Here is a 72,089-nt window from a genome sequence, read left to right on the forward strand (position 1 = left end):
GCAAAACAAGAAATAGACTCTTAATTGTAGGAAACACACTGATGGTTTCCAGAGGAGAGGTGGGTAGGAGGTTGGGTTAAATAGGATATGGGGATTAAGGAGTGCTCTTGTTGTGATGAGCATTGGGTGATGTATGAAGTTGTTGAATCACTATACTGTACACCTAAAACTAATATAACACTCTATGCTAACTGGAATTAAAATAGAAACTTAAAATCACAAAAAAAGAAGGAAAAAGAAGAAAAAGTTTATAGCAGCAATGTCCACAATAGCGAAACTGTGGAAAGAGCCAAGATGTCCATCCACAGATGAATGAATAAAGAAGATGTGGGGGAGGGGCGCCTGGGTGGCTCAGATGGTTGGGCATCTGCCTTCCACTCGGGTCATGATCCCAGGGTCCTGGGATCAAGCCCCATATCGGGCTCCTGGCTCGGCAGGGAGCCTGCTTCTCCCTCTCCCTCTGCCTCTCTCCCTGCCCGTGCTCTCTCTCTCTCTGTATCTCTGTGTCTCAAGTGAATAAATAAAATCTTTAAAAAAAAAAAAGAAGATGTGGGGGATAGGGAGCAAGATGGCGGAGGAGTAGGAGATCTGGATTTCGTCTGGTCTCAGGAATTCAGCTGGATAGGAATCAAACCATTCTGAACACCTACAAACTCAACAGGAGATCGAAGAAAAGAAGAGCAACAACTCTCTGAACAGAAAAGCGACCACTTCCTGGAAGGTAGGACGTGCGGAGAAGTGAATCCGAGATGATATTCGGGAGGATAGACGGTGGGGGAGGGGCCTTCGTGGGCGGCTACTGGCAAGTGATAGAGCCACGGAGCACAAAATCGGAACTTTTAGAAGTCTGCTCCGCTGAGGGACGTCACTCTGGTGGCTAAGTGGGGGGGTGGAACCCTCGCAGGACAGTGTGGTCTCAGGACCCTCGGGGTCACAGAAAGACTGGGGGGCGACTGAGTGCGGCAGAGCTCCCAGGTATCAGAGCGGAGAAGCCTGCTGCAGAGACGGAGCCCAGGCGCAGGCTCTCAGCTCGGGGTTGCCATAAACTGTGATCTGCGGCAGTCGGGCCACTGCTCTTCCAGCAGGGACCCAACAAGTGGCAGATCTGGGGAGACTCACCTTCTTCCCCCAGGAGGAGAGGTGCAGGAGCACACTGCAGGGATCTGCTGGGTTTGGAGACTCCACACGGGGTCGGGGGCCAGAGATAGAAACGCACGGTCACAGGCCGGGTGAGCATGGAGTGCGGCTGGAGACCGGGGAGCCGGGAGTGATTGACTGCTTTTCTCTGGGGGCGCACTGAGGAGCGGGGCCCCGATTTCTCGGCTCCTCCAAGGCAGAGATTGGGAGGCTGCCATTTTCACTCTCCACCTCCAAAGCTGTATGGAAAACTTGCAGGGAACAAAAGCTCCCGAGAGCAAACCCGAGCTGATTACTTAGCCCGGACCGGGCAAGGGCGGGGCAATTCCGCCTCTGGCAAAGACACTTGGGAACCATGACAACAGGCCCCTCCCCCAGAAGATCAGTGAGAACAGCCAGCCAAGACCAATGAGAATGGCAGAACTCCAGCACTAGGGGAATACTGCACATAGAATCCATGGCTTTTTTTACCATGATTCTGTAGTCTTTCAAAGTTATTTTTTTTTAACTGTCTTTTTTTTTTTTTGAATTTTTCTTTTCCCCTTTTTCAACCAACATCTTATCAATCCCTTTTTTAAAAAACATTTTTATTTTTCATTTTTAGAGTCATATTCTATCCCTTCATAGTAGTTACCCTTATTTTTGGCATATATATATAAGTTGTTCTCTCTTTAAAATTTTGAGATAGTTTCTTCTAACAGATCAAAATATACCCTAAATCTCTACTGTACTTTTTTTTTTCTACTCCCGTGCATGATCACATTCTCTCCTTCTTCTTTTTTTTTTAAATCCTATTCTTTCTTTTTTCAACCAACTTCTTATCAATTCCTTTTATAAAATCTTTTATAATTTCCATCTTTACAGTCATATTCCATCTCTTCATCATATCAAACCTTATTTTTGTACATATATAAGTTTTTCTTTCTTTAAAATTTTGGGAGGCACTTTCTTCTAAAAGACCAAAATACACCCAAAATCTAGTGTGTGGCACTGATCTATATACCAGCCTGATAATATTTGATCACATTCTGTTTGTTTTTGTTTTGTTCTGTTTTTGTTTGTTTTTATCTTTATCTTTTTCTTATTTTTCTTTTTCTTTTTTCTCTCTTTCCCTTTCTTTTCCCACTGCTTCAGGTCTTTTCTGATTTGTTTAGAGTATATTTTCTGGGAACGTTGTTAACTGTTAGCATTTTGTTCTCTCATTAATCTATTCTCCTCTGGGCAAAATGACAAGACAGAAAAAATCACCTCAACAAAAAGAACAAGACGAAGTACCGACTGCCAGGGACCTACTCAATACGGACATTAGTACGATGTTGGATCTAGAGTTCAGAATCATCACTTTAAAGATACTAGCTGGGCTTGAAACAATATGGAAGTTATTAGAGAAACCCTTTCTGGAGAAATAAAAGAACTAAAATCTAACCAAGTAGAAATCAAAAAGGCTATTAATGAGGTGCAATCAAATATGGGGGCACTAACTGCTAGGATAAATGAAGCAGAAGAGAGAATCAGTGATATAGAAGAACAAACGATGGAAAATGAAGAAGCTGAGAAAAGAGAGATAAACAACTACTGGATCACGAGGGCAGAATTCGAGAGATAAACGATACCATAAGATGAAACAACATTAGAATAATTGGGATCCCAGAAGAAGAAGAAAGAGAGAGAGGGGCAGAAGGTATAATGGAGCAAATTATAGCAGAGAACTTCCCTAATTTGGGGAAGGAAACAGGCATGAAAATCCAGGAAGCACAGAGAACCCCTCTCAAAATCAATAAAAATAGGTCAACACCCTGACATCTAATAGTAAAACTTAAGAGTCTCAGAGATAAAGAGAAAATCCTGAAAGCAGCTCGGGAGAAGAGATATGTAACCTACAAGGGTAGAAACATTAGATTGGCAACAGACCTATCCACAGAGACCTGGCAGGCCAGAAAGAACTGGCATGATATATTCGGAGCACTAAATGAGAAAAATATGCAGCCAAGAACACTATATCCAGCTAGGCTGTCATTGAAAATAGAAGGAGAGATAAAAAGCTTCCAGGACAATCAAAAACTAAAGGAATTTGCAAATACAAAACCAGCCCTACAAGAAATCTTGAAAGGGGTCCTCTAAGCAAAGAGAGACCCTAAAAGCAACATAAACCAGAAAGCAACACAGACAATATACAGTAACTGTCACCTTACAGGCAATACAATGGCACTAAACTCATATCTTTCAATAGTTACCCTGAATGTAAATGGGCTAAATGCCCCAATCAAAAGACACAGGCTATCAGATTGGATAAAAAAACAAGACCCATCGATATGCTGTCTGCAAGAGACTCATTTTACACCCAAAGCCACCCACAGATTGAAAGTGAGGGGGTGGAAAACCATTTACCATGCTAATGGACACCAAAAGAAAGCTGGGGTGGCAATCCTTATATCAGACAAATTAGATTTTAAACCAAAGACTGTAATAAGAGATGAGGAAGGACACTATATCCTACTTAAAGGGTCTATCCAACAAGAAGATCTAACAATTGTACATATCTATGCCCCTACCATGGGAGCAGCCAATTATATAAGGCAATTGATAACAAAAGCAAAGAAACACATTGACAACAATACAATAATAGTGGGGGACTTTAACACCCCCCTCACTGAAATGGACAGATCCTCTAAGCAAAAGATCAACAAGGAAATAAAGACTTTAAATGACACACTGGACCAAATGGACTTCACAGACATATTCAGAACATTCCATCACAAAGCAACAGAATACACATTCTTCTCTAGTGCCAATGGAACATTCTCCAGAATAGATCACATCCTAGGTCACAAATCAGGTCTCAACCAGGACCAAAAGATTGAGAGCATTCCCTGCATATTTTTGGACCACAATTCTTTGAAATTAGAACTTAATCACAAGAGGAAAGTCAGAAAGGGCTCATATACATGGAGGCTAAAGAGCATCATACTAAAGAATGAATGGGTCAACCAGGAAACTAAAGAAGAATTTTAAAAATTCATGGGAAACAAATGAAAATGAAAACACAACTGTTAAAAATCTTTGGGATGTAGCAAAGGCAGTCCTAAGAGGAAAGTATATAGCAATACAAGCCTTTCTCAAGAAAAAAGAAAGGTCTCAAGTACACAACCTAACCCTACACCTAAAGGAGCTGAAGAAAGAACAGCAAATAAAGCCTAAACCCAGCAGGGGAAGAGAAATAATAAAGATCAGAGCAGAAATCAATGAAATAGAAACTAAAAGAACAGTAGAACAGATCAACGAAACTAGGAGCTGGTTCTTAGAAAGAATTAACAAATTTGATAAACCCCTGGCCAGTCTTATCAAAAAGAAAAGAGAAAGGACCCAAATCAACAAAATCATGAATGAAAGAGGAGAGATCACAACCGACACCAAAGAAAGACAAACAATTATAAGAACATATTATGAGCAACTCTATGCCAGCAAATTCGATAACCTGGAAGAAATGGATGCATTCCTAGAGATGTATCAACTACCAAAACTGAACCAGGAAGAAATAGAAAACCTGAACAGACCTATAACCACTAAGGAAATTGAAGCAGTCATCAAAAATCTCCCAACAAACAAAAGCCCAGGGCCAGATGGCTTCCCAGGGGAATTCTACCAAACATTTCAAGAAGAATTAATACCTATTCTTCTGAAACTGTTCCAAAAAATAGAAATGGAAGGAAAACTTCCAAACTCATTTTATGAGGCCACCATTACCTTGATTCCAAAACCAGACAAAGATCCCATCAAAAAGGAGAATTACAGACTAATATCCCTGATGAACATGGATGCAAAATTCTCACCAAAATACTAGCCAATAGGATCCAACAGTCCATTAAAAGGATTATTCACCACGACCAAGTGGGATTTATCCCTGGGCTGCAAGGTTGGTTCAACATCCGCAAATCAATCAACGTGATACAATACATTAACAAAAGAAAGAACAAGAATCATATGATCCTCTCAATAGATGCAGAAAAAGGTTTTGACAAAGTACAGCATCCTTTTTTGATCAAAACTCTTCAGAGTATAGGGATAGAGGATACATACCTCAATATCATAAAAGCCATCTATGAGAAACCTACAGCAAATATCATTCTCAATGGGGAAAAACTGAGAGCTTTCCCCCTAAGGTCAGGAACGTGGCAGGGATGTCCACTATCACCACTGCTATTCAACATAGTATTAGAAGTCCTAGCCACAGCAATCAGACTACAAAAAGAAATCAAAGGCATCCAAATCAGCAAAGAAGAAGTCAAACTCTCACTCTTTGCAGGATGATATGATACTTTATGTGGAAAACCCAAAAGACTCCACCCCAAAACTGCTAGAACTCATACAGGAATTCAGTAAAATGGCAGGATATAAAAATCAATGCACAGAAGTCAGTGGCATTCCTATACACCAACAAGACAGAAGAAAGAGAAATTAAGGAGTTGATCCCATTTACAATTGTACCCAAAACCATAAGATACCTAGGAATAAATCTAACCAAAGAGGCAAAAAATCTGTACTCAGAAAACTATAAAATACTCATGAAAGAAATTGAGGAAGACACAAAGAAATGGGAAAACGTTCCTTGCTCATGGATTGGAAGAACAAATATTGTGAAGATGTCAATGCTACCTAGAGCAATCTACACATTCAATGCAATCCCCATCAAAATAGCATCCACTTTTTTCAAAGAAATGGAACAAATAATCCTAAAATTTGTATGGAACCAGAAGAGACCCCGAATAGCCAGAGGAATGTTGAAAAAGAAAAGCAAAGCTGGCGGCTTCACAATTCCAGCCTTCCAGCTCTATTACAAAGCTGTCATCATCAAGACAGTATGGTACTGGCACAAAAACAGACACATAGATCAATGGAACAGAATAGAGAGCCCAGAAATGGACCCTCAACTCTATGGTCAACTCATCCTTGACAAAGCAGGAAAGAATATCCAATGGAAAATAGACAGTCTTTTCAACAAATGGTGTTGGGAAAACTGGATCGCCACATGCAAAAGAATGAAACTGGACTATTTCCTTACACCACACACAAAAATAGACTCAAAATGGTTGAGAGACCTCAGTTTGAGACAGGAGTCCATCAAAATCCTAAAGGAGAACACAGGCAGCAACCTTTTCGACCTCAGCCGCAGCAACTTCTTCCTAAAAACATCGCCAAAGGCAAGGGAAGCGAGGGCAAAAATGAACTATTGGGACTTCATCAAGATAAAAAGCTTTTGCAAAGCAAAGGAAACAGTCAACAAAACCAAAAGACCACCGACAGAATGGGAGAAGATATTTGCAAATGACATATCAGATAAAGGGCTAGTATCCAAAATCTATAAAGAACTTATCAAACTCAACACCCAAAGAACAAATGATCCAATCAAGAAATGGGCAGAAGACATGAACAGACATTTTTCCAAAAAAAACATCCAAATGGCCAACAGACACATGAAAAAGTGTTCAACATCGCTTGGCATCAGGGAAATCCAAATCAAAACCTCAATGAGATACCACCTCACACCAGTCAGAATGGCTAAAATTAACAAGTCAGGAAATGACAGATGTTGGCGGGGATGCGGAGAAAGGGGAACCCTCCTACACTGTTGGTTGGAATGCAAGCTGGTGGTGCCACTCTGGAAAACAGTGTGGAGGTTCCTCAAAAAGTTGAAAATAGAGCTACCATACTATCCAGCAATTGCACTACTGGGTATTTACCCCAAAGATACAAAAGTAGGTATCAGAAAGGGTACGTGCACCCCGATGTTTATAGCAGCAATGTCCACAATAGCCAAACTGTGGAAAGAGCCAAGATGTCCATCGACAGATGAATGGATAAAGAAGTTGTGATATATATATACACAATGGAATATTATGCAGCCATCAAAAGGAATGAGATCTTGCCATTTGCAATAACGTGGATGGAACTGGAGGGTATTATACTGAGCAAAATAAGTCAAACAGAGAAAGACATGTATCATATGACCTCACTGATACGAGGAATTCTTAATCTCAGGAAACAAACTGAGGGTTGCTGGAGTGGGGTGTGGGGTGGGAGGGATGGGGTGACTGGGTGATAGACACTGGGGAGGGTATGTGCTCTAGTAAGCGCTGTGAATTGTGCAAGACTGTTGAGTCTCAGATCTGTACGTATGAAACAAATAATGCAATATATGTTAAGAATAAAAAGAAGAAGAAGATAGCAGGAGGGGAAGAATGAAGGGGGTGAAATCGGAGGGGTAGACGAACCATGAGAGACGATGGACTCTGAAAAACTAACTGAAGGTTCTAGAGGGGAGGGGGTTGGGAGGATGGGTTAGCCTGGTGATGGGTATTAAAGAGGGCACGTTCTGCATGGAGCACTGGGTGTTATGCACAAACAATGAATCATGGAACACTACATCTAAAACTAATGATGTAATGCATGGGGATTAACATAACAATAAAATTTTTTTTAAAATGATGTGGTATATATATACAATGGAATATTATGCAGCCATCAAAGGGAATGAAATCTTGCTACTTGCAATGACGTGGATGGAATTGGAGGGTATTATGCTGAGCGAAATAAGTCAATCAGAGAAAGACATGTATCATATGATCTCACTGATATAAGGAATTCTTAATCTCAGGAAATAAGGGTTGCTGGAGTGGTGGGGGGTGGGAGGGATGCTGGAGTGCTGGGGGGTGAGAGGGATGGGGTGGCTGGGTCATGGACATTGGGGAGGGTATGTGCTATGGTGAGTGCTGTGAATTGTCTAAGACTGTTGAATCACAGACCTGTACCTCTGAAACAAATAATACATTATATGTTTAAAAAAAGAAAAAGGAAGATAGCAGGAAGGGAAAAATGAAGGGGGGGAAATCGGGTGGGGGGGAGATGAACCATGAGAGACTATGGACTCTGAGAAACAAACTGAGGTTTCTAGAGGAGAAGTGCGTGGGGGGATTGGTTAGCCTAGTGATGGGTATTAAAGAGGGCACATACTGAATGGAGAATTGGGTGTTATACGCAAACAATGAATCATGGAACACTACATCAAAAACTAATGATTTAATGTATGGTGATTAACATAACATAATAAAATAAAAAGAAAAAAAAACTTGAACCACCATCAAATGTTCCAGGACCTGGCAATTTGGGAGGCCAGTTCTACCAAATAGGGAAAACCAAATTACCATCTTAGGTAAACTCTACCAAAGCATACAAAAATGGGCAATTATTCAACTCATTTTTCCAGGCTAGTGCTCCTTCATTCAAAACCCAGATGAAAACACCCCATGAAAAGAACACCTGAGCTAAGCTCACTCACATAGCAGCAAATATTCTAAATAACCTAATAGCATATTCAACATAACAGTGAATTAAATGAACAAATAGGCTGTATCTGAGGAACAAAAATATGCTTTAACATTAGAAAATATTTTCAATTATAATTCCCTGTACAAATTAGAGGAGAAAAAAAAAAAAACACTTGATCATGTCAATGGGTACATAAAATGCCTCTGAAAAGAAATTCAAAACAAGTTCATGGTTTAAAAAAGTAAACTAACTTTAGACTGGAATTTCAAATTCCTAAATTCTATAGCAAACACTTAAATGTGAAATGTTAGAACATTTCCCATTAAATCAAGGGATGAAAAAATGTATGCTTCTCTCCTCTACTTTTCAAAATTGCACTGGAACACATAGAGCTATGAATATCAAAATAAATAAGAGATATGAATATTGAAAAGAAAGATAATATTTGGTGACAATATTATCTATAAAATATTTTTATCTAAGACAAGGGAGTGATAAGAGGACCCTAGGCATGCCTCATCGCTCAAATACAGCTAGATAAATATCAAATCATTCTGAACACCCAAGAAATAAATCTGAGAACTGACAGAATAAACTGCACAACTAGAGGGAGAGAAGGGGCCACATCATGGAAGGTAGGAGGTACAGAGACATGATTTGGGAGAGAAAAGGATTGCAGATGCTACAGAGGGGAGGGAACCCTGATCATGGAGAAAGGAGAGGAGAAAGAAGAGAAAGAGGAGAGGAGAGAGACAGAGACAGAGAGAGATGAGAGAGAGGAGAAAGAGAGGAGAGAGAGAGGAGGGAGAGAGGAGGGAGAGAGAAAGGAGAGAGGAGGGAGAGAGGAGGGAGGGAGAGAGGAGAGAAGCACACAGGGGATTGCACAAAGAAAACACTTTCCCAAAGCCGATGACTGGCAAAATGAGAGGGGCAGCTTTTTGATGCACTTTACTCCAGACTTCAAGCTCTTGTGCTTTGGTGTGACTGCCCTTCTGGGAAAAACCTGCCCCAGCCCCAGTGAGGTGAGACCCTCCCCCAAAGGACCAGCATGGGCCTACACCACACCAGGTCCCTAAAGTTTGGAGTTTTAAAACTCAGCCAGCCTGACTGGGATAAAATACAGGTGCATTGTGCTGCCAGGTGGGTAGATGGCCTGGATACAGACAGGGTGAAGGCAGGGATGAGGGACACCTGGGACACATAAGGGTTGATTGTTCGCTCTTCTGTAAAAGCTTCCTGGACAGCAGTGTGTATGAACCCCTCTCCAGAGAGGACAGAGGGGGCTGGTGCTATTTATCTCCCCCACCCTTCAGCATGAACTAACTTCATTAAGCAGCACAGCACCAACAAGTGGAGGCCTAAACCACTTACACCAAGCCCCACCCCCTCTACAGGTGCTGCTTTTCTAGGGCAAGCATGCCTGAGAACAGAAGCAGTGGGCCCCTCCCCCTGAAGACCATAACAAACCCCCTAAACACACCATGTTAACTGACCATAGAGTGCTGTAAAGCTTCAGCTCTAGTGGAAATAGAATCAGGTCTCTTAACAAGCAGATCAGAGCACACCTGGGTAAAACTTGCCACACTCTGGACAAGGTCCAAAATCTCCACACTATAGGCAAGAATTTCTGCAGGTGACTGACCTGAGGGAAAGAGCAGCCAAAACACAGCAGCAGAGTGCACACAGCAAACACCAGAACCACTTCTTGAAGTGCCAGGCCCTGAACAGTATATGACCTCTTCTTAATAAAGCCAAAACTCTCAGGAGCAGGAAACATAACAGGCTTTCTTAAAACATAGAAGACGGAGACCTAGACAGAATACCAAGACGGAGGAATTCATCCCAAAAGAAAGAACAAGAAAAGGCCATGGCCAGGGATCTAATCAAAACAGATACAAGTAATATGCCTAAACCAGAATTTTAAAAAAAATCATAACAATATTAGCTGGGCTTGAGAAAAGCATAGAAGACACAAGGGAGTCCTTTATCACAGACATAAAAGACATAAAAACTAATCACACTGAAATAAAAATGCTATAACCAAGTTTTGAAACTGACTGGATGTAATGACCACAAGGATGAAAGAAGCAGAGGAATGAATCAGTGATACAGAAGATAAAATTATGGAAAATAATGAAGCTGAAAAGAAGAGGGGAAAAAATATTGGATCATGAATGTAACATTTAGATCGTAATTTTGGTATGAAGTGTGATGTTTAGGTAAGAGATTCACTTTTAACATATGGATATTTAATTGTTCCAATACTATTTATTGAAAGGCCAACATTTCTCAATTGAATTGTCTTAGTTCTTTGTAAAAACTCCACAGGCCATTTTTGTGTGCATCAATTTCTGGACATTCCATTTGGTTTCATTGATCTATGTGTCTATCAATACCACATGGTCTTGATTAGTAAGTCTTAAAATCAGCTAGTGTGGTTCTTCAAACTTTGTTTTACTTTTAAAAAATGTATCCCTTCTAAAAGGAGGGAAAGGAAATTTAATAAATTTCTCTTGATTTTAAAAGATTCATGGAAAATTCATTGGTTTTCTCTTAAACTATGTAGTGTTAGGTTAACCCAGGAGAATGTAGAATTCTGATGAATTTAATCATTTTACATCTTATTTGTAACTTTTTGACCTTATATTCTACTGCATATTAAGGTCCATAACTGTTGATTTTTATAAATATTATAGGATTTCTTGGTAGAAGTATTTTTCTGACACAGTGGATTCTCATCGAATACATCAACTAACTTTCTATTCAGATTAATGTTAATATTCCATGAAAATGAAATATAATTGGAAGAGTTAACTGCTTTAAAAGAAAATAAGTTTTTCTATTTTTTTAAGATTTTATTTATTTATTTGGAGGTGAGAGAAAGAGAGAGAGCATGAACAGGGTGAGGGGACAGAGAGAGAGGGAGAAGCAGGCTCCCCGCTGGAGCAGAGAGACTGACACAGTGCTCTGGGCTCCATCCCAGAACACTGGGATTGTGATCTGAGCCAAAGGTAGATGCTTAACCTACTGAGCCACCCAGGCACCCCAGGAAATAACTTTTTTCTAAACACTGATAAAATTGTATCTTTTTAAAAGATCTTTATACTGGAATAAAATGATACATCTTGATTTTGGAAAAAATAAAATTAAAATAATGAAAATTAAAATAAAAACGTTAACTCTTCTAGTTCCTTTGTCCTTTGGTAAACTTTTTTTTTATTTTTTTTATTGTTTTTTATTGTTACTAATGTAAATTAGTCACCATACAATACATCATTAGTTTTTGATGTAGTGTTCCATGATTCATTGTTTGCATATAACACCCAGTGCTCCATGCCATACGTGCCCTCCTTAATACCCATCACCGGGCTAACCCGTACCCCCACCCCTCTCCCCTCTAAAACTCTCAGTTTGTTTCTCGGAGTCCATAGTCTCTCAGGGTTCGTCTCCCCCTCCAATTCCCCCCTTTCATTTTTCCCTTCCTTCTCCTAATGTCCTCCATGCTATTCCTTATGTTCCACAAATAAGTGAAACCATATGATAATTGACTTTCTCTGCTTGACTTATTTCACTTAGCATAATCTCCTCCAGTCCCATCCATGTTGATGCAAAAATTGGGTATTCATCCATTCTGATGGCTGAGGAATATTCCACTGTATATATGGACCACATCTTCTTTATCCATTCTTCTGTTGAAGGGCATCTCGGCTCTTTCCACAGTTTGGCTATTGCAGACATTGCTGCTATGAACATTGGGGTGCATATGGCCCTTCTTTTCACTACATCTGTGTTTTGGGGGTAAATACCCAGGAGTGCAATTGCTGGGTCATAGGGTAGCTCTATTTTTAATTTTTTGAGGAACCTCCACACTGTTTTGATAAACTTTTTTGAATCAGCTTGCCTATATCTATAAAAACTTCTGGGATTTTGATTAGCATTGCTTTGACTCTATAAATCATTTTGGTGAGAATTAACTACTTCGCTATGTTGAATCTTTCAGTTCATGTTTTCTCCATTTATTCAGTTATTTGATTTCTGCCATCAGCATTTTGTAGTTTTCAGCATACAGATACTATCTTCGGTTAGATTTATACATAAGTATTTCGTTTATTTAAGCTATTGAAAATGGTATTTAAAAATTTGTGTTCCAATATTTATTGTTATATGGAAATATGATTTATGTTTGTATGTTGACCTTCTACCCTAATATTTTGCCAAGCTCACTAGTTAGTTCTAGGAGTTTTTAATAGTTTCCTTGAAATTTTTTACATAGACAAGTGTGTCTTCTGAGACTAAGGACACTGTTGTTCCATTCTGCTCTGTACACCTCTTATTTATGTTTCTTTCTTTAATCCAAAGGTAAGAATTCCACACGATCTTGAGTAGGAACAGTGAAAGTAGACATCCTTGCTTTGTTCCTGATCCTAGGAGGAAGACATGCAGTTTTTTACTATAAAGTTTGCCATTAGCTGTGCGTTTTTTGTAGATGTTCTTTATCAAGTTGAGTAAGCTCCTTTTTATTTTTTGTTTTCTAAGCATTTTTATTATACATGGATATTGTGTGTTATTTTGAAATATTTTTTCTGCTTCAACTGAGATGATTATAAAATTATTCAGTCTGTTAAAATGGTTTATTACACTGATTAATTATGATACTGAACCAGCCTTGCATTTCTTACATAAATCCCATTTAGTTGTGGTGCATTATTATTTTTATATATTGCTAGACTCTATTTGCTATTATTTTGTTGAGGATCATTGCATCTGGTTCATGAGGGGTTATTGATCTGTACTTTTCCTCTTCTTATGCTATTTTATCTTAGTCTTAATATTAGGGTAATGCTAACCTTATAAAATGAGTTGCAAAAATCTCCCTCCTGTTCTATTTTCTGGAAGAGATTTTATAGAATTGGTGATAGCTCTTCAAAACTTTGGGAGAAATTGCCAGAGAAACCATCTGGATCTAAGCATTTCTTTTTCAGAATGTTTTAAAGTATTCCATCAATTTATGTAATAATGTATAGTACTAGTCAGGGTATCCATTTTATCTAGGATGAATTTTGGTGGTTCCTGATTTTTAAGGATTTGTTCAGTTTAATCTAAGTTTTTGAATTAGTTTACCTAAATTTTTCTTAGTATTTTTCTATCCTTCTACTGTCTGCAGGGTTTGTAGTGGTATCCCTTGTTTCATCCCTGATAATAGCCACTTATGTCTTCTTTCTCTTTTGTTTTGTCTATCTAGAGTTTTATGAATTTTCTTGATCTTTCCAAAGAAACAGCTTTTGGTTTCCTCTACTTATTTTTTTTAATTTCATCAATTTCTTATTCTTTATTTCCTTTCTTCTGCTTGCTTTTTTCCCCCTCTTTTTTCCCAGTTATGGTGGAAGCTTAGATTCTTGAATTGAGATCTTTCTTCTTTCTTAATCTAAGCATTAAATGTTATCATTTCCTCTCTAAATACTCCTTTAGCTGCATTCCACAAGTTAAGATACGTTGCACTTATTTTAGTTCACTTCAGTGCATTTTTAAGACTTTCTCTTTGACCCATTGATTAAGAATGTGTTGTTTAATTTCCAAGTGTTGTGATATTTTTCCCATTTTATTTGTTATTGTTTGATTTCTAATTTGATTCCATTGTGTTTAGATAATATACTCTTCATGGGTTCAAGTTTTTAAAAAAGTTACTGATGCTTGCCTTATGACCAAGAATATTGTCTGTTTTAGTGAATATTCCATATGTGCTTGAAAATATGTGTTTTGTTGTTAATGGGTAAAGTGACATTTGTTCCATATGTACTTGATTCTTTCATGAGTAGCTGGAGTTGAACTGAGGACTTGATACACCACTTGATGGAATTCCTTTCTCACATTCCCTCTTCTCAGTGATCTCCACCACACTCTGGCCCTTAAGGGACTCCCTTTTGGTCCTCTAGCTAGAAAGTGGGTCTGTAGTCTAGCCACTCTGCTGTGCACTTCCCTTGAATGGTTTTTCTTCAATGGTTACATTGTGGGAAAATAAAAAATAGAAAAAGGGACTCTCTCACATCACACTTTTTGGATGAATGTTCTTGTTAGAGAGATGAATTCCTTGAGAGTTTTAGGTGCCTACACAGCTTTTGTTGATGCTCCCACCACAAGATGATAGCTGACTAATACTCCAGTTTTATTTATTTTTGAGATTTATATAAATGGAATCATATTGTATATAGTCTTTTATGTCTGGCTTCCTTAACGCAGTGTTGTTTGTGAGATTCATCCATGTTGTTGATATAGCATGAGTTTATTCATTCCCATTGCTGTTTAGTTTTCTATTGTATAAATAACCACCATGTTAAAAATTCATTTTACTAGTTATGTATATTTTGAGGTTTTTCTAGTTTGGGGCATTAAGAATGATTCTACCATTGAAATTATTAAAAATGTCCCAGAGCAATTTCCGAGATATACTATGAGCATATCTTCAAATCTAGTAAATAATTCCCTAATATTTCCCAAAGAGATTATAGCAATCTACACTCCTACTAGCAATGTTTAGGTCTTATTGGTGCTCTACATCTTTATTGACACTGGTTTTTGACAATTATTTTATCAATCCTGGTTGGCATGTTGTATCTAGTATCTTATAGTGGTTTAAATCTGTATTCCTGCATTTGATAAATAGGTTGACACCATTTTATTTTATTTATTTATTTTTTAAATTTTATTATGTTATGTTAGTCACCATACAATACATCATTGGTTTTTGATGTGGTGATCCACGATCCATTGTTTTCGAATAACACCCAGTGCTCCATGCAGTACGTGCCCTCCTTAATACCCATCACCAGGCTAACAAATCCCCCCTCCCCCCTTCCCTCTAAAACCCTGTTTGTTTCTCAGAGTCCATAGTCCCTCATGGTTCATCTCTCCCTCCAATTCCCCCCGCCCATTTTTCCCTTCCTTCTCCTAATGTCCTCCATGCTATTCCTTATGTTCCACAAATAAGTGAACCCATATGATAATTGACTTTCTCTGCTTGACTTATTTCACTTAGCATGATCTCCTCCAGTTCCAGCCATGTTGATGTAAAAGTTGGGTATTCATCCTTTCTGATGGCTGAGGAATATTCCATTGTATATATGGACCACATCTTCTTTATCCATTCTTCTGTTGAAGGACATCTCGGCTCTTTCCACAGTTTGGCTATTGCAGACATTGCTGCTATGAACATTGGGGTGCACATGGCCCTTCTTTTCACTACATCTGTGTCTTTGGGGTAAATACCCAGGAGTGCAATTGCTGGGTCATAGGGTAGCTCTATTTTTAATTTTTTGAGGCACCTCCACACTGTTTTCCAAAGTGGCTTTACCCACTTGCATTCCCACCAACAGTATAAGAGGGTTCCCCTTTCTCCACAAGTTCTCCAACATTTGCTGTTTCTCTCCCTGTCCATTTTTGCCATTCTAACTGGTGTAAGGTGGTATCTCAGTGTGGTTTTGATTTGGATTTCCCTGATGGTTAATGATGATGAACATTTTTTCATGTGTCTGTTAGCCATTTGTATGTCTTCTTCAGAGAAGTGTCTTTTCATGTCTTCTGCCCATTTTTTGACTTGATTATTTGTTTTTTGGGTGTCGAGTTTGAGAAGTTCTTTATAGATCTTGGATACCAGCCCTTTATCTGTAGTGTAATTTGCAAATATCTTCTCCCATTCTGTGGGTTGCCTCTTTGTTTTGTTGACTGTTTCCTTTGCTGTGCAGAAGCTTTTATCTTGATGAAGTCCCAGAAGTTCATTTTTGCTTTTGTTTCACTAGCTTTTGGAGATGTATCTTGAAAGAAGTTGCTGTGGCTGATGTCAAAGAGGTTACTGCCTATGTTCTCCTCTAGGATTTTGATGAATTCCTGTCTCACATTGAGGTCTTTCATCCAGTTTGAGTTTATCTTTGTGAATGGTGTTAGAGAATGGTTGAGTTTCATTCTTCTGCATGTGGCTGTCCAATTTTCCCAACACCATTTATTGAAGAGACTGTCTTTTTTCCATTGCATGTTTTTTCCTGCTTTGTCAAAGATTATTTGACCATAGAGTTGAAGGTCCATATCTGGGTTCTCTATTCTGTTCCATTGGTCTGTATGTCTGTTTTTGTGCCATTACCATGCTGTCTTGATGATCACAGCTTTGTAATATAGCTTGAAATCGGGCAACATGATGCCCCCAGCTTTGTTTTTCTTTTTCAACATTTCCTTGGCGATTTGAGGTCTTTTCTGATTCCATACAAATTTTAGGATTATTTGTTCCAGCACTTTGAAAAATGTCATTGGAATTTTGATCAGGATGGCATTGAAGGTATAGATTGCTCTGGGTAGCATACACATTTTAACAATGTTTATTCTTCCGATCCATGAGCATGGCATATTTTTCCATCTTTTTGTGTCTTCTTCAATTTCTTTCATGAGTGTTCTGCAGTTCCTAGAGTATAGATCCTTTACCTCTTTGGTTAGGTTTATTCCAAGTTATCTTATGGTTTTTGGTGCTATTGTAAATGGAATTGTTTCTCTAATTTCTCTTTCTACAGTTGTGTTGTTAGTGTATAAGAAAGCAATGATTTCTGTGCATTGATTTTGTATCCTGCCACATTACTGAATTGCTGTATGAGTTCTAGTAATTTGGGGGTGGAGTCTTTTGGGTTTTCCACATAGAGTATCATGTCATCTGCAAAGAGTGAGAGAGGAGTGTTCCGAGTCTGATAATCTCCAGGAAACTTCTATCTTTCTGACTAGGTGAGGTTAGAATGATGGACAAAGCAAAAAGGACATGGCGGGAAGCAGGGGCATAAGAGCAAGTAAGGGAATCGGTAAAAGGGGGCCACCATTTGGTCACTCTCTTCCCTTCAGTTTTCCACTGACAGAGGGTACATGGTACATGCTTGGTAGGTCTGGGAATCATGGATGGGAGAGCGGAGCAGCCATAATTGGGTCATTGATTTAAGATTTAAATCCTGAACTGAGAACAAACTTGAATGCCTAAGAAACCAGCCACAACTTCATGCTTTGCTGATATATTTATTGATACATTTCCCCTTTTCAGGTGATGGTGACAAAAAGCAGCTATATCTCCCTACCCTACCCCCCCCCCCCAGTAAAATACAGACACAGATTTCATTCAGCATATACAAGCATTGGGGCATGTCCAAATTCACCTCACTGGGTTACCAGAGCCAGGAGAGTTTCGGTCTTGGGGGCCCAGGAATTGAGCAGGCCAATGCTGAAGAGGCTGCCACCTGGGCCTTGCCACTGGGGTGCCAGCAGAGGCTATAGAATCAAATCATGGTGAACAGAGCTGCCAGCCCTGTCATGTGGTCTAGAAGGTGACAGTGGGCTCCTGAGTAGTTTCCAGTGAGATCCATAGTCCCATAGAAATCTGTGCCTCAGGGTTCTCATCTGCAAAATGGGGATAAGAATCCTGCCCTGAATATATCACAGGGCTATGATGAGGCTCAAAATAGAAATAATTTGTCAAAAGTGCTTTGCAAAAGGTAAAGTGCTATACAAATTTAAGGGAATTCAATTCATTGATTGTGATTGTGAGTGCCCCAGGATAAGAGTGGACTGGCTCATGGGTCCAGGGGCCAAGGAAGTAGCAAAACTCTTATGTTGTGCCTTTAGAGGGCACCAATCTGTGCCAGTAATGTCCACTGCAAAGCAAAGTTCTCTTAGTTTCTTGGCCCCAAGAAGTCACCATGGCCTAGCACCTGGGTCGGGGCTGGGAAAGCCACTGGGGAAATTACAGAAAACGTCACAGAGGTCAAGGAGGAGGAAGAAGGTGGCATACAAAGCAGGGAGTCATTACTATCACCACACACAAAAATAGATACCCAATGGATGCAACGCATTGAATTTGTAGTGAGATGAGGGATAGATGTGAGGGTCGGGAGAGAAGGAGGTGGCACAGCAGCAGAGGGAGATACTATCCCAAAGAGGCTCAATTACTGGCTCCCTTCCTCCTAAAAGTATAATACCAGTGGTCTATCTGCAGGGGAAGGGAGGGCAGGAAGACAAAACCAAGAATATAATAATCTGATCTAAGGACTAGGGTCCCCTTCCCCTTTATACTGCTGCCCAACATTTTAAGGAGATGTCAGGAACAGGCAAGGAGATGTCAGGAACAGGCAAGGAGATGTCAGGAACAGGCAAGCAGCTGGTCTATGCACTTCGAGGCTGGGGCCAGAGCTGGGCCTGGAGCACCACAAAGGCAGTATTGTTTCTGGAAAAAGGCAGTGGGTATCAGCACTGGGAGATAGCTAACCTACTCATACATGGGCACGGTCTTAGGGAGCTAGTCACTGACAGCCTGTGATATTTAAGCCTGAACATCATTAATGCCCCTTGAGTAATAGAGAGGTGGGCCATTTTACTTGAAATGGACTGCAATGGAGAGTCAGTGAATGGGCCAGGTAGGGGAGAGGGCCAGCAAAGAACAATTCTATTCAGGCTTGTATTTGGGGAATGGGGAAGGGAAGACACTGCCTTGTTGCTCCTCCTGCTGCTGTTGCTTTCCTCTGACTCCCTTGACAAGGGCTGTGGGACCTCCTGGGGAACTGGGGAGGCTGCCCACAGGGTACCAGCTGGCACCTACAAGTTAAGGCAAACAAGCCAGTAAAGCACATTGAAGAAGAAGAAGGTCACTGGGAAAACAACTCGTGAGTAGTTATCCAGGCGGTAGATGTGGATGGAGAGGCAGCCCTGCTGCCAGATACTGCCCTCACAACTGGGAACCACGCAGAAGTACTTCTTGCACCACTTGCAACCACCACCAGGGCTCTGGATGGTATCTCGGCTGAGAGGCTGCTGAGCTGGACAAGATGGACCCTCCTCTCCATCACTCTCTTCAGAGTCTTCGATCTGGCACACAAAAGCTTCTGGATGCTTGTGGGCACGGGCACGGGGAGGGGTAAGGGCACGGGCACGAATATGTGGCTGAAACGGACAAGGAAAGAAGTGGGAAAAGTCAAAGATGAATCAAGTCTAGGTGTTGTCCCAAGGTTTCTGGAGGTTCTATCCTTGGCACACTGCTTTTTGACTCCCCCCCCCTTCCCAGCATGACATCAAAAAGTTTATTCAACTCTCCCACCAACTTCAGGTTCCCCACCCCCATCACTTGGTGAACTGGCCATCCGTGTGCCATGAGTCCTAGTGCCCTCACTTGCACGCCTCCACACTCCAAAAGCTTGCCACCACTCCCATACCCAGGTCATACATGGCGAAGTTTTAGAGAAGCACGGGGTTGCATCCGGTTGTAGGTCAGAAAGTTGAGCACAGCAAACTCCATCAGAGCACAGAAGCAAAAGACGAAGCAGATGGCAATATAGAAATCCAAGGCTGTGATATAGGAGACACGTGGGAAATTCTTACGGGAAAATGTGCCCAGTGTGGTCATGGTGAGTACAGAGGTTATTCCTGTGAAAGCACAGTAGTGGAGGTGGGCTCAGCTACCAATCCATATATTACACTGCTGAAAGGACCCTTGAGAAGGCAATTCTGTGCCCATTTGTATGTATTACCCACTTACCTAAAGAGGTCCTGGCTGGAGCAGAGTCTTTCTTGATCCAAAAGGAAACCCAGGAGAGCATTGTGGTCACAGAAGAAGGGACATAGTTTTGAAAGGCTACAAAGCCAAACCGTCTGCTCACATTGAAGAAAAGCGTCATGACCATGAAATCACCTGGAAGACATAAAAAATACCACTTCATTACAGCACCGACGTGAGGGTCTCCCCCAGATAGGACATGCACATTAAGGGTCTTGTTCAGCTCATGGGATCCACACCACAGTCCTAAGAGAGAGGCACATTATTCCAGTGCCATATACAGAAAATCAGAAGAAACCCAGAGAGGAGACTCATTGCAAGACCCATGGTCAGTTAAGAGCTAAGCCAAGGCCAGAAACCTCATTGCTTCTTTCTCAGCCCACTGCCCCACAGCCGGTGTCTGTCTTCTGAGGGTGGCAGAAGTGTAAGATGAAAGTGAAAAAATCAGTTAGCCTTCTAGGTATCAGGACCACACAGCTAGTGTCCAGAGGGAAGACTGAGACCTTCACATCCATTAAGGTGCCATAAATAGTCTGTAGAAGCATAGCCTGACACATGCACTGCTGGCCTTTACAATGTATACGCTCAGGGAATAAACTGAGAGTGGCCTGTGCTGTGGTGGGGGAAGCACAGAATCCATTTGGCCTCCTTCCTATTCATTCATATGCTGGTAAAATGCTTTAGTTAGCACTGTTGTATCAAAAGCCAAAAGAAATCACCTGCCCATCCCAAACCTCTGGTGGTTCCCTGTTCCACAACAGCTATAGAATCAAATGCATACTCTAACCTGACACTAAAGGCCCACCATGACCTGGCTCCAACTGACATCTTACACACACACATGCAAACACACACACCGTCCTGTAAGCTAATCCCATACACTCTCAGATTCCCTGAGATGGCTTGCATATTTTCACCAATATCCAAAACCTAGACTCCCTGTTCTTAGTTTATTACCCTAATCCAAACTGAATGTTTCAAGAAAATAGAAGAATTAGCTGAAAGTGAAAATTGGGGCATCATGTCCTTGATGTTGTTTCTTCCCCTATATAATGATGGCTCTTATAGTACCTAATGAAAACCTACATCTCTAGGTGGCATCTTCTACTATACCTTTCATGTTGCCTTATATTCTGACACACTCATCCCAAACACTCTGCGTTCTCATCATGACCCCAGAGATTCTGGGGGCTTTCCTGAGCCCAGAAACTCCCATTTTATTTTCAACATCACATAGGGTTTGTGATAGCGCAAATTTTGGCTCCTTAGTGAAGCTAAATTCCAAACTTCTACCTAAATGGTGCTATAAAATTCCTTGGCTTTGAGTTAGGTGGGCTTTTTAACCCCTTCAGGGTTTAAATCTCTCATGTAAGCCCCGTGGCTTGCCTCTTGCCTATCCAAGCCCAGCATGGGCTGGAACTTAGCAGATGCTCAGTGACTCTTGCTACTGTCTAGCAATAGCTTGGTAAAGCAGACCAGAACACTAACATGTCCACATGTCCTCTTATTTTGGAAAGTAGATCACCTGCATAGCAGGTTTAGGTATGTTGGAGCTAAACAAGAAGAGCAGCCTTTCTTACTCACCTTGGTAACACTGACACTTAAAGGGCAAGAGTTCTCTGGAAAAAGGTAAGGATGTGGCCTGGGGTCAGTGGAATATCTGTATTCAGACTAGTAACTGTGGGGATAGAACTCCTCCCCCAGGGCTGCTGCAGGAACCATTCATTCACACTTGCCTACTGGCCAGAATGTATTTACCAAGTTCTTAGTTCTCTTGCCCTGGGGTCTTGACTGCAATTTAAGACATCCCTATTTAGCTACAACCACTCCCTGCAAAATATATATTCTTGTTGCAAAATTTATTATCCTATCAGCTTTTCGTATGTTTATCTTATTTATTCCAGCCAAAGAACAACCTTCTCCACTTGTCAAGATATGGAAATTTGTTTCTGAAAGCTGAGGGAAGGATACTAACACATAATTTCTTATTCCTGAGGAATAAAGGAGCATGGGTAAGGGAAAAAAATGTATCTGGGGCTGAGGAGCCAAAGTCAAAGCCAAGCAAAACAACCCCCCCCCAAAAAAAATTAAAGATGCTTCTGCTCATCTCTCATTTGGCCAGACCAGAGTTGGTCCCTGTGCTGTTAGAGGAACATAATTTAATAGACTGTGTCCAGAGGACTGGGATTAGAAGAATGAGTGGACCCAAAGCTGTGAAGAACAAGAAGAAAAAGAAACTAGACTTTAGAGTCTATAAAAGATTGTGACCCTGGACTGGGACCATAATACTGGTCCTTTAATGTTGACCCCATGGAAGAGTGACCGGGCTTACTGTAAGTTCAGTAGTTCTAGGGAAAAATAACTAGGTCTAAAGGTTAGGAGTTCCAGAAACTCCAATTTCAGATGAACAGGGAGTTTTCTGAGGGACAGAGTTGTCCAGAGAAGGAAGAATCTCCTTTGTGAGAAAGTGAAGTCCTAATCATGGGTAAGATTCCATCAGAGTCTCAGTAGCCACCAGTGAAAGTTAACTCACTCACTGGGGGCAAGGCTGCACTCTCTGAAGGCCTTCTGAAGTAGAGATTCTCTGGTTCAAGGCCCAAGGTGACCAAAGTAGCAAGCTACCACCACATTCTGAACCCTTAGGAGCTGGTACATAAATCTGCTTCAGATAGAAAGAACTGCCCAGAGGCTGATGGGAAGAGTTTGGGACCAGCCTCAAAGAGAACTATGATACTGGAGAAAGCATAATTCAAGAACAACTAGCCTCTAGCAGAAGAGAAAGAAGCCCTCCTCCTTTTCCCCCAAGAACCCTCCTCTCTCCCAAGGAGGGCTGGTGCTTACCTATTGTCATTGCTTTGGTGATGATGCTGGCTCTGGGGCTTTGTAGTCACTAGGGCACCATTTTGAAACAATGCACAACCATCTACTAAACGGAACCACTAGTGACTTGAAAGCCCCTGGGCCTTGTCTCTTCTGCCGCTTTTGATGATGGGTCCCCACCTGTCTGGGAAAACTGAGGTGCAGAAAGGCAAGAGGCAGGCCCATGGTTAGCTGGCAGAAGAGCAAGGATCCCAAGTCAAAGGTAGTACAACTGCTTACCCAGAGACCCTGAGAAAAAGAAAAGCATTTGTAAAATAGCCCTCTGCCCCTGCCTAGTACTGTGCAAGCAAAACTCTAGCCAGATGAGCATGAGCTATTCCTCACCCAGTGACCAACTCTGTAAGTGCAGCAAAGCAGATGTTCTGCCTAGCCACACAGAAGCAAAGCAAGACTCCTTCTATGGCAAATGGCTGGTTGGGTGACTGGCTCCATCTGCATTCTGGAAACGATGAGGGCAGTGCCTCCACTGCCCTGACTTGGTCAGTACATGTGAAGAGGGTTTCCAGGGCTGCTCTGGGACCTTAGCTTCTCATTGAGATCACCTAGGAACACAAGCAAAGACACTCATATCTGATTGGAAGCTGACATTGAAAAGATCCAGGATCCTCCCCTTTAGTCCTTGTTAGGGACAAAGTCAGAAAACCAGTGATCACCATGGCCATGTTGAATCCACCATGAAGGCTTTGACAGGAATCTGTTAGAGTTCTTGTTAGAGCTGCTTCTTTAAAATAAACGTTGATGCAGTAGCAATGGTAACTGCTGAAACTTCCCCCATACTATCCCAGCCCTCACCTAGCTGACCTTAGAACTCTAGCTTCCACTTCCCATTAGGACCAACTTTGTTTCCCACTCAACCAGCTTGAAGTGGTTCTGGGTATGGAGAACTCACATGCGCTCCATTCCCCAAAGTCATCCAAACAGGTCGGTTGTAACAAAGACCTAGAAACTGAAGGGTCTACATGACAAAGCTAGTTGAAATCCTGACAGCAATAAAACTTTAACTACTTACCTACCCTCTCAGGGATTTGGCAAAGCACTTACTTCTTTGCAGATGAGACTGAGATGTAGTTACAAAGTCTCAGTTTCCTCTGCAAACAGTTGTAAGTGCTTAGCATTTACAAGACAGGAGTCATGTTCTACAATATTTCCATGGGATGATTACATACATTTATATGTATGGATGGCCACATCCAGTCATCCTTACCACCCCCCGGGCCTCTGCTTAGCCTTGGTTTCAAAGGCACACGTACCAGCTGGGGTTGAGATAGTTTCAGTAGTGTTGGTCACTCCTGTAAAATCAAACTGAAAGAGCTTCCAGGAATTCTTCTCATTGATTTCAAGATTGAAATCTTCCCATTTGTAGATCATCTCACTCTCAGGATAGGAAACTGTAAAGCAACATGGGAAGGAGGGTCCTGTGAGACTGGGAAGCCTAGCTGTCTCCACCAACATGGAGTCTGAGCAATGCCTTGGAGTCCTGACTCTGGCCTCACCAGCTGTGGGACCTTGCCCCTCTTACCTCATTGTTGAAGTCCATTCAGTACGTGCATTTACTGAGCATTCCTTAGTACCAGGCTCTGTGCTGGAAATATAAAGATGAGCAAGGCAGGAGCCTTGCCCTCAAACATTCACATTTTATTGAGTAAGATAGTAAGTATACTTCTGTAATTGTTGAAATTGCTGAGAAACCTCCACCCATGGGACAGTGCAAAAACAGAGGAGGGAAAGACGACTTGGGGACACACCCAACAAAGATTTCATAGAGTAGGTAACATTTCCAATAAATCTTAAAAGCTAAGTAAAATATTCTCTGTATGGGTGAGGCTGAAAGGGTGAGGAGTGCGTTCTATGCGTAGAAAGGTGAAAATGCCTGATGGATTATGGAAATGCCAAAAGTTCAGGATGGCTAGCTCACAGAGGCTGGATGAAGCATACAGGAATGGGTAATAGGGACCAGTCAATGAAGTACCTTGAGGGTCATTCTAAGGAATTTGGAATTGATCCATCATAGTTCAGGGAGGATTTGAAGCTAAAACATGACTGGTCTAGATGATGATTCAGTTAGGTCACCCTTGTCATTATATAAGATGGCTTGTTGACAGGGAGACCAGTTTTGGGAGGCCAATGCAGGAATCTGGGCGCAATAAAATGAATGAAGGCAGGAATCCAAGCTGTGGCAGTGAGAATGCAGAGAAATAGGATCAATAGAGACTCAGGAGGGAAAACCAACAAGATGTGTTGATTGATTAGATGTAGGAGGTGATGGAGAAAGAAGCATCAAAGTTCTTGGCTTGGACAACTGAGTGGCTGATGGTGCCTTTCAATGAGACAAATGTGAACACAGAAGCAACACATTTGTTTTGGGGGTAGAGGTTGGGAGGAGACAATGTATTTAGTTCTGGACATGTTTGGTTTTAAAGTGAAGATGTTGTGAAAGCCCAAGTGGAAGATGGCAAAGACCTAAGCCAAGGTACTGACAGTGGAGATGGAGAGGAGCAGACATACTTGAATTACACTTCAGAGGTGGGTAACTGACTTGAGATGGAGTGGAAGGAAGAGGAAAGAACCCAACACAAGGTCCAGGTGAAGCAACACAGTATTGTCAGCAGGAGAGGGATGAGGAGGCTCTGGGCAAATCTGGCACCATCTTAGGAGAAAAGCAGAGGCAGGAAAATGTAAAGGGCAAGGATGAGAAAAAAGAAGGGGCTCAGCATGACCCTGGGGCCCCAGAGACCTAAGAAGGTACTCACAGCTAGAGAAAGACAGAGGGCAAGAGTGAGAATCCATTGGAAATTTGAGCATGTGGAGTAAACATCCAGCATCAATGGTCATCCTGGAAGGGAGAAAGGAGCCTTATTAGGCTGGCCCCGAGCACTTAGGTATCCACCCACCTTGGGCCAGGGGACCACCACCAATGAGTGGCAACAGTAGGATTTGAAACAAAGAGCTCAAAGGAGAGACAAAAAGAGAGGAAGAACAGCTTGAAAGTATCTGGTTACTTTGGTTTCCATCATCAGAGGAATGTGTGGACCAATTTAGATGGGCTTTAGTTTCTTACCCATCCCAGCTTCCAGGACTGGCTAACATTCTCCCACTCTCTCCCACCTTCCCACCTCATACCACTGATAACACAACCTTCCCCTGCCAGACATTCAAATGTCCAGCCTGCTCTTAGGTATCTTTCCAGCTGCTGGGTTGCTGCTCCGCCTGGACAATTCCACAACCATGCACGTGTCTTTACATCCAGTGCCCACTTGGGATGGAATTGTCCAGGCAGTGCAGTCATACTCTAGTGGCGGGGGGGACCTGTGGACTGGGAGCCAAATAACTGGGTACCAGTCCCAGCTCTGCCATGAACTTGGTGTGTGGCCTTAGGTAATCTTTCTATTTTGAGGGCTAGTGTCTGTATCTATACATGAAGCGGTTGAGCTCAAGGTCTAGCAAAGCTGGAAAGGCCCTTTGAAGTATCATTCAGGATGAAACCTATATCCATGATTCTTTGGTAAAAAGAGTCCCAAGAGGTAATATTCCAGAGGCTTGACATACCTAATTGTGTACAACACTTTGCCATCCTTGTGGATGCGAACCATCTGGTTGGGCATGGTGATCACATGCTCTTGAGTCCTCTTAGAATTCCTAAAAAAGGTGTCTGGGATCCATAGTTGGCTCACCATGTTGCCATTAAGGACAAAACTCTCAAAGCTGCCATTGTAACGGAGGCGTTCATCATACCAGGTCTGGCAGAAGGTGATGTCAATGGTGTATTCCTGGTGGGATTGATAGAAAAGCACACACCTAGAGCTGTACAGGCAAAGAGTATTTTCATGCCATCCTGTGAAGGGCCTATTGAGCAGATAGGAACCTACTTAGGTTTGCACAGAGGAAAACAACATGAATTAGGCTGTAGGACGTTTCTATTTCCAGGTATTCCCAAAAGAAGGGAACATTCCCAGATAAACAACCATCAGGGAAGACATATTTCATCTAGAAACAGACAGGCAATTGTGGCTTAATTGCGCAGGCTGGGCTCATCACATCACCACTACCTTGTAGGGTTATGAGATTACTCGAGCCAGGTTAACACCCTCTCAGCCTCCACATTTCCATAGCAAACCAAAGATTTCAACTCAAAATCATCTTAAACATTACAAATACACACACACCTTTGGTTGTATATGGTGAAGTTTCCCCTTTCAGGTTTTATTTGGGGAGCACAAATGTTAATTAACCTCAATCCTTCATTCTTCAGACTTATATTTTAAAATGAAGTGCTTTGAGAAGTGTGTATTTAGTCTCATGTTTTTTGAATAATTGTTTTGTTTTTCATTTTAAACAAGGGCACCTGACCTCTGAATATGTGTGTGCATAAGCATAGCTATACCTGTGATTATTTGGTCTCCAGATGATATTATCTATCCCATAAACTGTCTGTTAAACATTGAGAAGGATGTTTAATAGGAAGAAGCATGAGAAGCTAGAGGTTTGCTCTACTGGTACTGAAGGGTAAAAAACAGACTGCAATAGAATTGCAAGTAGTGTGAAGAACAAGTGCCAGAACTAGGCCAAGGGGGAACCTTGAGGGCTAGCCCAACTTCCTTTACTTTAAAGGTAGGGAAACTGAGGCTCAGAGAGAAAAGGGCCTGTCCAAAGTCACACAAATAGCTAATGGCAGCATATTGACTCTGATGCTCAGAGCACCATTACCATGACCTTGCCCTGGGATGGCCTTCACTGATTTCCCTCTCTAGTGCTTATTTCACTTGCACCAACAATCCGTTTGGGTACCAAGGTCCAATTTTCCCCTGTAGAATCCCTAGGTCTTTCTCCTGAGTTATCTCGCATCAAACAATGAACACCAACCAGAAACCTACAGCTTAGAGGCCAGTAGAGCCCTCAAGGGAAAGCTTGGCTTTGCTGCCTAGGCCAAGAGGTGTGGAGAGCCATTGCCAAATTGCTGGGAGCTAGCCTCCCAGACTGAGAAGGTTCCCTGGAGCAGTCCAGAGAAGCAGACAGAAAAAAGCCTAACTACCATTCAAATGGAAGCCCCCAGCCCTGCTCCACCCAGCCCCACCAGCCTTCACAGGTGGCCTTCAGAGTGTTTCTACAGTCCCAAGTAGCTGGCAGTTCCAACTTGGCCTATGGAGCCTCCTTCATTCCTAGGCCATGTGAACTATAGCTAGGGGAAGTCTCCCTTCCCCAATCCATGCATGCTGTGCTCTTGCTCTATGTTAGTGTTTCAAATGAGCATTTAATTTCTATTTAACAAGATACCAATTGTAAATTTATTACACAGCAACTGATAACTAACAGTTCAATTTTTCCCCAGTTTGGCAAGGGAGCTTGGGTTGTACATCTTTTTTAGCTCAGCTGAAACTCTAAAAATTCAGTGTCAAGGAATTGGCTTAATTAGGATTGCTTGCAACAATTATCACAGCAAAAAGCCTTAGCAACTGTTGATGCTATGATGGGCAATCATTCCCAGACTGGTCACTACCTTCTAAGCTCAGGCTAGATATTTCAAAAATTTAACCAGGAAACTGGTAGAAACATTTGATTTAAATCTCCATGCTATGGGCTCGGGTTTCTCTCCCTAAGAACTAATCCTATGCTCTACGCAGCATCTGATTAGCTGAGGGGTGTAGGAACTCTCTTCAAACAACCACACTCCTTCGGTAACAGAATGCTTGCTAAGAGGCTCAGTTGCTTCAAACGTAAAATGAAGATCCCAGTGGCAGCCGTCCCTGCCATAGGCTGTCATGAGGGTCCAAGGAGACAAGTATGCCCTGTTCATTGGTTGTGTGAGAGAGATACACACTCCCTCCTTACCAAATACAAAACTCCACAGTGTTACCAAGGAAAAGTAGACTGTACAAGAACTGAGAACTCCCACAGTTTTAAAGAACTATTTGGAAATATGTAAAAGACCAGACTTCTTGGGGGAAATTTAATACCACATGAGTATTTGGCATCTTCTAAAGGCACTTGGCCTAGGTTAAAGCCGCACTTTATTGGCCAAAGAAAATCAAGTTGTTGGCTCCTCTTTGCATGAGTTCTGTGCCAGTGGCTGCTAAGTTATTAGACTGTATCCCTTGGGCTTGTTAGGTATCAGGGAAAAAAAGTGACTTCTATAGTACATCTTTCATAATTCATTTGCTCAGTTAACATATACTGAGTTCTTGACACCAAGGAAACCATAATCAGGAGAACAAGGCAGATAAAGAGCACATAATTACAATACAATGAGGTAGGGAAGATCAGGTAAACAACTATGATATAAGCTAGAAAAATCTGAATCCCAAAGAGAGGAGTGTGGTGTGAGTACAAAGGGAACAATTAATAGTTGTGGAGGTCAGAGAAGATGCTATTAGAGATAGACCCTGAAGGATAAGACTATGGCAAGTAGAAAATTGGAGCAATGGCATTCCAAACAGGAAATAGCTTGAACAAAGACTCAAAGGTACATGGTGATTTGGTAATACCCATACTCTACTGTGACTAGAGCATGTGGTCTCTAAAGGGGTGGAAAAAAAAATAAAACCAGAGCTCTGGGTTAGCTCCAGCCATGGAGGGCCTTGACCACTAAAGTGTGGTGTTGAACTTCACGCTTTAAGCCAGGTCAGACCTACAGGAGGCACATCACATGGGAGGCCACTGGGTCAGTAGGTAGACTGGGGTAGGCAGAAACCTTGAATTTTGCATATTCCAAGGAGAGATAAGAGAGGCTGAGGACAGTCCTGACACTAGAATGATAGTAATGGAAAAGGAAAGAGAAATGAGAGCAGCAGTCTTACAACAAGAGTTAGTAACTAGAGACTTAAATCTATAAAAATCACTATCAGAAAAAAAGAGCAGTTCCATTGTGGTGTTTAAAGTTGCTTTATTATTTTTATTTTGAATGAAAGACCAGAAGATATGGTCAGGACTCTGAAAGTCCCCTTCAGGCAACAAGGGACTTACCTTTTCCCACCTTCTAGAGTCAGTGTTGGTTATAATATCCCCTCTCCAAAACAAAACCAAAACCAAAACCACAAAACTCTTAGACACAGAGCAGAAAAAACAAGTATGTGAAAGGGCCCATGGGTCAGCTCTCTGGGCTACAAGACACTGTGATCAAAAATCAGTACTCACCATGTCCAGAATAGAGATAGGACCAAGAGTGTTGACAGAGAGCTCAACAGTGACCACAGTGGGCTTTTCTGCAAAGGAGACAGATGTGGCCGAAGTAAGTGTCAAATAGCGGCAGGGACAGGGGAGGGCATGGTCAGAGGGGAGAACAAGGAGATGGGTGAGGACTAGAGACATGGTTTCAACATCCAGTGCTATTTCTTTCTTTGTTCTTTCATGGCAAGATCCAATTCACAGACTGTTAAGAGCTGGACATACCTTGAAGGTCAGTCATCTAGTCTACTCATCTTATTTTATAGTTGGAAAAACTGAGGGTGAGAAAAGAAAAAAAAGTCTAGACCAAGGTCAAGAGCACTGCTGAAACTAGAGTTGATATCTCTTACCTGACAGGTCAGCAGCAGATGTTCCTGCCCATGTGCACGACACCGTCACCTATACCCACACCTCTGCCCTCAATCTCCTGCTCCAGGAGGGGAAGAACCATGTTCTGCTACTCACCTCCTATGCTAGGGCGCAGTTTGTGGTCATAGTTGTTCAGGATGCTGTTCAGAATGTGAGTGGCTGCTGGCAGTTTCCCAAGTCTGCGATGGGGACCAGTAAGGGTGTGCACTGTTTCCTCAGAGAGGAGCTTCTTTTCAGGAGCCTGGGGCTGGGGCCCATAGACATCCTCATGGGCAGAAGGTCCATTTTCTGATTCAACATGAGGTTCTTCGCTCCTAGAACAAAAAACCAAACAAACAAAAAAACTGAAGCTCTGTTCTCCACTCTGTAGGGGCCCCAGCTGAGGCCTTTTGGGACAGAAGCAAACCAAAATAAGTCTGCATCCCAAGGCATAAAGAATGACCGGTAACAGCATATTTTGAGCTAGTAACAGATTATATTTGTTAACTTCTTCTAAATCTTGCTGCTTTTTGGACACTTTCCATACTATCCTTCCTTTATGGTAATTCTTTATTTTAAAAATATCCCAATAACAAAACCAAGCTCAAGATTTTAAAAGAACTTCTCAGTGTAAGGTGAAGAGGGTGTTTGTATATGAGCTTTGGCCAACCAGCTGCCGTTACTAGTCCTGGTCTCCAGTCTGCCTGACCAGCACCACTGGGGAGCAAATGGGCAGGCAGAGGGCCAGGATTTCTGAGAAATGCTCCGGAAAGCCAGAATAGCCTCTCCCATAGAGGGCTTGGACACCGTGGGAATATTCTGCATTTCTTTGCTTTTGTGTTATTCACTGCTTTGGAGTTGGGGGCCAGGGATGAGGGGAAGCTCTGAGCACTGAGAAAAGGCAGGAGTCCTTTACTCAGAGACTGTCATCCAGGAGAGATGGCCGACTGGAGTCCAGCCTGAATGCCACAGCCATGCACCACAGCCAAAAAATAAGAATTAAATTAAATAAAACAACAAATTAAAAAGCCATCTGGCAATGTATGAAACTCACAGATGGTGTTAGAAGTTAGGGTCCTGGTACTTTTGCTGGGAAGCAGTGAGGAAGTGGGCTTCAGGGGGCTTCTGAGGTTCTGGTCATGTTCTAGTCCCTGATGTGGGTGTATTGATACCAGTGTGGTCATTTTCTGACAACTCATCAGCTACACACTAATGATTTGAGTACTTTTCTGCATATATGTTCTAATTCAATAAAAAATTGTTTTGAAAAATAAAAATGCTAATAAAAATCTGCTAATATATGGATCTTATTTGGATCCCGATCTCAAAAGGCAAACTAAAACACAAAACAAAAAACATTTATGACACAATAAGGGAGATTTGAACACTGACCGCATAGTTTCTTCACTATGACAAAATTATTCTAAAATTTTTGGTGTCATAGTGTTATTTTATTATGTGTTTGGAGTCCTTATGACTAGAAATGTATACTAAAATAATTGCATAGGAAATGATTATGATGTCTGAGATTTGCTTTAGAATAATTTAAGCTGAAATAGAGAGTGGGTGGGGGACAGAGAAATTAACTGTGGTCATGAATTTGTAATTAATGAGGCTGGCGATGGGTACATGGGGTTTCACTTTATTGTTCCCCCTACTTTTCTATATCTTTGAAAAAAATTATAATTAAAAGCTTTTTAAAAACCTTCAGCAAAATTAATCTATGATGTTGTAAAGCAGGAGAGTGGTTTCCTTTGGGTAGGAGAGTGTACCGGGTGGGGGCACATGGTGAAGCTTGTGGGGGGTAGGTGGAGAGGACTAGCAACATAGGCAAGGTTTCTGTGGTGCAGACCACAGACAACTTGGGCAGCAAAACGCATTTTCCTGCGGCATTACAAGCTCTGAGAATTGCCTAACTGGCATACAGATGTGGCAGATTTATGCCATTTCTCATGTCTGAAGTGGCTAATTCCCACTCTGGGCAAGGGGAGAACTGGGCTTGAGAAAAAGCAGTTTCCATTTCCAAATAACACATGCAGAAACGTCCTCTTTCCCTGAGGCATTCCCCCCAAGTCCTCTGACTGTTGGAGGGGCAGAGGGAGAACAGAGGCCTGACACCCTGCAAAATGAGTGACGTGGCTAGGAGCATGGCACAATCAGGACTGGCACTGCCAGCCAAGACCACCCAAATGTCTGAAGCCAACAAGAGCCCCAACGTTCAAGGGGTAAACAAACAAGCAAAAGCCCAGGGACCACTGAAGCCCCCATGCTCCCAAACTATGTCTGCGATGAAAATGATATCAGAAGGTCTTGAGGTCGCTGTAGTTCTACAGCACTTGCCAGTAAAATACAAACAAAACAAACACACTCATCTTGGGATCCTTGAGGTTAAGGAGCTGCTGACACTGCATACCTTTCCTCAGCCAGCCATTAAGCCCCCTTTCAAGGCTAGAAATAATAAAAACTTGAAAAACACTCATGTACTGGACTAGGGGAATCTTTCCATGGGGCCTTTTCATGCACTCACATCCCTCTATATGCAATGGTCCAAGATGGAGCTGAAACTCCACATCCCCTCCCACTACTGAGGATGCTCTTTCAACTAACCGTGGGGGAGGGAAGGAGAGGAAGAGGGCACTGGCAATGCTCTAGGAGGGGGCCCACTGGGTTGTTCCCCCCCCCCAAATCAGCCCTCTTTTTCACCTTACAGATGAAGAAACTGAATCCCACCTGGGGGAAGGGCTGTGCCCAAAGTCACCACCATTTGAGGCTGAGCCTGGACCAGAGCAAGATTTCCTGGTTTGAGGTGGCCCTTGCCAACACACCCCAAGGCCACCTCCAGCTCTTTGCTGACATCATGGGTTGCCATGCTGACAATGTCTAAACACCAGTTACTTGGCCCTTCCCTCCCCACCCACTCCAGGGGACTGGAAGGGTAGTTTCCATGTCAACAGCTCCTCTTCCCAGCTCTTTTTTTTTTCCTGCTCCTAATGCTTCCTTCTGCCCCCACTGCCAGACCCCATGCCAGCTCTCCCAAACAGTTCAATTCATATCTGGAGGGATGTGGATGGCTGGAAATTCCTAGCACGCATTCAGAAATATTTGCCAAGTCCCTGCTGAGGCCAACCCCCACATCCCAGGACACCGGTGAGCCAGCAGGGAGCTCTTCAGGGGAGCTAAAGCATTCTGGGGTGAGGAGAGAAGCCATCTCCCCTCTCCCCAAAACAGATAAGCAAGACAGGAGCCCAGTGCCATGGAGACTTCTGGAATGGAAACCGTCTCAAAAATATGAAGCAGTCATCTCCTACTCTATAAAGTCAGAAGTGCAGGGAACAACCTTCCTAGCAAAGTCTCAGGGCCAGAAGAAAGTGTGAAGGAAGTTGGCTGCTCAAGGGAAACCTGTTGTTAGCCTTTGGAAAAGGGGATGGGGATTGAAATCCAGGACCCAAACCTCAGACCTCAGAGAATAACAGTCTCTGACCTCAGGCTCTGGTCAGCCCAACACCCAGCAGGGTGTCTGGTGGGAGGGGGGATGAAGGAGGAAAGGGGAGGCTGGCGGCAGAGAGGAGTGGGGTGGATAACTGGGGCGGGAATCCTTGGACTAAATTGGGGCTAGCGCCTGGGACTGGCACCAAGAGACGCGGCGGGAAGGGAAGCAAGTAAAGTCAGAGTTATCTGGCACAGTGCCTGGTAGTTAGTAGGCGCTCAGAAAAAGAAATTTAAATGAGAGGACACACAAGCCAACACTCCAGCATTTAGGCGCAGTTTCGTTCCCCAAGCCCGAGAGGCTTTCTGGACGCCACCTTCCCAAAGTCTCCCCCAGTCCTCAGCAGCACAAGCCTACGCTGGTCGGTCATCCCGCGGGCCACTCGCTTCTTCCCACTGAAGACCCAGAGAGAGAGAAGCGTGCTCGTGCCCCCCGGCCGTCGCCGTGGTTTTGGAGAGCGGGAGTCTGAGGACCGGAGCGGCCAGGGAACAGGCGTCCCGGCTTGCTTCCTGGGCGCTCCTTCAGGGGTCTGGGGTGCCCATCCTAGAGGGAGCGGGTTGGAGGCTGGCAGCGCGTCCCGGGGACCCGGGATCCAGCTAGCTCGCGCGGGGGCTGGGAAAAGGTGGGCGCGGCGGTTGAGGAACGCAGGGGCGCGGGGGTCCGGGGAGCTGGCCTAGCTCCAGGGGAGAGGGAGCTGGGCGCAGAGAGCTCCTGGGTCCCGGGATGGAGACTCACCTAGACGGAAGGATTATGGACATGCCCAGGAGGATCAGGAGAACTTTGGTTAACATCGTGGTGGGGACCGGGGTGACCACCTGTGCGGAAGTCGCTGCGCACGGTCTGGCCGCACCGAGCGCGGTGTGCAGCGTTTTGTTGGGCTCCAACTTCCACTCCTCCCACTCGCCCCGCCCCGCGCCCCCACCTTGGCCCCGCCCCCTGAGCCCCGATGGAAATCGACGACGTGTTCGCTGCTGCTGCGGAGAGTAGGGTGGATAGGCTTGGGCTGGCGGAAGGAAGGCGGAGGGAGAAGAGGAGGAAGCCCTGTCACCAAGGCCCCCCGCCCCCCGCCGCCACGACTGCAGCGCTGCCAGACAGCCACGGGCGGGGGACGGGAAAGGGAGGAAGAGGCGAGCTGGCGGCGCGGGCCCCGGGCAGGGGAAACCGGAGGCCCGCGGCTGCGGCTGGGAGGGCGGCCACAGACTGGGCCCGGCTAGGCAAGATGGGGGACTGGGTGGGCTCCTGCCTCCTTATAGGATCCCTTCAGTCCGCTAGAGTACCGCGGGATCAAACTGTGGCTTCCAGCCCTCGGCTCCCTCCCCTATCACCTGTTGCGTCCCCAGGTCTTCTGGCCTCTGAGATTTTCCCTACCCTCACTCCAGACCTTCCAGGCCTTCAGAGTACATCTCTGGGCATTGGAAGGAAGCTGGTTGAGTACCTTCCTTGGCACAGGGGAAGAAGAGAGACTTGGTGGGGGGAGGTGTGTCTCTCCCAGCAAGCTCTGATCTGAGCTACTACACAGGCCAGTTTCTCAGGTATTTGGGGGCAAGGAAGGACCCACCAACAGAGGACCAGGCCTAGGCATTCACTGGAGCACTTTCCCTTAACCGCAGAGAGGCAATGAGTGACTCAGTGTGGATCCAGGTTTAGCCCTGGGGCCTGGGTCTGAGAGGGACCATCTGGGACCTCAGAAAACTCTCCAAGACTGGCTGGCCAAATCTTTCTGGAGACTTGACTCTCGGTCATGCCAGAAATAGAAGTGAGAAAGCACTGGGGGTGGGCATGAGGATGGGGGTCAGTGCCCCCATTCAGTGGGGATAGTGAAGAGTCTCAAGCATCCTTGGACTTCCTCTTTGTCACCCAGACCCTCATGATTCACTTGATAGGGGAAAGGATTGCAGAGATTTGCCTGTCAAGCTGATGCCAAACATTAGCAGCATCCTCACCTGTTGCTCTAGAAGGGGCTGTGTGCATCTTAGCTAGCAGGAGGCTCCTTGGAGAGCCTTTGCTGTACCAAGCTAACCTAATACACCCTCTCTACCACCCTATCCCTATCCCATCACTCTGCTTTGTCATCTCCACAACACTGTCCACTAACTGATGATATTCTTGGACATTTCTTTGTGAGCTTGTTTATAGTGGGTTTCCCCCACTGGAATAAGCTCAGTGACAGAAACCAAACCAAACCAAAAAACATGTCTGTTTGGTTTTCCACCATATCTCTGAAATCTAGATGAGTTTGGGGCACAAAGTAGGCACTCAACAAATGTTTGTTTTTGGCCTGTGTGCAGCTGTGTATGTCCCAGTGCCACCCAGTTTACTAGGACCTAGCCTCCCTTCAGCCTCTGTGCAAGGGAGAAGAAAAGACTGCAGGACACTTTCAGGCCTCTTGTGTGCACGTTTCCTAGCCCTGTGGCAGGGCAAACTTCATGGGCTTGTGACCTGTGCAGAAGGGCTGCACTTTGTTTAACGCTTTGCTGTCCTCCTCTTGAAATTCTTAATAATTTTTGAACACAGGGGGTGCCTGGGTGGCTCAGTCGTTAAGCGTCTGCCTTTGGCTCAGGTCATGATCCCAGGACTGGTGCTGGGATCGAGCCCCACATCAGGCTCCCGGCTCAGCGGGAAGCCTGCTTCTCCCTCTCCCTCTGTCTGCTGCTCCCCCTGCTTGTGCTCTCTCTCTCTCTCTGTCAAATAAATAAATAAATAAAATATTCAAAAAATAATTTTTTTAACAAGTGCCCCTGCATTTTTATTTTTCCCTCGGCCCTGAAAATTATGTAGCCACTCTTGCCCTCGGGAGATATGCTGCAAAGCAGGGACCAGGCAAATGCAGAGCATTCCCAAGCTTACTACAGGGAGAAAGCTGCCCACCATCTGCCTGCCTTCCTGTCTAGCACCAGAGTGCTGCGCAGAGCGGCCTTGGGTTTGACATTGGAGTTCCAAGAGATGGAGGTTTGACTGATTTCCCTGTACTCTCCTGGGTTGAGTGCAGCGTTTAATGACCAGCATTAGTTATATTTGTTGAATAAATGACCGAGTCCCAGGCAGCCAAAAGAGGCAAGCAGTTACAGCTTTCTAGTCAGAGGACCCACCTGGGGCACCTTTCTCTTAAGGGTGGAGATTAGTCACATTTTGCCATTTTCCTTACCCATCTCGTCCAATAGGATAGCTACAAGGACCTGTGGAAATTCATGAGCCTTCTAAAAGACAGGGCCTGATTACTGTGTTGCAGCTCTCCTAGTACTTCCTGTGTGCTTGTCTAAGCCAGGCCATGGACTTGGCAATGGAGGGATATAAAGCAAGGCCTTGGACATAGTCTTGGTTCTCACATATGTAGCTCAAGAGAGGAGAAGGGACTTCTCTCAGAAATTACTAGCACAAGGTAGAAAGTCACGAGTGCCTTGGAATTCCCAGGAAGACCAGGTCTCCCTCTGGCTGGGCAGTTCTGGAAACTGCAGGCAGGAGGAGTCTGTGTTTTACAGGGACTTGAGACTTGTAGCAATAGATGGGCCTTACTGGCAGAGGTGCAGATATGGGCATTCCAAACATAGAGTCAGCAAAGGTATTGAAATCAGAAATGTGTGGTGCTTGATAGAAAACAAGGAAGAGTTTGCTGGGAGCATTTGCATGAAGAGGCATTGTGGTAGATAAAGCAGGCTTGACAGGCTATTTCTGGTCCTTGAATGCTGAGCCAAGAACCTGTACTTTATCTTGTAGGCAAAGGGGACGTTACAGAAGATTTTCAAACAGAGACATTGCATGTCAGAACTGTTCTTCAAGGAGACCCCTCTGATTGGTCAGCCAAGAGCTGGTACAACCATTTTGGAAAACAGTGTGGAGGTTCCTCAAAAAATAAAAAATAGAGCTACCCCCTGACCCTGCAATTGCATTACTGGGTATTTATCCCAAAGACACAGATGTAGTGAAAAGAAGGGCCATATGCACCCCAATGTTCATAGCAGCAATGTCCGCAATAACCAAACTGTGGAAAGAGCCGAGATGCCCTTCAACAGATGAATGGATAAAGATGTGATCCATATATACAATGGAATATTACTCAGCCAGCAAAAAGGATGAATACCCAACTTTTACATCAACATGGATGGGACTGGAGGAGATTATGCTAAGTGAAACAAGTCAAGGAGAGAAAGTCAATTATCATATGGTTTCACTTATTTGTGGAACATAAGGAATAGCATGGAGGACATTAGGAGAAGGAAGGGAAAAAATGAAAGGGGGGAAATCGGAGGGAGAGAGGAACCATGAGAGACTATGGACTCTGAGAAACAAACTGAGGGTTTTAGAGAGAGGAACCATGAGAGACTATGGACTCTGAGAAACAAACTGAGGGTTTTAGAGGAAAATGGCAAAACTAATGATGTATTGCATGGTGACTAACATAACATAATAAAATTAAATTAAAAACAAACAAACAAACAAACAAAAAAGAGAGAGTTTACAGGAAGGACAGACTGGAGCCCATTTTCTCCCAGAAAAGGAGTTGTATGGATCTGAATGAGAGCAGAGCCACCAGGATGATTAGAAGGGAGAGAGCAACATGGGGGAGGTTTAACTGACACGATTGATATCTACTTGGAGCGGGGGAGGAAGCAAAGGAAATTGGATTGCTAGAGAAGATTCAGGGTCTTCCCCAGGTGACCAGGGTGGCAGAACAGTAATAGGGAAGGCAGAAGGAAGGGAGAGAGCTTTTAGTCACAGTAATGAGAACTGTCCCTTGCATTTTGTGTTTCACTTTCTAATGTCCCAAGAACCTTCATATTTATTATCTAGGTGTGTGTGCGTGTGTGTGTGTGTGTGTGTGTCTCCCCACTTCTCTATCCTGGGCTCATCACTTCAAATATATCTCTCTACAACTTGATATTCAAGCTTGATATAAACAGAAAAGTTAATATATCAGCTGCATTTTCATAACTAAACCAAGCTACCCATTGATCAGAATAGCCGTGAGCAACCTCTTTGTCACTTGTGAATGATCACATTTAATAACCAATACCAAACCACCATGTGTCATGCTATACATGTGGTTTAAGGGTAAAACCAGAGCTGCTGGTCATAAAGTCTGTGTGTTCCTGTCTCACTTGGCCCAAACTGTAACACATGCACAACGTGTTTTTCCTATTAGACCAAGGGAAAAATACCGGTCCCAACAAGTTGTGCAAGATTCTTAGCTAGTTAAGTATCTGGGCTTACAGCAAGAACAAGATGCCTGGGACACTGGGGAAGCAAGCTGGAGGAAGAATTCTCTATAGGGCTAAGCTGGGAGCTAATATGGATGGAGGAGCGAACAGGGGACAACCAGCATTCAGAACAAATAGACAGTAGAGATAGAGGCAGCACAGGGCAGTGATTAGGTCCTGTGCCCTACAGGTGGGACTGGGTTTGAATTTCAGATCCTCCACTAGATACTAGCTGAATGAACAAAACTTACGTGCCATTCTCACCATTACTGATAAATTACTGAAAAATAGTGCAGGCACACCTGGTATCCTTAAGGTCTTGAACAGTACCTAGGAAGTGTCTGACCAGGGAGCAAGAGCCCAGCCCCAGATTTCCGTGGCAGAGCTAGGCTCCTATTTCAAGAAGGTGATAATGGACTGGAAAAAAACAGGTTCTGGACATTGGGGAATTGGACCACTGAGGGAACACCCTAGGCTGGTGGTACTCAGGTCCAGTCTACAAGGGAGGAGAGGCATGGCTGGGGATGGAGATTGAGAGTCCCAGCACATGGGTGCTATTCAAAGCCATGGGACTAGATGCAATCACCCAGGGAGGAAGAAGATGGCATAAGCCTGAGTCCTGAGAGAGCAGTCACAGTAGCCAACAGAAAAAAGGAGAATTTCTATTAGGATGGCAGGTTCAACAACATTCTAGTAAGACAAGGATTGAATGATGCCCACTGGGTTTATCAATAAGGAAGTCATTGGCAAGCTTGACACAAGCTGTTGCAGTGGAGCATTTGGGGTGGGGGCCAGTTCACAGAGGGTTGAGGAGTGCAGGAAAGGGTCAGTGAGAGAAGGGAGAATATGAACACAGCTTATCTGAGAAGTCTGGCTGGAAAGCAGGGAGAGCTGTCACTGTTTCCCAGACCAAAAGTGGAGATGGGGCTTAATGAAGAGGCCATGTCTGATTCTTCTCTGGGTCCCTAAGACCTGGACCAAAGCCTTGGAGAATAAGAGAAAGAGGTCCAAGGAAGGAGCTAAAGTGTCTTCTGTGAGGAATGAATATGTGAGGTGAGGATATGAAGTCAGAAAACACAGAGAACTTCTCAAGAAGTTTATAGTGAAGGAGGTCAGAGTGCAGCAGCTAGAGGGAAGCAAATACTTGGAAAATTCTGATTTTTGTGTTTTAAAGATGAATGAGATATGTTTATAGGCTACAAGGAAGAAGTCAATTGAAGGGAAGACAGAGGGGAGGAAGTCCTTAAGGAGGTAGCTGGGTACAATCAGACTCTAGTGCGCAGAACTGATCTACTAGTGGAGGATGAACACCTCTTCCTCAGAGGAGGGAGGGAGAAAAGGAAAGGAGAAGAAAGAGAGGCTCATTCATTTATTCAACCAACACTTGTTACCAGGCACCAGGCACTGTCTTAGATGCTAAAGAAATGAGAAAAATAAAAATTCCTGCTCTTGTGGAGCATACATTCCAGGGGAGGAGGCTGACCATAAAAAATATATATATAATAGGAAAATTTGTAGCATTTTAGAGGGTAATAAATGGTTTGGAGAAAAATAAGCAGAGTAAGGTAAGTAGGATTAAGAGTGCTGGGGAGAGTGGGTTACAATTTTACATAGGATGGTCAGGGAAAGCATCCCTAAGAAGATAGCACTGGGCTATGCAAATGTCTGAAAGAAGAGTGTTTTAGTACAAAGGAACAAACAATAAAAATTACCTAAGGGCAGAGCATGTTTGGCATGTTCCAGGAACAACAAGAAAGCCAGTGCATCTGGAGTAAAGTAAACAAGGAGTTAGTGAGAGATGAGATCAGAGAAATAATGGTGTGGGGCTGGCAAAACATGTAGTGTCACTGAAAAAAACATTAACTTTTACTCTGCTTAAAAATGGAAGCCATTGGGAGAGTTATGAGGAAAGGAGTGACATAACATGGCATAGAGATGACATTTAAAGCTATGGGACTAGATGAGATGAACATGGGAATGAGTGTAGCTAGAGAAGAGAACCAAGGACAGTAAGAGACTGGGGAGAAGAAAAAGAGCCAGCCAAAAGACTGAGAAATGTGACCAGTGAGGTGAGAGAATAATCAAGAGTGAGGCATCACTGAAGTCAAGAAAGAGGGAGGAATTCAATTGTTAACTGCTGCTGGAAGGTCAGGTGGGATAAGACTAAGACTTGATCATTGTGGTTAGCAATATATAAGTCATTAGTGACCTTGACAAAAGAAGTTTGCATGGTGTGTGCTTTTGGATGGATGGGACATTGGAAATAAGGAGCATAGACAATTCCTTGGGGGAATTTCATTGCAGAGGACAGCAGCCAAATGGGACAATTGTTGGAGAAAGAAGGAGGCTCAAGAAGTTATATGGGAGAAGAGACAGCATGTGTATAAGTTGATGGGAATGCCCAAGTATAGAGTGAAAAGTATGCTACATTGGAGTCAGGGTGAGGATGATGTCATTAAGTGAGCAAGAGAGGATAAGATGTAATGGTTTGGAAGCAACATTGTAGGTGACAGCCCCACCTGAGACCCTAAGGGACATGGAGTACAGGAGAATAAACCCCTTTAGATGGCCTCCAGAGCTGGTGCCCTATCACAGTGTATTGACTGGATTAATAACTGGGTGTGTGAATGAGAGCCCTGCAGGGAAAGCCATGTCCTCCAGGTGGAGGGGAGCTAGAGTTGGATTTGGATAAAGAGGTGGGAAGGTGGAGGCCTCTGTCTCATAGAGCAAGGTGCTGATGGGCTAGTGGGAGGCTTTGAAGATATAGGGGATGCCAGAGTGGTCAGGGTCTGATTAAAATTGCAGAAGCACAGAGCAGTGCAGGGATGGGTGTGCTATATAGAGAGCAATGAACCCAGAGACTTACAGAAACTGGGGTGTGGAATGTGGTGGGTCTTCTTGGAGTTTGAGGGAGATGATTACCTGCACCCCTATCCCGTCCCCTCCAAATTCATAGTAATTTAAAAATAAGATACAGGGGTCGGACAGATTCAGAAGAACAAATAATTCCCCACATCCCTTAATAAAGGGAGCAGAGGCTCCAAATTGGCTTCCGTAAATGCCATCCTATCCCTCACCCCTGCCTCAAATTAAACTTAACTACCTTTCCTGAGGACAGGCAGCTGCAAAAGGCAGATGGCCTTCCTGTGTATCTCAGAAATCTGGCACAGAAGAACCAAGGATCGCTGTGTTTTCCTTTGCTCTGTCTTACCTATGAGGTAGGCCACTGCTTCTCCTTAGGGAGGAGTAAGAGAAGTAGCAGAAATGTTTCTCGCACAGCACAGGCAACTGAAGTTTCCTGTTATATGGGCAAAGTGAAGACACTAAATAGAGGAGGAATCATTTCACTTATAGTCTCCAGGTTTTTATTCCTTTTAACCACTTAAGCTTAATGATTAAGTCTAAGATTAACCATAGGTTGAGCTACGACCCTCATGTTTGTAGCAGGGGTTAGGGAAAATGGGATGTTATATCAAAAAGCCCCTTGGTACAGCGAGTCCTGTTCTCCCTTTCATGAAACATTTCCCCCATTACCAACTTCTGCCCTCTTTGTGTATCTTCCTTCTTTGTGTAGGGAGGGGCTGACATTTTGAACTCCCCTCTCCTTTCTCACAGATGCTGTTCTGAGTGCTGGGGATACAGTGAAAAGCCAGACTAAGTCCCTGCCTTCATGAAGCTTACATTCTTATGCAAGAACAGGCATTACTCAAATAAGGAAGTAAACCTGTTAATTTCCAGTACAAAATACCATGGGACCATTAAAAGTGGTAATGTAGCCAAGAATAACTGCAGGATAAGGACAATGGCCTGTCAATCTGGTCAGGGTGCAAAAAATGTCCTGGGTCCTTCTGGACCTTCTGGGTAGCTTGGACACTCAGGGCAATCAGCTCTGAAACCAGTTTTGCCATCTCTAATTCCATTGTGGAGTAAAGGGAGCATGAGGAAGGTAAAATGACAAGGCTATTAATATATGAGAGGCTGCCAAGCCATTATCGTTTATTTCAAGTGGTGGTAAAAGCAGATGACTCATCCTTCGGAGCTGCAGGACTTTGCACCAGTCTGGATGGTCTACTGGCTTGCCTATTTTCCCAAGCCCGAAGTTCAGGGGATAGAGCTTCTGAGTGCTAATAGCCCTGAGGAGCTGCATTTCTTCACCCCAGCTCTAGAAAGATTTTCCCAATTGTCAAAGGTCCCAAGGGAACAGATTCTTCAACAATGACTGGGAGCAGGGTGGTTTCCTGGTGGGGATGGAGCTAGGCAGCTAGACGGAAGAGTTTGTATTTTACTTGCCCTCCCTCAGCAGACATACTTCCTTGCCTTGTAGGTTAAGGAGGAAAAGAAGGAGTCTTTTGTTGGAATTCCCAAGAGAGGCTTCTTTTCTCTGGAGCTCTGGGCAAATGCAACCTATTTCATGAAAGACATTTCTCCTCCCAAGGCTTTGGAAAACTGATTGGCAGGTTCATAATGCTTGCTGGGACCAGTTGCCCATCATTTGTAACAGTTGGGAGTGTTGAGCTTGGTTAAGTGCTCTGAGAGGCTCCCTGTATGGAAGCTCTGCCACTGAATCTACAATGTGAAGCAGCCTGTTCTACAAAAGCAATTGGTTCCAACAGACTGGGAGGTGAATTCACCAAGGAAGTATGTAGTTTTAACGTAAAAAGGTCTTTGTAAAGAGCAGGTGTTCTTTCTTTTCTGATGCACCATCAATAATATCACTGGTTGGGCTTCAGTTCCAAAATTATTAGGGCTGGTGCTCTTGTATGAAATAGAAAGGGCTCCATGGTGGGCCAAATAAATTTGAGACTTCCTATTTCTATGGGAAATTTTGACAGGAGAAAAAGATAGAGAATATGTTTTCATCTCTAAGGGCCTAGTATGATGGGCTGTAAAAGGAATCAGGATTTGGAAGGGACTATAAAAGATTTGATGAAGCTGGTACTAACTTCCTCCTGAAATAGGAATCTCTTTTATAGTCTCCCCTCACAAGTGGGCATTCAACCTTAGATTGAACCAAGGATGGGTTGCCCACTACTCACAGGGCATTTTTGTCACTTTTAGACTAGCTGTACAGCAAAATGTCCTTGACATAAGTAAAGAATTACCTGAGGGAAGTTAGAAAGGCCAATCAGACTCCTTGCTTTTCAACTCTAAGTTGTCCAGAACAAAACATTTAAACTAGAAATTAGAGAGCCCATCCCTACTACTCTTTTGCCCTTCCCACATAGGCAGGCATGGTTTGAGCTCCCCCTCTATAGGTATGCACTCTTTGACATTCAGGAATCATTTTCACACACAAAAAAATAAGTAGGTGACACATTTTCCTAATGCTTCTGATACTATATGGACCAAAGATTAGCCAAGAATATAGAGACATCATACTCATCTGGATGTCCCAAAGTTGACAATAAAGCTTCTACCATTTCTTCATGGGCAAGCCCTTAGGACTTTACTCAGAGCCTGTTTACTTAGTCTACACTCAGTTCTAAATATCCTGTGGAAATCTGGTTACCCAATATGCTGCAACTTAATAGCACAATTAGAAGGGACCAAAACTTATTCACCTGATAATTCAGACTGCAGCTACTATTTAGAATTGTCATAATCAATTGAATTAACCATAGAATTTCAGTGTGTTCTTGGGGAAATTACTTTTCTTCTCTGAGCCTGTTTTTATTTTTGTTTGGTTGCTTGATTGATGTGAGAGAGATGATAGCTCCCATGCATACTTTACAGGCCTGTGTTATTGCTTGATTCAGCTATTGTGTTGGAACATTATAGTACTTTTAGCTGAAAGTAATAAAAACCCGTACTTAGATTGACTCAGAAAACAAAAACATTTATAAGGAGGTCCAGAGGTAATGTGGGCCGTTAAGTTGCTTAATTCAGCTGCTCAACAATGTCTTTGAGGACCATCTTACAAATAACACAGTATAGTTGGCTCTTTTCTTTAGTGGCAGAACTTGAACTAGAACAAGAACTGAACTTAAAGGCATCTGACAATTAACCCAGAGCCCTGTTCAGTGCTCATGCTGTCTTAGAATTTTGGATATTCCATAGTTAGCAGTTGCCTTCTGTGTGAGGCTGTGTTGGGGGAAAAAGTCATTGGAAGTTGAAGAAAGCTATGGCAGGGGAGCTTTTGATGTCAATTTGTTGTAAAGTTCCATAACTCCAAGAAGGATCTAATTCTATGATAAGGTTCAAGGTATATCAGAATAGAAAAGGGTCATGGAGGTTAGAGAGACATGGTCTGTTTAGGATGCTTCTGATTAGGAGTGGTGAGAGCATTGGGTACATAAGGGGATAGGGTGGGGAGTGAAGTTGGCATGTATCTCTAGTGCCAAGATGCTAAGGCTGGGTTATCTATTTTGAGGAACATTGCATGATTTAAGTAGAGGAGTTTGGCATAGTCAGATTTATATTTTTCAAAGACTAGTATGGCTGGGATGGCAAGCATGAATTTGGAAATGTGGAGTATGAGACCAGAGGTAGCTGAATCTCTTAAGATACTATTGCAATATTCCAGGAGAGAAATACTGAGAATCTGACCTAGGTCAAGGCAGAGGGGATAGAGAGAAAGGACTGAGAGTCCTTCAGGTTTAGTCTCAGCCTGGTTGTTGGTAACAGATTGGATGTAGGTGGTGAAGGAGGGTTCAGCCTATGGGAACTTTTGAGTTTTGGTTGTAGCCTCCTAGTGCCTCAAGTGTCCTTCATTGAGATAGGCTCCATCACAAAGGCAGAATGCCCTTCGATGGAAGATAAAAGTTTTGGTAGTTTGGAATATGTTGACTCTGAGGTATCTGTGGGATGACCAAGTGGAAAGTTCCAGGAGGCAGTTGAATATATCAAGCTGGAGCTTAGGACAGAGGTCTAGGTTAGAGATTGACTTATGAGTACTATGTATGATATTGTATATAGCACCTTACGTTTTAAAAAGCATCTTCATCTTCATGATTTGATTCAATCCTTACCTCAATTCTATGAGGTAGACATTATTTTTCCCTCTTCCCAGCTGAGGCAACTGAGTCCCAGAGAAATTAGATGACTTGCTTAAGATCACACAGCCAGGAAGTAACAGAGCTGGGGCTAGAATGAGAGTCCCCTAATACGGAATGCCACACATTTCCTACTGTTGTTCAAATAGCAAAGTCAGCTGCACAGAGATAGTGGGAGAAGCCATGGGAATTGAAGTCCCTCAGAAAGCTTATGAAAAATAAGAACAAAGTTGGGCAGAAGATGGAATCCTGGAGTTTTCATGGAAGTAAACATGAGCTGCCTGCAGCTGGGCCTACAGAATTCTGATCAATGTGATGTTATGATTCCCCTTGCCTTTGGACTTAACTGGGTTCCTGGACCTGGGGATGCTGCAACTTCACTTTTCCCAGCTTTCCTCATAAATCTACTCTACACTCCTCCTCCCTGTGCTTCTACTGAAGTTACTCAGTTTGTATTTTGGATCTTGGCTCTGTTAACTGTATCTTGAGGTTCTGAACTCTGGCTGCATCCCTAGATTGTTGACTCACTGGACTCACCCTGGGCCTCCCTGTTTGGGTCTTGGATTCTGTCCAGGGCTTAGGCTGGCTGGGCTTCAGGTTCTGGGTGTCAACACCCAGGGAGTGTCATAGAGAAGGAATGAATTCAGACATGTTTCTTCATCCCATCTCAGGCCTGCTTTCTTGCCAAGTAGGTCAGGGAGAATGACTATGATTTGCTTGATTGGCAAACAAACCCCAGTGAAGTGTCACATGGCATGTTAGACAGACATGAGGGCTTTATAAACTGGAGGGCAATTTTCTGGATGGTCCTCATGGGGAGGCAGTGAGGAAAATCCAAAAGGCAAGCATCAAATTGGGGGTGAGTTGGAGGAAGGAGGGTGCCAAGGGAGACAATGGAAGCTCTGGTTCATGTCTTCAGGAAAACTGAAAGCAATTTATTCCCATCCTCAGATCAGGAGAAAGTGAGCAGCAGAGCTGTGCTGAGAACAGCCATACTTCTTATATCACATTTTCCAGCCTGGGGAGTGAGGAATGTGCATGACTGAGTCTAAAGAAAGTTCACCACTTCCAGCATCCAGGTTTTTGAAAATAGCTATTTAAACCACATATTTTTCTTCTTAGGAAGAAAAAACCCACATATTCCAGGTATGGCACATTTTTCTACCTTAGCAAAACAAAGCACACCAGATATATGCAACCTCTTCCTAATTACTCTTGGTTCTTATTGTGAACTTCATGTCCTGTTCTTGGCTATGACAATTGTTTTCTTCCTCACTACTTAGATGTAGTCACTACTCTTATGGAAAATGGCCCCAAATGGATGTGCTTTTTGAGTCAGTGTATCTCTTTTTACAGGGTTTCTTCTCTGACCTCACTAACAATCTGTCAATTGCCGCTTCTCATGATTGTCAACAAGCCTTCTTCTTTAAGGAAATCACTTTTTCTTGCCATTTCTCATTTGTATTGCCATTGGAATTTAGATATATATGTTTCATAGAACTTTATGTAAACTAAAGTCTCTGGGCACTGTCCCCCACCTCCACAAAAAGGTGTGGAGCATGGGCTTCATAATTGTGATTTCGGTTGCTCTGAGGCTTTCCTTCCCCCAACTCAGTTGTATTCTCACTAAGCAGGGCTTATTCATTCTTTTAGCAAATATTTTCAGAGTACCTACCATATATCAGAGATTCTTTTACAGGCTGGGGATATAGAAGTACAAAACAGAAAATGTCCCTGGCCTCACAAAGCTTGCATTTTATGGGAGGAGACACTTTAAAAATGTGATATATTAGAAGATGGAAAATGCTATGAAGGGAAATAAAGCAGTGGAGGGAATAATGTAGTGCTGAAGGTGCAGTTCATTATTTAAATAGGATACTGTGATTTATAAGGGAATCAAATGGAGGGAGTGAGCCATGTGGATGTCTGAGAGGAAAGCATTCCAGGCAGAAGGAACAAGAATACAAAGGCCCTGAGGTGGGTGGGTGCATGCCTGGTATGTTGGAGAAATGGCACTGGGCCTGGTGTGACTTAAAGGAGTGCAGGCAAAGGGGAGAGTGGTAGAAGGATAAAATCAGGGAATTGCCAGGGGCTGGATCCTGAACCATTGAAAGGACACCACTTTTCACTCTGAAATGGGGGATCATTAAAGAGATTTGAACAGAGGAGTGGTGTTATGAACTGAATTGTGTCCCTCCCAATTAATACTTGAAGTTCTGACCCCTAGTACTACAGAATGTGACTGTTTTTGGAGCTAGGGTCTTTAGAGAGGTAATTAAAGTAAATGAGGTCATTAGGGTAGTGCCCTAATCCAATATGACTGATGTCCTTATAAGAAGAGGAGAATAGGACACAGACATGTACAGAGGGAAGAGCATATGAAGACACAGGGAGAAGATGGCTGTCTACCAGCCAAGGATAGTTTTCAGAAGACCCTGCTGACACTTTGATCTGACACTTATAGGCTTCCAAAACTGTGAGAAAATAAGTCTGTTGTTGAAACCGCCCAGTCTGTGGTACTTCATTATGGCAGCTCTAGTGAACTCATATAAGTGACATGATCAGACTTGAAGTTTAAAAATAGTACCCTGGTCCCTGTGTAAAGAAGGAACTATTGAAGCACAAGGGTGGCTACATAAGTGGCCTGTGGATATGAATATTGATAAGCATAATGAATGTTGTTCAGAAGTGTGTATTGGGCCCAGAGTTGAAGGGGTAGATGAACAAAGGCTCTAACAGAGCAGAATGGAGAGTATATCAAAGGGTGCAAGTGACATGTGCAAAATGATTGAGAACCTGTTTTAAGCAATAGTACAAAGGACAGAAAACTTCTTGGTTTGGCTATGCCCAGGAGTCCCCACTGGGAACACAAACCATCAAACTGCCAAGGTAAAAAAGGTTCTATTCTTGTGTGGCTTTGACCATTTCCTGGGAGGAGAAGGCAGTTGGCAAGGCAGCAATGGAGGTAAATAGCTAAGAACCATATAGCAGATGATTATTAGAAAGGAAGAAAGATGGAATATAAGAGTAAAAAATTACACATGCTTGGAATTGGAAGATCAGGGTTTTGACCACACATATGCCATTGTGGGGCAGATAACTTCCTTGAGCCTTGTTTTATTTCTCTTTCCACTGGAGACCCAAATTCATACCTTGCCTGCCTCACAGTGCTATTGGGAAGGTCAAGCGGGCTAAAGGCTGAGAAAGTGCTTGCTAAGTTAAACAATACAGAGATCTTTAGGTATAAATGCAAGTAAAGGTTTCAGTGTAGCTTCTGGGTGTGGAAGAAGCAAGGAGAAATGGGTGTGGTCAAGACTGCTAGCTGTGCATTTAAATCTAGTTTCATTTCCTTCCATAATAATAAAATTGTGGCTGGGAACATTGCTTCCCAGCTAGACCACATATCCAAGAATCTCCTGTAGTCAGATTCTGTCATATAACTATATTATCCCTAATGGAATGTATGTACCTTAATACCACAGTGTGTTTCCTCCTTGTCCTCTTCCTACGTCCCACCAGCTGGACCCATTTATGGTGGTTACCCACATTTAATTATGTCAATTATATCAGTGCCCTAATGGATAGCCAAGTAACAACTTGGAAGGAACCCGGGCTCATAAATGACTTTCAAAAGGGCAGAACCACTTGCCAGCCAGCATCCTTCACATCAGGACAGTTAAGTGAGAAACTGCTTTTTTATCTCAGCCATCCTATTGTTGTGTTTCTGTTAGAACAACTTAACTTTACCTTAGCTAAAGTGGAATTGTATCTTGAAATACAAAATATTATTGTATCGTTACTATAACAAAAACCTAGCAGATATGTGTGTGGAGGGGGACAAATATATTGATATTATAGAGTTGAAAGCTGGTAACTTCTTGGCATAGCAAAGCATGGTTTTGGCAAAGCATAGTAAAACTGTCACCTAAACTAACTTGAAATTCAGTCTAATGCTTACTGAGAGTCTAGCACTAAAAAAAGTCATTGAGAAGAGTCAGAATATTTGTGTTGGCTGCTCCTTGATGCTTTTAGAAAAGTATTAAAAAGAAGTGGTCTTGCCATTTGTGACAACATGGATGGACCTAGAGGGTATTACGCTAAATCGAATAAGTCATAGAAATACAAATACCATATTATTTCACTCATATGTGTAATTTAAAACAAAACAAAAACTGAAAGACTCATAGATTCAGAGAACAAACTGATGGTTACAAGAGGGGAAGGAGATAGGAGGATGGATGAAAAGGGTACAGGGGATTAAGAGGTACAAACTTCCAGTTATAGAATAAATAAGACATGGAAATGTAATGTACAACATAGGAAATATAGTTTATAATATTTCTTTGTCTCTGACAACCCCCAGCAAGAACCTAGCAAAGGCTGAAGGCTGAAAACTCACTGTGATTCTTTAGTGGGATATATGACAAAGATCATGCAGGTGGCTCAGGAATATATGGTGAGCAGTTCTGAACAGTTCCACCTGTGGTTGAAGCCAGGTAAACAGATTGTTTAGCAATCAATCAGATTATTTCTTTGTGATTAATAGAGCAGCTTGCTTATTCCCAGCTATAAGCAAGATGATCCACCCAACTCCTGCAGGAGCAGGTGTACTCTTTAGTAAGACTATCAACAGAGCTAAGTATTAGAGAGAAATAGACCCAAAGGCCAATGAAATTTCATGTGTAGCTGACAGATGAAGCAGGTCTTGAACTTCTACGGCCATCAGAATCACTTGGTGAACTTGTTAAAATTCAGATTCCTAGGCCCTTCCCTGGACATATTCATACACTTGATTCTTTTGCTGGTGACTCAAGGGAAGACTACATGTTGGTAATTGCTCTCAATTACCCAGAAACTCACTTGAGCCAGGATCAAGTGAGCTGGAAGATTCTTCTTTCCATCTTTAAATGTATCCAGTTACTCCAGTTGGCCAGCTAGTTTTTCATCAGTGTGCTACCTGAACCTGTGAACAATAGCATCTGATACTGTACAGACCTTCTCAATTTCTAAAATATCTCCTGGCCACACATTCATTTAATCCTCATGTTAGCCCTGAGGTAGAGCTGACATGCTAGCATGAGCATCCCATATTTTACAGATGATGGAATTGATAATCAGTGAAGGAAAGTGACTTACCCAAGATTTTATTGCCAGAGTTGCCAAGCTGTGATTCAAACCATAATCCTTAGATTCTAACTCAGGGAGTGTCCTTCTCCCCCAGCCTGTAAGCCGTTCAACCAAGAGGCATTGAGTTTCTGATTTTATTTAATTGTAACAGGTCTTTCAGAGGCTTTGGCATTTATTCTCATCCCTTAAATACATAAAAAGTACCTTTGAAGTTAGAAGTGTTTTTGGCAGTGAACTGTGGAGCAGAGGCCAAATCTCAGGAAAGTGGTCCTTTGTCAGTAGGCTGTCAGTTTCCCTTTTATTACCTAAGGCCCAATCCAGGGCTCTGTCATCCTCCATCAGGTGTCTGGAGCCCCAGTAAGTCTGACCTCCCTAAACAGGATGCCATCTTCCACACCTCTCTTTCCTTCTCTTCATCAGAGCATACTCTCCTGGGCTGCACTCCTTACCCCCAAATTGCCAGGTCTAATGGTGCCATCTAGTTTACTGAGGTCAGGGAAAATGAGGAGGTTTGGCTTAAAGCCCACAGTAGTCCTTGAGGAGGGCCTTTTTTCTACCCTGTAGAGCCAGGAACTCTGCCTGCCAGTCATCTTCCTCAAACTTACAATCCAACTCTGTATGTTAAGATATTGGCCCCAAGGACTTCAGAGTAGGATCCACCTCCCCAAATCCCCTCTCCCAGCTCTGGGGGATTAAAGGCATTTTTTTTTTTGTCTATTCCCATGAAAAATATCCAATTCACTTATGAGAAAAGACTTTGAATCTTGTTTGGAGCCAGTAGGCAGCTGCACAGAAGTCCCATTAATGTCACACCGTTCAGGTCTGAGGAGATAGTTTGCCATTTGACTTCTGTCACATTTCCTCTCCAAGAAGGTTCCCATATCAGCCTAAAGATTATTTCTTTATTCAACAAATTTTTATTGGGACTCTGCTATGTCTCAAGCACTGTAACAAGCTCTGGCAACACAACAATGAACAAAACAAAAATTGAACCTTACATTTTAACAAGGGGGTATTGAGAACGGCTGACACATATAATATGCAAAGCATGTATGTTTTACCTTATGTAAAGGTAAAAAGGTAAAAAGAATAAGATAAGACAAGAAGAAGGGAAAAGTGTATGGTGAGTGTTAGGTCTGTGCACGTGTGCTCAATTTTAAATAGTGCGTCAGTGAAGGCCTCATTTAGAAGATAACATTTGGTAAAAACCCAGAAGACATGAGGGATGAGCTGTGTTGTGGATATTTGGAAAAACAGCATTTTAGACAGAGGGAAGGGTGAGTACAAAGTCCCTGAAGTGAGAGCATGCTTGGCGTGTTTCAAGGAAAAGCAAGGGGGCCAAGTGCAGCAAAAGTGGAGTGAGCAAGGCCAAGAATATTAAGAGTTGAAGTCAGAGATGTTGGAGAAGGGAAAGGGAAGCAGATCATTAGGGACTTTTAAGCTTCGGGGAGTATTTTAGCTTTTACCATGAGATGAAATGGGGAGCCATTGTATGACAGGAGAAAATCAGGATCTGGCTTAGGTATTTTTAAAATCTGCTTCATTGCAGCATAATTTTTTTTTAAGATATAATAAAATGCACCCAGTTCAATTGTACTAGAGCTGCATGAGATTTTTTTAAAAAATGTACATAGTGTGTAATCATCATCACAATCAAGATGCAGAGTATTTGCTTTACTCTAAGAAGCTCCTGAATGTCCCCACAAGTACCACTCTTGCCTCTCATCCCAGGTAATGCCCCTTACCTAATTTCAATCACAGTGCAGAAGCTTTGCCTATTCTGGAATTCACATAAGTGGAATCATACTGCATGGATTCTTTTATGAATGCCTTCTTTTGCTAAATATTATATCTGTAAAATTCATCCATGTTATGTGTAGCAGTTCATTTAGTTTTAATACCAGTTTGTTTATACACTCACTTATTGATAGATATTCATATAATTTTCAGTTTTGGGCAAACATGAATAAATATGCTACACAAATTTGGGTACAAATTTTTGTGTGGATGTATATTTTCAATTCTCTTAGGTAAAAAACATACAGCCAAGTAAATACTTTTATACAACCATCTAGACTCTACCATTGTTTTATTATATTTGTATTATCACAGCTATCCATCCCTCTATTGAACTATTTATCTTATTTTTTTGTGCATTTCAATAAATTAGAGACAACAGTTATTTCCCTCACAAATATTTCATTAGGCATTTCATTAACTAGAGTTCAATATTTGTTTACAGTTTTTTCTTTCCATTTAAAATTTACATACAATGAAAGGCAGAAATCTAAAGATGTCGCCTAAGTTTTGACAAATGCCTACACCTGAGTAAACCAAATCCTTAGAAAGATGTAGACCATTATCATCACCATTATTACCTCGTGTTCCTTCCCAGTCACTCCTTATTGATACCATCCTCTGGAAGCAACTGTTGTTCTAGCATCTTTTCAGGATGACTACTTTGACTGTTATAGAGCTTCATATAAATGGAGTCATACAGTATGTACTCTGTTGTGAAAGTCCTCTTTTGCTCAGGTTGAGACTCATGGTGTGTTTGTGTGTATCAACAGCACCTTCATTTTATTGCTGAGTAGTCTTCCACATAGTGTATTTTGTTTATTCATTCTCCTATTGATAAACATTTGTTTCTTAGTTCAGGTTTTGACTATTATCAATAAAGCTGCTATGAGCATTCTTGAACAAGTCTTTTTGTGGGCATAAGTTTCATTTCTTTTGGATACTTAGGAGTAGAAGAGCTGGGTCATATAGTAGGAATATGTTCAGTTATAAGAAACTTCTAGAACTTTTTCCAAAGTGCTTGTAGCATTTTACATTCTAACCAACAATGTACAATTGCACTAGTTTTTCCCCTAGCCTTTTAAAATTTTAGCCATTCTAATGTGTGTGTGTGTGTGTGTGTGTGTGTGTGTGTGTGTGTGGCATTTTCTCTTAGCTTAATTTTGCATTTCCCTGGTAACTTCTGATGTTGAATACCTTTTAATGCATTTTTTGGAAATTTATATATTTTTGCTTAAGAAGTGGTGTTCAAATATTTTGCCCTCTTTTAAAGTGGGTTTTTTTGGTCTTTTTCTTATTGAGCTTTAGGGTTTTGTTTTTTTTTTTTTTTCAGTATATACCCTGAATAACAGTCTTTTATCAGATATATATTTGGGAATACTTTCTTCCAGTCTGTGACTTGCCATTAATTTTTATTAATAGTGTCTTAATTATGAGGAGAAATTTTAAAGTCTGTTTTATTAATTTTTTCATTTATGGTTATTGCTTTCTGTAGCCTAAGGAATCTTTGCCTGCCCCCAGTTCTCAAAGACATTCTCCTTCATTTTTCTTTAAAAGTTTTAGAGTTTTAGCTTTTACATTTAGGTCTGCGATCCATCTTGAATTAATTTTGGTTTATGGTATGTGGGAGGGGTTGAGGTTAATTTTTTCCATATAGATATCCAGTTTTCCCAGTATCATCTGTTCAAAAGTTTTTTATACCCACTAGGATTGCTTTGAACCTCTGTGGAAAATCAAATGACTTTTTAAGTGTGCACCTATTTTTGGACTCTGAATTCTGTTTTATTGATCAGTGTGTCAGTCCTTATGACATTTCTACACTGTCTTGATTACTGTAGGTTTATAGTAGGTCTTCAAATCTGGTATAAGATCTCTAACTTTGTTCTTATTTGTGAGGCTCTTAATTTTGATGAAGCTCAAGTTATCATTTTTCTCTTTTTATGGTTAGTGTTTCTTTGAATCCTGGTTAAGATAATCGATAATCTTTGCCTACTCTAAGTCTATGAGAATTTTCTCCCAAGTTTTCATCTAGAAATTTTGTAGTTTTATTTATTTATTTTTTAAGTTTTTATTTAAATTCCAGTTAACACACAGTGTAATATTAGTTTCAGGTGTACAATATAGTGATTTAACAGTTCCATACAGTAGTAATGGAGTGCATATACACTCATGGAGCTTCTCCAGTACTCTACAAACACAAGGCAAAACACAAGCCTGTTGGCTCCACTGGTCCCAAAGCTCAGGAAAAAACAACTACCAAAATCAAACCTCAAACAGGAAGACACTGGATTTGGGCTTATTACTGAGGGGGGAGTGGAGTAGGGCTGAAGTCCATTTTGCCACCATTTTGGCAGCAAAACCGAGCCTTTAAATTTAATTTTTAAATGTCTTATTAGTTTCCTGGTTAAAAAATTTGTGTTTATTGTATAAAATTTATAACATATCAAAAAGTATGGAAAAAAGGAATACAATTATCACAATACCACCACTCAAAGAAAAACAGTTTCATTTTAAGCTCTTTTCTTTCTGGAATTTTCTTACATATGCATACACATTTTTATGCAAAAGTGAAATCAAACTGTATATATAAACATGCATCTTGAGTTTTTCACTTCACCTTTTATGGTGACTAATTAGAAAATCAGCACATGACAGTTATTTAAGTTTCGAAAAGTATACAAATATTAAAGGTGAAAATAACAACTACTCTAATGTCCCCATCAAAGATAATGACTGTGGGTGGCCAATTTTAAGTGGCTGAAGCTTCTTGTGTCTGGTTTATTCTTAGATAATCAAATTCAGTAGTGTTCAGCCTTTCTCCTGTCCCACAGCAACAAGGGAATATAAAGCACTCCCCTGCATGGTCTATAATGTCTTCTCTCTAATCTGGTTCTATCTTCATGTTTAACAGACAAAAAAAAATGCAATCTAGGGAAGTTAGTTTCTTGCCCATGAGAATTCAGTCTACTACCCAGGTTTCCTATTCCCTAAAACACAGGCTCATGTTGCTACATCTGGCTACTTCCTCCTCTGTAAATTAAGCAGTCTCCATTGTCATCCCCCACCAATACTGCCAATGCCTGAGTGACTTGAGTTTAAGCAAGTCAAATCAGCCTAAGGTGGTAAAATGAAGGGCAGCTCCTAGGGAACATGTGAGGAAAAAGAATAAGGCTTCTTTTTTTTTGATTGCAACAATCTTATTTGATTGAAAGGAAGCCCTGAGGTCTTTCAGTGAAGAGAGAAGATGGTTCATTTATTTGTTCAATTATTCATTTGTTTGTTTATGGTGGGAGAAGAACAATAGATTTTTTTAAAGATTTTATTAATTTATTTGACAGAGAGAGAGATAGCGAGAGCAGGAACACAAGCAGGGGGAATGGGAGAGGGAGAAGCAGGCTTCCTGCCAAGCAGGGAGCCCGATGTGGGACTCGATCCCAGGACCCTGGGATCATGACCTGAGCAGAAGGCAGACGCCTAACGACTGAGCCACCCAGGCGCCCAGAACAAGAGATATTTTAAGAGCTGGCTGCAGTTTGAGTGTATTGGCCCTGAAGGAAAGTTGAATTTTATTAGAAAAAAATCCTTTGTTTATAAAATCATCTTATTAGGGTTACATGGCCATGGGAACCAGAGCCAGTAGACAAAGTGGAAGTGGAAGGGGGAAGATCAACAAGAATTAAATTCCTCAGCATAATAAAATAACAGGTGTTTTCCCCTTTATTCTAGTGAGCCTGGAAGAATGGAGTTTGGAAACTAGAACTGATAGTGAACCTTGGAAGAAGAAGAAGAATTTTGAGAAGTAGCAGACATGGTCGTAAGGGTGAGGGTGACAGCGATATTGTGATACTGTACACTGTTCATTCCCTGGGGCTGCAAGACAGTCAGGTCTCATATTTAATTCTAGCTTGTTATTGTGTTAGGTTTCTATCTCTCTCTACTATCCACCCCCACCAAGAATTCTTCATCATCATCGCCATCATCATCATATTTATTGAGCATATACTACATGCAGGCACTGTGCTGTTTAATGTGTATTATATCATTTAATCCTCATAACCGCTCCATGAAGTAAAGGTTATCAGCATTCTCAGTTTTTAGATGAAGAACCAAGACCAAAGTGGCTAACTAACTTGTTCAAAGTTCCATCTAAGGGGTTTAGTTCGGACATAAGTCCAGGTCTGGGCTCTAAAACAGTAATCGTCACACTTTTGTGATTGCTCATCCTATCAGTTAAACATCTGTCCCCAATATATGAATATTTCTTTATAGCTTATATACACAAGCCACTGGACAATCTCTATATTATAAATATACATCTATATTATAAAACATATTTAAATCTAGAGTTTTAAGGAGGAAAATATAAATATAGCTAAATAATACTTGTAAATATCTTATAAATCCTGATGGCTTAACCTGAAATTTGCTAATTTCTCACAGCATAGTATACACTTAATGCAAGGTTCATCATTAACAATAGCAATGAAATATCACATTTCATATTGTCTTGATAATTTCAACTTTTTGCCATTTTTTTGTCACATATGATTTGCTTGTCATGTAGCTTATAAAGGATTTATTCCCAGATTAGTTGAAGTGTCAGTGGTGCCATTTTCTTATCATTCATTTATGTTTATACATACTGTTAGTGTTATCTTCAATCTGCTGTTTCTTTGCAGAAAACTTTTAAAAGCACTTATCTATTTTGTGAGGGTGTGTTGAGTTAAAATTGGATGATGTCATTTTGATTTTAGTCATCCTGGTGTGTGTGATTTTTGTATCTCATTGTGGTTTTGATTTGCATTTCTCTAATACCTAATGATGTTGAGCATTTTTTCATGTGCTTTTTGGTCACTTGCATATCATTTTTGGTAAAATGTTTACTTAGACCCTTTGCTTATTTTTTAGTTGGGTCATTTGTCTTTTTTGAGTTGTAAGAGTTCTTCTTATACTCTAGATATAAGTCCCATATCAGATATATACTTTGCAAATATTTTTTCTCATTTTCTGTGTTAGAGAGGATGTGAGGAAATTGGAATACTTATACATTGCTGATGGGATTATAAAATGGTGCAACCACTTTGGAAAATAGTTTGACAGTTAATTAAAAAGCTAAACATAGTTTGCATATGACCCAGCAATTCCACTACTAAGTATTTACCCAAAGAAATGAAAACATACATCTACACAAAAACTTGTGTATGAATGTTCATAATAGTGTTACTCATAATGGCTTAGCAGTGGAAACAACCCAAATGTCTATCAACAGATGAATGGATAAACAAAATGTGCTCTATCCATACAATCTATTCTTATTTGGACATAAAAAGAAATGAAGTACTGATACATACTACAATGTGAATGAACCTTGAAAACATTATACTAAGTGAAGGAAGCTAAGCACAAAAGGATATTTATTGTATGATTCTGTCTATATGAAATACCCTGAAGAAGCAAATCCATAGAAAGAGAAAGTAGTTTAGTGGTTGCCTACAGTTGAGGGGGCAGTTGAGGGGAAATGAGCAGTGACTGCTAATGGGCATGGAGTTTCTATCTGGGGTCATGAAAATGTTCTGGAATTAGATGGTGGTGATGGTAGCACAACTCGGTGAATATACTAAAACCCACTAAATTTTATAGTAAGTGAATTATACCTCAATAAAACGATCATGAAATAAATTGGTTGATATCTATAAATCCATATTACTTAGCACACATGACTTGCTCAAAGTGCTGACACAGTCATGAGTGTCCTACTATAAATGCTAGAACACTGTACGTCTTTCCTCTTACCTCAGGGTACCTCTTCCATAGCACAGGACTCAGGACTATCTGTCACATGAATGGACAAAATGAGATGAGGGCAATAGGTCAACATGCATACTTCATAATGGAAAGATAAATTTCTGTCTCATTTTTTACATTCAAAGACATAGAAACAAGTTGTCGTGTCTTGTTTCTTATATCACAATGAATCACTCCCACACACCTCATATTGGAGACTGCTGTTCTAAACCACCATGCTCTGGATGTGCACTGAATTTGCTTCCAGTAAAAGTTGGTTGCACATGGGGCACCTGGGTGGCTCAGAGGGTTAAGCGTCTGACTTTGGCTCAGGTCATGATCTCAGGGTCCTGGGATTGAGCCCAGCATGGGGCTCCACACTCAGTGGGGAGTCTGCTTCTCCCTCTGCCCCTCCCCTGACTCATGCGCACTCTCTCTCTCTTTCCCAAATAAATAAATAAAATCTTTTAAAAAAGTCAGTTACACACATATCCTGAACAAGTCAACAGAGTCCCAGCTCTGCCATTACTCAAATTCCAGACAAGAGGTAGCAGTTGAACATACAAGATAGAGAAAGAATAATTGATAGGGTAAGACTATGAGAAATTGGGACCAACTGTGAATCAAACAAGGGTGGAGGATTTGACCAAAACGGAAGGGTGGTCACCTTCTCTAACATAAATGAATGACACAGGTAAAGATTGGTGGTAGTAGAGGTAGTTTTATAGATTTAATATACATGGCATAGGGAATTTTCCTTCTGTGGATTTTTATTTTGTGTATGTGTGTGAACTGCGAAGTTCTATGCTGACAGTGGGAGGGAGTTAAGGAAGAAAGTTAGAGTTTTAAGGTTAGTAAATAAGATTTGAAATAGTTATTGTGGATAAGTGGTGGTGGTGGTGGCAGGGGGAAGTTGACCAGAGGCCTGTGGTAGAATTGCCAGACGTGTTGGAGAACTGTTTGAAGTTGATAATTATGCATTTAGAATGAGATCAATCTCCCTTAAGTGCAACTTTCTCCAGCATTATTCAAATACTGAGACTCAGGCACAGAGAAAGCAGATTGTTCAGTTTATGCCGAGTTGGAGTTACACAAAATGAGAGGCAAGAGAGTTTAGGCAAGGCGTTGGCAAGGACACAACTGAGAGACAGGAATCCATCAAAGTCCTAGAGGAGAACATAGGCAGTAACCTCTTCGACATCAGCCACAGAAACTTCTTTCAAGATATGTCTCCAAAGGCAAGGGAAACAATAGTGAAAATGAACTTTTGGGACTTCATCAAGATAAAAAGCTTCTGCACAGCAAAGGAAACAGTCAACAAAACAAAGAGGCAGCCCACAGAATGGGAGAAGATATTTGCAAATGACACTGCAGATAAAGGGCTGGTATCCAAGACCTATAAAGAACTTCTCAAACTCAACACCCAAAAAACAAATAATCAAGTCAAAAAATGGGCAGAAGACATGAACAGACACTTCTCCAAAGAAGACATACAAATGGCTAACAGACACATGAAAAAATAATAATTATTTTTCATCATCAGCCATCAGGGAAATTCAAATCAAAACCACATTGAGATACCACCTTATACCAGTTAGAATGGCAAAAATTGACAAGGCAAGAAACAACAAATGTTGGAGAGGTTGTGGAGAAAGGGGAACCCTCTTACACTGTTGATGGGAATGCAAGTTGGTACAGCCACTTTGGAAAACAGTGTGGAAGTTCCTCAAAAAGTTAAAAATAGAGCTACCCCATGACCAACAATTGCACTACTGTGTATTTACCCCAAAGACACAGATGTAGGGAAAAGAAAGGGCCACATGCACCCTAATGTTCATAGCTTCAATGTCCACAATAGCCAAACTGTGGAAAGAGCTGAGAGGCCCTTCAACAGACAAATGGATTAGGAAGATATGGTCCATATATATAATGGAATATTACTCAGCCATCAGAAAGAATGAATACCCAACTTTTGCATCAACACAGATGGAACTGGAGGAGATTATGCTAAGTGAAATAAGTCAAGCAGAGAAAGTCAATTTCATATGGTTTCACTTATTTGTCAAACATAAGGAATAGCATGGAGAACATTAGGAGAAGGAAGGGAAAAATGAAGGGGGGAAATCAGAGGGGGAGATGAACCATGAGAGACTATGGACTCTGGGAAACAAACTGAGGGTTTTAGAGGGGAGGGGCGTAGGGGGATAGGTTAGCCTGGTGATGGGTATTAAGGAGGGCACGTATTGCGTGGAGCACTGGGTGTTATACACAAACAATGAATCGTGGAACACTACATCAAAAACTAATGATGTACTGTATGGTGACTAACATAACATAATAAAAAAAATAAATAAAACAAAACAAAAAAACCCACAAAAGGGTGCAACTGAATTGGTGAGCCATTTTACCCAAATAGGATAAGGGGTCAGGCAAAAAAAGAAAAAATGGGGGAGGAAGGGATAGAAGATTGGGAGAGACAAAAAAAAGTCAATACTTGGGAGCCCCTAGATGTTGAAGAATAGTCATGCTGGAGAGTAGAGCAAGCCATCCAGAAAGAGAGGAGTTTGTGGTCAGAGAGTGGATACTTGAAATACTGGTTTTGGGGGTGGAACAATGACAGGAAATGCTAAGGTCTATGGTGTGACAATGGGAGTGGGTGGCTAAGATCAAATGAGGAGAAGGTCTTTGGAAACAAAGATGTTAAGGAATTCGGAACCTGGAGAGATGGAGGAATTAACCACATACAATGATGCTGAAGCCATCCTCGATGGCAGAACTTAGTGCAAAGGAACACTGTGAACCAGGTGTCAAGTTCTCAGTGAATGGCTAGCAGGTCTGTAGATTAAAAAAGCAGGGAAAGAGGGAATGCTGGATATCTAAATAACATAAGACTTAAATAAATGGAAGTTTCTTTTTTGTTTTTGTTTTGTTTTATTTTGTTTTACAAGAAGGTAGAAGAGTCATCATCTGAAACAAAAAGGATACCAATGCCACTTCTAGACTCTGAAAAATATGAGATATGAGAAAATAAACAATCTCAGCTTGTCTTTAAGTATTCTTAGAGAAAGCTTGAAAGCCATACTGACATTGGAGGGAGGAACAACAAAGAAGAGGCAGGAAAACTAACAATTAGTCATGAGAATGCAAAAAGGATAATAAATTATGAACATTCTGTGCAGGAGCAAGTATCATACCTCTAGAACTTCTGTATTGCAGTCAATGGATATCATACACTGTAGGCCATACGTTATAGGTTTTATTCACTGCCCTAAGTGTAGTGTAGAAATCATCACCACTACAAAGATAAATAAGTAAAGCCTAGAGAAGAAAATAAACTTGTCCACCATTCCTCAGAGAGTCAGTGTCAGATTCACAAGATGTTTTTTTCTATACTGGGCCACCTCCCTTGTGTCCTTTCCAATGGCGCTTGAAGGATGTTATAAGAGTTAGTCACCATTATCATTTATTTTCTGGCCACCAAAAAATGAGATGTGGACAAGTGTGGGGTTGTGTTATGCTCTGTGGCTCCTTTATTTTATTCTCCAACAACAGGCTTCTTGGAATGAACCACCTTCTAGTTCAGCTCATTTGACTTTTTTTTTTTTTAATTTTTATTTATTTGAGACAGAGAGAATGAGAGAGAGAGAGAGCACATGAGAGGGGGGAGGGTCAGAGGGAGAAGCAGACTCCCTGCCGAGCAGGGAGCCCGATGCGGGACTCGATCCCGGGACTCCAGGACCATGACCTGAGCCGAAGGCAGTCGCTTAACCAACTGAGCCACCCAGGCGCCCCAGCTCATTTGACTTTTGATCTACAAAGTAGAGAGAGCCAAGATTCAGGAAAGCCTTGGGGCCTTCCATGCCTGGCTTGTTCTTGTAAGACATCTATGAAAGTTTTAAAACATGGCTGCAAATTCTTTACACTCCTCTCCTTGAGGGGTGAGGCCTATATATCTCTGTTCCATTTGAATCTGGATGGGTTTAGGACTTCTAAAATCAGTGGAGTACTGGAGAAATGATGCTATGTAATTCCTGAGGCTGGGTCATAAAAGGCCATGCATATTCCACCTGGATCACTGAAACACTAGCTCTTGGAGCCTTGAGCTGCCATGTAAGAACTCCAATCACCCTAAGACTATCATGCTGGTATGGACATGTGTAGGTGCTCTGGTTAACAGTCCTAGCTGAGCCTAGCATTCCTGACATCTCTGCCAAGGTGTCAGATATGTGAGTGAAGCTGTGGTGGGCTCACCAGAGTAGTTCATCCTCCAGCTGCATATAGCTGAGTAATCTTTGTTGAGGTCATGTGGACAGAAGAACCACCCAGATCAACCCTGCCTGGATTCCTAACCCATGCAATTGTGAAACATAATAATAAAATGCTTATTGTTTTAAGCCACTAAGTTTTGAGATAATTTGTTGTACAGCAACACAGGACCAGAAAAGACAGTGAACATATTGCCCAAGTAGGTTTCCAGAATGCATTCTGGATAGGTAGGAGGCCTTGATGGAGAAAAGCCCCATTCCCTAGAGGGAGCTTAGGTAGGGGGAAGTGGAAATAATGGCATGGTGATATAAGGTTCACCTGACAGTTTATTTACAAGAGTAACAGGGCATCTATGTACATGGTTAATCCTCATGGGTAATGAGTATGAAGAGACTTCTCTAAGGACTGGGTACAGAATAGGGACAATGGAGGCTCTTGAAGAAGTGGATTCTTCAGAGAAAAACTCCTTCCTTCTTCAGAGAATCTCTCATGTAGTTTACAGAGTTCAACTTGGCTGGAGAATTGGCTGCTCAGAGCTGATAGGTCAGAGCAAGTGACAGTTATGGGAATGTGCCACCGTGTAACACCAGCTGGTTAGATGTTTGAAATGGCACTTCACATATGTCTCCATTTGGTGAGTCTGGAATTAGTCCTGAAGCTTGAACATATGGGCCTGGAAATCCCAGCTTGAAGGTTATGAGCTCAAAGAGCATTGAAATTCAGAAAGACAGAGATAGAGACCGACAGAAAGAGAGAGAGAGATAATGGGAGAGAGACTCCTATTACACAGTAACAATTGCTCAAATAGGCTCAGTCCCCCAAGTCAGTCTCTCAGGCCTGGGGACCTGGTTCATAATTTGGCATGGATTCTATCTGACTCCTCCCAGTAATCCCCACCTCTACCCCAGGATAAAGTGAGGAACTGTGGAACCTTCTGCCTAACTCCAAAAATGTGGCAGCCTGTACATTCTGAACAAGTCAGCATCTTGGTTTTCCATCTGTAAAATGTGGGGCTTTGGCTGACTGGTATCTCAGGGTTTCTGCTGCCCTAATTCTATAAGCAGTAATTGGAACTGAGATAGAGCCTGTGACCTCTCCTTCTGAGGAGGCTCTGGCTTCTGGGAACCCCATGGAACTGGGCAGTGGCAGGTTTCCAAGGGCAGATCAGGACTTCTGTACTTGGTCGGGCCAGGGGGCCAATTAACAATAGGTTAATCACAGTCCAAAATGCCCAATCTACTTATTTACTGAGTCATTATTTGATGAGGCTAATAGTTTTTGGATGGATTTTTAATCCCCATGAGGCACCCATCATGGGAAGGTGACAATGTGCAATTAACAAGGCAACAGGTGATAAATGGCAGTGACCTTACAAGGAGAAGAAAGTCCTATCCCAGCCCCCTTTGTTCTATATATGGAGAAAGCATTTTGAGAAAATCAGAACTGGGATAGAGGGGATGCCAAGAGAAAGACATCTTGTAAATCTCATTGTGACTGATGCAGCTTTACAAAACCCAAACTTTTGTCATCTTTGTAGCATTACTAGAAATAGAGTATCCAGATCAAGGAACTATCAGGTCTAGCCCTTTGTGTGAGAAGTAGACTCCTCCAGTTACTGTCTCTCAGAAAGGCCCAGAGGCCAATCTAGTATGTGTGTGTGTGGGGGGGGGGAGTCATAAAAGCAAGGATCAGCATTGTTGGAAAGAAGTATCTGTCAATCTGAGCTCTTCAGTGGAGGAAAGCATTCATACAATCCATTGAGCAGACATCCTGCATGTCAAAGAGGTGTACATCCTAAACTCTCAAGGCCCCTTCAACTATGAGAGTGCTGGAGTCTGTGTTTTTGAAACTCCCCCTATTTGTAAATGAAGGCTAGGACACGAAATGGCCTGTACTGTGACCCAGTGGAAGGAGAACGAGATCTTGCCTCTTCAAACTCATTTCATCTTGTTGGTAAAATGGCTGTTATATCAACCCGTAGCTCACAGGGATGGGTGCCAAGGCAGCCCAAGTTCTGGGAGCACCAAGAACTCACTTAGGAAGTGAAACAAGGAGACATCTGAGTCATCCCCAGTTCTGGAGCTCAGGATGCTCATGACAGATTTTCCACTCTTCCTCTGGCCTTCACTAGAAGCAGTATGCTGGTTGTTCTGTTGATTACAATAAGTCAACCCTGTAGTCTGAAAGCATTGCATGTATGAGATAGCAGTTGCCAAATCAGTTCTAGGAGCAGAGTTGCTTAGGAGCCTTCTGTAGAAAGGCTACTAACCAGGCAAAACACCATGAGGCCACTCAACTGGCGGAGAGCCAGCTTGCATTTAGCCAACAACCACATATCTATGCCTTACTCCATCATGGCCCAATAACTCCTAATCTGTGCCTGAGGCCAGATAATTACATATCTGCCTCAGACTGAATCCCAAGTAGGGACCTATGTTGCTTAAGGATTTGTCCTTTCCAGCAATTTGCTCCCAGATATTAATGAAAAAGTAATTTCTGGATTTCCAAAATGAAATAGCTTTGTTTGAAAAACACAAATTCTTGCTGGAGGAATGCTAGATTTGCAGGGCAGGTCACATTATAAAGTGCTTGTGGATCCCCTAGGGATCTTGTCAAAATGCAGATTCTGATTCAGAGAATCTGGGAGCAGGCCTGAGATGCTGCATTTCCAACAAGCTCCCAGGGGTTGCTTCTGCTGCTGGTTCCTGGCTGCAGCTGGAGTAGCAGAGACCGAACAAGATGCTCAAACCCAACCCTAAATGGGCCAGGCCAGTGCAGCTGCCTGGTGCCTGGTGGGAAATGCCCAGATGGGAGTACCATCCTTGGGCATCAGGTAAATAAAAACGGTCACAATAATGATTACAGTACTAGGCTCACAGCTTGGATTCCAAGGACCTGATCTAAAGCACCTCTCTTTCCTTAAGGAGTTCTGGACTAGAGAGGCAGATATACAAGTCAGGTGGGTGAAGATGGAAGTAACAGCTCTGTGACTGGTAAATCTTGGATGAGAGGTCTCTCATGGGTGGTGACTGTGGGCTTGCCAGTCTCTCCTCTAATTCTGCAGATAGGCCCACCCAGCCATTAACACAGCTGGTCAATCCCCTGCTTTCTTCTGAGGGCTAGGCCTCTTTCTGACTGGTAGAGATCAGATTATATAAGCTTAACTGCATCCTGAAATGGAGAAGGAAGAGGGGAGAAGGAATGTACTCAGGTTTTTCTCTTAAACCCTCCATCCTTCGGGAGGAGAGAGGGAAAAGGAGGAGGAAAATGGCCATGAGTGTCACTTCTGAAGCCCCTTGATAGGTTGCCATGAAGCCAAGGATATGGAGGTTCCTGATCACCCCAATCTAGCTTGAATGTATTCTTTGAGCCAGGCACCATGCAGAAGGCTTGAGAAATAGCAGCCTTTTCATTGCCCCGCCCCCCACCTCCTGTTGTTCTTCTGCAATCTATTCACTTTACAGTGACCAGGGTGGCCTTCTTAATAATAGTCATATCATATTATGTCTTTGTTCAAAACCTTCCTGTAGTTTCTAATCATACAGGGAATGAAGTTTGAATCCTTCATTTAGGCCCATAAGACTGGACATGGTCTGACCCTTGCTCATTACACCCCAGCTACCTGGGCTTGTATACCTTGCCTCAGATTGCTACTCAAATGTTACTCCCTCAAACTGACATGTGCACACTCTTTAAAATACCTCCTTTACTTCCCTACACTTTATTGCCATTCTCCTTTGTTAATGGCAACTATCATTGTCTATTCACGCAAGTATGCTCTTCTGTTGGGATTATCCCTTCCTTCCACCCATTGAAATTTAACTATAAGAGTTGTTCACAGACACACCTTCCCTTGAGAAGTTTTTGCTCTGTGCCTCCTGTCCACCCTCCCCAGTGAAATTCAACTTTCTCTTCTGTGAGAAAATAGAATTAGGGCAGGCATGGGTGAGCTCAAAGTTCCCTCCGAGAGAAAATCTCATTTGAGCTATAAACAGGTCTGGGAGCTCCTCCTGTAAGGTGAGGCCCAGAAGGCTGAGTGTCTGATCTCCTGGGTGCTAAGCTCTTCACTTCAGTCCTGCTGCCTATAGGTGGCTATAGCCAAATTCACCACCATTTGCTGTTCCACTGTGCAGTCTCTTCCAAGAATACTGGATCTATTTCAAATCTGGTCAGCTGCTCTGAGACCTTGGCCCTCCTGCAAATTCTTTTACCATAGGTCTGTGGGGACCTGTCCTGAATCATGGGCTTTGCTTGGGAAATGGGGATTGCATGAAATTGGCAGTGCATGGAATATTTTCTGAGATAAAACTTCAAGACCAAATGACTTCACTTGTGATTCTTTCCACATGTTAAATAATGAAAAGAGAATGACAGAGTAAGGAGTTCCAAGGATCCATCCCCTCCACTGAAGCAACCATTAATCTAACAAAAACATTCAAAATCAACATTTTTGGAACTTTGGAATCTAATCAAAGACAAAACAACAACCAGGAGAGTGCTAAATAAAGAGCATGCTAAATTTTGGTAAAAAGCATTATAGGATTTTTGTTTACCCTGTCCTGCTCAGAAGGAGCTGTGGGGATGGTGGTACACATTCATGATGCCAGAGGGGGCAATATAGACCTTATTCTCAAATAATTGTGGTTGTGTTTTTTTTTTTCCTGTCTGGTGGCTCCCTAAAGGATTGATTCAGAAGCTTGCCTTTGTTTTCCCCTCCTCAGAACTCTCTCACGGATGGAGCAGTCTCCTGGGCAGCATTTTTGGAAAATATGTAAAGGCATATACTATCCACAGCTGCTTGTGACAAGAGACAACAGATGGGGCAAGTAGCAGAGAAGGTGAAAGCCTAGGAACAAAGAGGCTAAATAGGAGATACACAGGGAAATAAGGACTTTAAAAAGTGCCATATATGTCCCATAATCCAAAAAAACACGCTTGTGCCCAGGGATATATATTTCATGCTCAGAAAAGACTGGAGACAGTCCAAATTTTTACTTGTGACTGATCTATAGGCTCCATACAAGCAGGAAATGAAGACTCAGGTAGTAGCACCTGGCGAAGCATTAAAGAAGTGTCCCAGCTCAAAGACAATCTGCAAAGACAAACAACTACATCCCATAAGAAACAAAAAAAACAAACTCTGGGGAATGCAAGAGAATGTGATTTCCAGAGTTACCATGTTATAATATTTAAAATGTCCATTTTTTTCTTTTCTCTTTTTATTTTTTAGTTTTAGAGGTAGAGTTTAGTGATTCATCAGTTGCATATAACACCCATGCTTATTATATCACATGCTCTACTTAATGCCCATCATTCAGTCACTCCATCCCCCTATCCACTCCTCCTCCAGCAACCCTCTGTTTCCTATAGTTAAGAGTTTCTTATGGTTTGTCTCCCTCTCTGATTTCATCTTATTTTATAAAAAATGTCCCGTTTTGGGGTGCCTGGATGGCTCAGTCAGTTAAGTGTCTGCTTTCAGCTCGGGTCATGATGCCAGGGTCCTGGGATCCAGCCCCACATTGGGCTCTCTGCTCAGTGGGGAGCCTGCTTCTCCCTCTCCTTCTGCCTGCTGCTCTGCCTGCTTATGCGTGCATGTGCTCTCTGTGTGTCAAATAAGTAAATAAAATTTTTTTAAAGAGTCTAGTTTTAAATAAAAATTGTGAGGCATGCAAAGAAACAAGAAAGTATGGGGCATTCTTTTATGTGAAAAAATTAATTAATAGTAACGTCCCTGAGGAAATTCAGACATTAGACTTACTGGACAAAAATTTTATTTTATTATTTTATTATTATTTTTAAGTTTTTTTATCATTTAATTAACATACAGTGTATTATTAGTATCAGAGGTAAGATTTAGTGATTCATCAGTTGCATATAAAACCTAGTGCTCATTATATCAAGTGCTCTCCTTAATGCCCACCACCCAGTCACCCCATCCCCCCACCTACCTCCCCTCCAGCAACCCTCGGTTTCTTTCCTATAGTTAAGAGTCTCTTATAGTTTGTCTCTCTCTCTGATTTCATCTTATTTTATTTTTCCTTCCCTTCCCCTATGTTCATCTGTTTTGTTTCTTAAATTCCACATGAGTGAAATCATATGATATTTGTCTTTCTCTGACTGACTTATTTTGCTTAGCATAATACCCTCTATCTCCATCCACATTGTTGCAAATGGCAAGATTTCATTCTTGATTGCTGAGTAATATTCCATTGTATATATATACCACATCTCCTTTATCCATTCATCTATCAATAGACATCTGAACTCTTTCCATGGTTTGGCTATTGTGGACATTGCTGCTATAAACATCAGGGTGCAGGTGCCCCTTTGAATCACTATATTTTGTATCCTTTTGATAAGTAGCTAGTAGTGCAACTGCTGTGTCATAAGGTAGTTCTATTTTTAACCTTTTGAGGAACCTCCATACTACTTTCCCAGAGTGGCTGTACCAGTTTGCATTCCCACCAACAGTGTAAGAGGGTTTCCCTTTCTCTGCATCCTTGCCAACATCTGTTGTTTCTTGAGTTGTTAATTTTAGCCATTCTGACTGGTGTGAGGTGGTATCTCATTGTGGTTTTGACTTGTATTTCCCTGATGCTGAGTGATGTTGAACATTTTTTCATGTGTCTATTGGCCATTTGTATGTCTTCTTTGGAGAAAGGTCTGTTCATGACCAGATAGAAATTTTAAATCAACTATCTTAATTATGCTCAAAGAGTTAAAGGAAACCATGGGCAAAGAACTAAAGGAAACCAGAAGAACAATGTGTTACCAAATGGAGAATATGAATGAAAAGAGACATTATAAGTTATAAAAGGAACCAAATAGAGATCCTGAAACTGAAAATATAATAACCAAAACGAACAATTCACTAGAGGTTTCAATAGCAAATTTGAACAGACAGAAGACTCAGTAAACTTGAACATAGTTCAATTGAAATTATCCTGAAGAACGGGGGGAGGGGGGAAAGAATGAAGAAGAATTAGCAGCCTAAAGGGTCCATGGGACACCATCAGGTGTAATAACACATGTATATGGAAGTTTCAGAAGGAGAGGAAAGAGAGAAAGGGGCAGAAAGAAAAATTGAAGATAAAATGGTCAAAATTTTCCGAATTTGATGAAATACATGAATCTACACATCTAAGAGGCTCAGTGAACTCCAAGATAAAGTCAAAGATCTACACTGAGAAACATTATGATCAAACTGTCCAAAACCAATGACAAAGAGAGAATCTTGACCACAACAAAACAGAAGGGAATTGTCACATACAAGAAATCCATAAGATTAACAGCCGATTTCTTACTATAAACCATGGAGGTCAGAAAACAATAAGATGACATATTTAAAGTGCTGAAAGAAAAAAAAAAAAAGAAGCATCAACTAAGAATCCCATTCCTGACAAAATTATCTTTCAAAAATGAAGGAAAAATTATCACATTCCCAGATTTAAAAAAAAAAAAAAAGAAAAAATGACAGTTTATCTCTAGTAGACCTGCCCTATAAGAAGTGTTAAAGGGAGTCCTTCAGGTTGAAATAAAAGGAAACTATATGGTTACTCAAAGCCATCTGAAGAAATAAAGAACTCTAGAAAAGGTAACTACATAGGTGTATAGATATGTAAACACAGATTTCTGTATATTTGATTTGTGAGTCCTCTTTTTTCTCCCATATAATTAAAAAGACAAACACATAAAAGAAGCTTAATAAATCTATGTTACTGGGCACACAATATATAAAGACATAATTTCTGATTATAACAGTATAAAAGGGGACATTGAGCTATATAGCAGAGTTTTTGTATGTTATTGAAGCTAAGTTGCTATCAATTCAAACTAGATTGTTATAAATTTAGAATATTAATTGTAACCATTAAGAATAATTTTTAAATATACACACAAAAGGAAATAAAATCAATTCAACACATTGCAGTGTTTTGGAGGAATTAGAGGAATAGTAATGAAACAGTTGATAAACAAAAAGATATTAGACAGAGAAAACAAATAGCAAAATGGAAGAAGTAAGTCCTTCTTAATATGGATAGATTAAATGATCCAATTAAAAGGCAGAGATATGAAAAATTCTTCAAGACATTTAAAAAAGAATTAAAACCAATCTTTCTCAAGCTCTCTCCAAAAGTAGAAGAGGATGAAATACTTTTAAACTTATCCTGTGAAGGCAGCATCAGCCTAATACCAAAACCAAATAATGACACTACAAGAAAATTACAGGTCAATATCCCTTATGAATATAGATGCAAAATTCCTCAATAGAATGCTAGCAAACTGAATCCAGAAGCATATGAAAGGAAATATACACAATGACCAAGTGAGGTTCAATATAAAAGTCTCAATGCAACATACTACATGCATAAAAAAAGGGGGGGAAATGATTATCTCAATTGATGCTGAAGTAGCATTTGACAAAATCCAATAACTCTTCATGATAAAGATATTTAGTAAATTGGGAATAGAAGGAAACATCCTCAGCATGATAAAGGGCATTTATGAAAACCTAAAAGGTAACATCATACCTACGAACTCAACAGGAGATCGAAGAAAAGAGCAACAACTCTCTGAACAGAAAAGCGACCACTTTCTGGAAGGTAGGACGTGCAGAGAAGTGAATCCGAGGCGATATTCGGGAGGATAGATGGCGGGGGAGGGGCCTCCATTGGCCGCTTCTGGCAAGTGATAGAGCCGCGGAGCACGAAATCGGAACTTTTAAAAGTCTGCTCCGAGAGACGTCACTCTGGTGGCTAAGCGGGGGGTGGAACGCTTGTGGGACAGTGTGGTCTCAGGACCCTCGGGGTCACAGAAAGACCGGGGGTGCCTGAGTGCGGCAGAGCTCCCAGGTATTGGAGCGGGGAAGCTGGCTGCAGAGATGGAGCCGAGGCACAGGCTCTCAGCTCGGGGTGGCCATAAACCGTGATCCGCGGCACAGTCGGGCCCCTGCTCCTCCAGCAGGGACCCAACAAGCGGCAGATCCGGGGAGACTCACCTTCCTCCCCCCGGGAGGAGCCGTGCGGGAGTGC

General features: G+C 42.1%; 1 protein-coding gene across 1 annotated transcript; it reads right to left on the reverse strand.

Moving 5' to 3' along the window:
* Positions 1-17,459: 17,459 nt before the first annotated feature.
* On the reverse strand, positions 17,460-34,763 carry GABRE (gamma-aminobutyric acid type A receptor subunit epsilon). The gene is made up of 9 exons (XM_035011703.1): positions 34,632-34,763; positions 30,527-30,744; positions 30,032-30,099; positions 26,450-26,670; positions 25,654-25,736; positions 24,154-24,291; positions 20,006-20,158; positions 19,694-19,893; positions 17,460-19,413 (listed from the first exon to the last, which is right to left on the reverse strand). The coding sequence occupies exons 1-9, from the start codon at positions 34,685-34,687 to the stop codon at positions 19,069-19,071; spliced, it is 1,482 nt and encodes a 493-aa protein (XP_034867594.1). The 5' UTR covers positions 34,688-34,763; the 3' UTR covers positions 17,460-19,068.
* Between the last annotated feature and the right edge of the window lie 37,326 nt (positions 34,764-72,089).

Source organism: Mirounga leonina, unplaced genomic scaffold (assembly GCF_011800145.1).
Source record: "Mirounga leonina isolate KUSES-001 unplaced genomic scaffold, KU_Mleo_1.0 Mir_101799, whole genome shotgun sequence".
NCBI lineage: Eukaryota > Metazoa > Chordata > Mammalia > Carnivora > Phocidae > Mirounga > Mirounga leonina.

What these genes read in the sequence shown, in the direction of transcription:
- GABRE (XM_035011703.1), bottom strand. Translation starts at nt 34,687, where the DNA reads ATGTTAACCAAAGTTCTCCTGATCCTCCTGGGCATGTCCATAATCCTT. An exon ending in TCCATAATCCTTCCGTCTAG is followed by an intron (nt 30,745 to 34,631) that starts GTGAGTCTCCAT and finishes TTTTTGTTCTAG; the next exon opens with GAGCGAAGAACCTCATGTTG. An exon ending in ACTGCGCCCTAGCATAGGAG is followed by an intron (nt 30,100 to 30,526) that starts GTGAGTAGCAGA and finishes TCTCCTTTGCAG; the next exon opens with AAAAGCCCACTGTGGTCACT.